The sequence below is a fragment of the Sminthopsis crassicaudata genome, chromosome 1 (assembly GCF_048593235.1).
Source record: "Sminthopsis crassicaudata isolate SCR6 chromosome 1, ASM4859323v1, whole genome shotgun sequence".
In the NCBI taxonomy this organism is placed as follows: domain Eukaryota; kingdom Metazoa; phylum Chordata; class Mammalia; order Dasyuromorphia; family Dasyuridae; genus Sminthopsis; species Sminthopsis crassicaudata.
Window position 1 is genome coordinate 70,163,858 of NC_133617.1, and position 60,948 is coordinate 70,224,805.

A 60,948-nucleotide genomic window follows, 5' to 3' on the forward strand; every position below is an offset into this window, starting at 1 on the left:
GACTTTAATTCATTCCACAATCTTTTTTAAAGTTTTAAATTATTTTAACTTTAATTAAGTAATTAATTCACTCTTTTGTTTGTTTTTATTCACATAATCTTATTCTGATGTCTCTCTGGCAGAGAAGTGACCTTAAGCTCTTATAGGCTATACCATCTATGCTGGTAAGGGTCCAATCATCCTAGATAAGCACCCAGTAACCTAGTTTCTTGATGATGAAGTTTTGGGCCATTATAATCCATGAAACAAAGAAAGTTACAAATGGCTCTCTGACCTTGATGGTTTTCTTCCTTTTCTGCAGGATTGTGGCAGAGAGGCTGAAGGTCTTAAAAATTACAGTTTTAAAATTATTTAGAAACATCAATTAATTCACCTGTAAGAATTATAAATGTGATAGTACTACCTAATAATTCAATACAAAAGGAAATGAATCATACTATCTTTACATTTTGCTACAAACAAAACTAGAAAACAAAAATTAAGTCATAAATAAATGGTAGACTGACTCACACACTCCCCTTTGCTAGTCAGTAAAGGTACTAGCCAGGTTGGTTGTATTGCCTGTTAAAGGCAACAAGAAACATAATTCTACAGGATGCTTGATTATCTCACATTCAGTGTTCATGATGAATACTTACAGGGATACTGACCAGAAGATGATTGCAGCTTATTAGCAAATAGAAGTTTGTAGAAAAAGAAGAAATAGAGAGAGCTTATGAAAAACTCACTATAAGACTCCAAATTAAGTCAATGTATACCTTTTTATTTGGTGATTTTTAACACAAAGGTGTTGGAAAATATCTTCAGGGATAAGGAATGAGAGACTCCAAAGACTTGAAGAATATACAGAAGCCTCACAGATATACATCATGAATGCTCTCTCTGAGAAAAGAATAATAAGGTATTAAACATAGTAAGAATCTAATATCATAAAAAATGAAATTGATTATATCTTAACTGATTAGAGAGGCAATGTGGTAGTATCAAAATTAAATAGAAATGGATCCCTTCCTGCTGCATTTTGACTTAGAAAACCACAAATTAACATTATCTTTGTTGTATTATATTTTTTAAAAATTTTGTTAAACATTTTCCAATTATATTTCAAATTGATTCAAACTTGGGAGTTCTGTGGCCTGCAGTCCTAAGTTTGACCTTTTTATAATAGTGAATGAAAATCTGGCCATGGAGACAATTAGACTAGAGTTCAAGTCCTACTTCTGACACATTGACTATGTAACTCTGGCTAAGTGACTTAACCTCTCTGTGATCTAAGCAATCTTTAAGATTATAAATTGCAGAAGAGGTATCAACTTGCATTAGTAGAAGAAATTTCCTCATTTGGGAATTCCCAGTGAAATCAAGGACCTTCTTCCTATCCCTTTAACAGACAGGAAATGACTCATTACTGATGTGGGAGTTATTTCTGAATCAACTCTCTGTTGTAAGGTCAGACTTCTACCTTATTAGATCAAAGATGAAGACACAAAGCTAGAGGACAGAATAAAAAATGAGAAAAAGATATGACTTTAAATTAAAATAACTCTACCATGACCTATTTGAACAAGTGTTTAAAAATAGAGGAATAGACATTGATCATGATTCTAAGAACCTATTATAAAATTTAAAAACAGATTTTTGGATCATTTCCTTTTCTTATTCTTTTCATTTTTCTGGTTATACATGTATCTTAATGTTTTCAATGCACATTTCTTTATGAATCATGTTTTGAAAGAAAAATCAGAACAAAAGGGAAAAACCACAAGAGAAAACAGAAATAGAAGAAAAAGGGGAAGAAATGAACATAGCATGTGCTGATTTACATTCTTCATAGTTCTCTCTCTGGATGCAGATAGCACTTTCTATTCAAAGTTTATTGGGATTGTCTTGGATCACTCACTGAACTACTGAGAAGAACTATATCTTTCATAGTTGATCACTGCACAATCTTGTTGTTACTGTGTACACTAGATTCCTAGTTCTACTTGTTTCACTCAGTATCAGATCAGGTAAATCTTTCCAGCCTTTCTAAAATCAGCTTGTTCATCATTTTTTATAATACAATAATATTCCATTACTTTCATATACTCTAACTTATTCAGTCATTCCCCATTTGATGGGCATCTACTCATTTTCCAATTCTTTGCCACTGCAAAAAAAGCTGCTACAAATATTGTTGCACATGTGGGTCCTTTTTCCTTCTTTTTGATTAAAAACAAATGTTTTTAAAATTGTTTTAAATGGAATTAGGGAAAAATAAAAATATTAAATAAAAAATATAATATAAAACTTACATAAATCAACTGTTTTAATAAAAACAAAGGAACCGAAAAATCACTTTAGTCAATAAATACTTTATTTCCCAAACAGGGATAAACAGCAAGAAAGAGTAACACCTTTTTGGAAAATGTTATCAAGAAATACCCAATAGGTACAATGATCAAAGGACATGAACATTCTGTTCTCAAAAGAAAAAAGGCAAGCTATCAACAGTCATGTGACAGATACTATGCTGAGCCTTGGGATGATACAAAAAAAAAAAAAAGAAGCTAAATCACAGGCTTGCCCTCAAGGACATTATAATACAATGGAGAAGACAACAAACAAAATATTACCAACAAACTATATGCAGGATAAATAGGAAATAACAAAGAAAGAGGTCACTGAAATTAAGACAGGTTGAGGAAGCTTTTTCTTGTATAAAATGGGTTTTTAGTTGGCACTTAAAGGAAGCCAGGGGAGTCAGTAGGCAGAACTCTGTGGGCAAGGAGAGCCTTCTAGGAATGGGGAACAGCCAGAGCATATATATCCAGAATCAAAAGGTAGAGTATCTGATAGAGCATTTCTATTTGATTCTGCAGGCAATATGAAATCACTGGAGTTTGTTGAATAAAGGGATGATATAGTTGACCTTACACTTTAAGAAAATCACTTAAAGAAAAGAAAATCACTTTAGTGATTTAGTGAGGGAAGATGGATTGGAATGGAGAGAAGCAGGGAGACCCACCAGCAGACTGTTGCAATACCCAGGTCTGAGGTGGTAAGGGCCTGCACCGGAGTGGTAGCTGTGCCAAAGAAAAGAAGAGATGCTAAAAAGATGACATTAACAGGACTAGACAACAACTAGGATATAGGAAGAGATGGTGAAGAGTCCTGTTTGACACCTAGATTTCAAGCCTGAAGACAGAGAAGGGGTGGTCAGATAGGTAGGAGGAGAACCAGGAGAGATATTCCCAAAAATCCCAGAGAGAAAAAAAGTATCAAGGAGGAGAGAGTGTTCATCAATGTCACAGACTGCAGAGAGATCAAGCAGAATGAGAAGTGAGAAAAGGCCATTGGATTTAGCATCTGAGATCACTGGTAACTGCAGACAGCGAGTTGGGTGGAATAATAAGGTTGGAAGCTGGATTGTAAGGGATCAAGAAGAAAGAAGAGAGAAGAGAGAGCGGCCTTTTTACCTCAAAAGAAGATAGCTGAAAAGGAAAGAATCAGGGGAGGATAATCAATGCACTGACCATCTCTGACTCTAGAACTCATATAGAATCACACTTTTCACCTCTTGGCAGAAGGTGAAGACTAAACGCAAATTGAGACATATATTTTTAGACATGGCCAAAGTGTGGATACATTTTGCTTAATTATACTTAATTAGAAAGGTATGGGGAGAAGTGAAGCTTAGTGATTTTGCTGTTGTTTAGGCTTTTCTCAGTTGAGTATAACGCTCTTATCATTCCATTTGGAGTTTTCTTGGCAAAGATACTGGAAGAGTTTGCCATTTCCTTCTCCAGCTCCTTAGAAAGGTGAGAAAATTGAGCAGGGTTAAGTGACTTGCCCAGTTTTACAGAGCTAATAAGTTGTCTGAGGCTAGATCTGAATTAGGAAAGATAAATATTTCTCACTCCATGCCTGGAACTTTAGCCACTCTGTTACCTGGGGGGGGGGGGGGGGAAGAAAAGAGCATCAAAGAAACATTTTTAAAAATACACAGAAGAAAGCAGAATGAAATTCAACAGAGGATACAGACAACAGGGCAGTGTTGGAACAATGTTAAAATTGATAGTGTCATATATAATTCACTTTTTCTGTTTTTTTTTTGCATAAGGAATTTATATATATATATATATATATATATATATATTTTTATTTATTTATTTATTTATTATAATAATAAAAATTTTACAGAGAAACATGATAGAAAAATATGAACAATATAGTTTTGTAAATTAGTCAAACAATGAAAAGAAAACTAATATAAAGAAAGCTTAAGAGACCCAACTAACTAAATAAATACTAAGGAAAACCTAAATATGTAAGTGCGAGGACAACAGAGAGGTAAAAACTGGAAAAGATTTATAAAGATTTTATTTTATTTTTTCTTTTAAAAATATATATTTATGTAATATTTTATTTTTCCAATTACATGTCAAAACATTTTTAATATTAATTTTTCATAATTTTTAGTTCCAAATTCTCTCTCTCTTCCTTTACTCACCCCTCTTGTTGAGAATGCATGCAGTTATTTTTACAATTACAATTACAATTTTGAAAGATTTTTGAGTTCCAAATTTTTTCTTCCTCTTTCCTTCCTTTTCCCCTTCCCTAAGATAGCAAGCAATCTAATTATACTTTTTTAATCATTATAAACATATTTCCATGTTAGTATGGAAATCAGAACAAAAGGAGAAAGCTACAAGAAAACAACAAACAAAAAAAGGTGCAAATAGTATGTTTTGATCTAAATTCATAGTTCTTTCTGATTTGAATATCATTTTCTATCCCAAATTTATTGGTATAGTCTTGAATCATTGTATTGCTGAGAAGACCTAAGTTTATCATAATTGATGATCGCATAATCTTGCTGTTACTTTATATAATGTTCTCCTAGTTGTGCTTATTTTACTCAGCATCAGTTTATGCATTGTTAGCTTTTTTACAGGCTTTTCTGAAATCAGTCTGTTCATCATTTCTTACAGAACAATAATATTCATTACCATTACCAATTCAGCCATTCCCCAGCTGATGGACATAGTCAATTTCCAATTCCTTACTATCACAAAAAGAGCTGTTACAAACATTTTTGCACATGTGTGTCCTTTTCCCCCTTTTATGATCTCTTTGAAATATAGATCCAGTAGAGTTATTTTGGATCAAAGAATATACACAGTTTTATAGCCCTTTGAGCATAGTTACAAGTTGCTCTCCAGAATGGCTGGATCAGTTCATAATTCCACCCATGCAGAAATGTTCCATTTTTCCCACATCCCCTTCAACATTTATCATTATCTTTTCCTTTCATCTTAGCCAATTTGATAGGTATGGGATGGTACATCAGAGTTGTTTTAATTTGCATTTCTCTAATCAATAGCGATTTAGAGCATTTTTTTCATTCATAGATGGCTTTCATTTCTTCATCTTAAAATTGTCTGCATGCAATTGAAGGCACACAATTTGATTTCGATTATACATTTGTAGTCATGAAAATATATTTTCATATTAGTCATACACAAAGATTTTTATAAGAAACTTTTCACGTCAAGGACAACAGAGTCACAATATTTGGATTTTAAAGAGTCAGATCTGCTTCTGGAAGAAGTGGAAATAGCACTATAGAACATAAAGATAGGAGAAGCTATAGTCCAAGTAGTCCATGGAGCAACGCTATGCTGGAAGCATTTAGAGACAATTTTGATGGCATTGCATGTCAAGAAAGGGAAAATACCAAAAGTGTAGGAAAAAATTTTTTGATCTTATTACTACTAAAAAATGACTAAGAGAACATCCCTAACTCTTCTTTCATATGACAACTTGTGCATCTCTATAAAAATTTCATGAGAATAATCTGAACCCATTAATGGTGATCTTGATAAAGAATGAGAAGGGAACCAGCAGGTTTTCAAAAGCAGCATTGTCCGGTTAGTAGAATACATCTTTACTGTCTCATAATTCACTGCAAGATGTAGCAAATTCTACAAGTTTTATTCAGTACCTACAATGTGCTGGATACTCTGCTAGATACCAGATATCTTCTAGATACAGAGAAAAAAGCATCTCTGCCTACGACTGAGGAGCCTACAATTTAGCTGGGAGAGAAAATAGATACAAGTATAGAGAGAGATGGAGACAACATAATTGGAGGGAAGGAGAGAGCAGGAATGGCTTCATGTAGCTAAATTTTGAAGAAAGTGAGGAATTCCAAGCTGCTATAGTGAGATGGGAGATGGAGAATCATGTATGAGAAAACCTAAGAGGGCCATTTTAGTTTAGTAATGTGTAATAAGGCTGGGACCATTATTTGTTGAATATGTTTATGTGTGTTATGCATATGGCATTTGATATGGTAGAGTAAAATGTTCCCTTATAGGCTCTCTTTCAAGATCTCTCCCACATATATATGTCAAAAGTATGCACTATTTTTGGGGGCAGTTAGTAGAGAAGAGTACTGACCTAGAGTTCCAATCTGGCGTTTGACACTTAGGCTGTGAAGGTAAATCCTTAACCTACTACCTTGGACAAATCACTTAACCTCTCTTTAAAAGTGCCTCTTTAGATCATAAAGAAGGGAAAGGGACCTGTATGTGCAAAAATGTTTGTGGCAGCCCTCTTTGTAGTGGCCAGAAACTGGAAACTGAGCGGATGCTCATTAGGAATGGCTGAATAAGCTATGGTATATGAAGGTTATGGAATATTATTGTTCTGTAAGAAATGACCAGCAGGATGATTTCAGAAAGGCCTGGAGAGACTTACAGGAACTGATTCTGAGTGAAATGAGCAGAACCAGGAGATGGCAACAGCAAGATTATACAAAGATCGATTATGATGGATGAGGCTCTTTTCAACAGCAAAGTGATTCAGGCCAATTCCAATGATCTTGTGATGAAGAGAGCTATCTGGACCTAGAGAGAGGACTGTAGGAACTGAGTGTGGATCACAACAGAGTATTTTCATTCTTTTTGTTGTTGTTTGCTTACTTTTTGTTTTCTTTCTTGTTCTTTTCCTTTTTGATCTGATTTTTCTTGTGCAGCATGATAATTGTGGAAATATGTATAGAAGAATTGCATATATTTAGCATATATTGGATTACTTGCCATCTAGGGGAGAGGGTGGGGGGAAAGAAGAGAAAATTTTGAAATGCAAAATTTTGCAAGGGTGAATGTTGAAAATTATCCATGAATATATTTTGAAAATAAAAAGCTTTAATAATAAAAAACTGCCTCTTTAAAAAATAAAATAAAAATTACAGAGTATCTCAGAGAATTTGGATCCAAAGAGCCTGGATTCAAATCTCAGCTCAACTACTTAATAGGACAATGGGACTTTCTCTCTCTGTGCCTCAGTTTCCTAAGTCCACACAGTGAGGGAGTGGGACTTCTGATGTCCTTTTAACTATATCTAGATCTATGATCCCAGGGATTGGCAGAAGTGTTTACTTCAGAATATCGCATGAGTTTAGATAGATTCTGGATTGATTACATTATCATCCCCCCAGGCAGTTTTACCTTCTGTATTTCCTTTATTTATCCATAACCTACCAGTCCATAACCTACTGATCCATCTCTTCTGATGCTGCCTTCCTCCTCTGTCTCTCCTTCATCCTCATCATAACCTTCACTCCCTTCATCCCTTGAGATTCTCTAAGGCTTTGGCCCCTGCTATGGCTTAACTTTTCCCTGTACTGACAATAGTTGACCATTTCAACACGACTTTATCCCTTTATCCCTTCACTCACCACTCACCTTGGCAAACTTTATGAAAATGAGAAAAGTCAGGCCCCTTGCTGATTGGATTCACTATAAATTTATGTTCTCTCCTACCCCTAGGACTTCACTCCAGCAGCAAACTTCTTTTACTCCTAATTGATTCTCTATCAGATTCTCCACAGAGGTCTTCCAAACCTCAACTCTCTTAGCAGAAATGTTTTCTTCATAATTTGATGAAGGAATGGGGGCCAGTTAATGTCGGTGCCCCTTCTTCTTTATATTTCCAAACTCCTTGATATCATCTCCCATTCTTTCCTTCTTTACACTATTGTCTGGGGAAAAGACAGATTTTTCTGGCCATATCCAAATGTTGACCTTATACCCCTGATTCTTCAGTCTCTTAGTAAATAACAGCCACATTCTTTTCTCTCTAATCTTCATAGAGTTGGGCAACTTCCTTGCTGCCTGCAAACACACCCTATTCTCTCCCTTCTTAAAACCCCCCAACGATCCAAACATTCATTCAGACTCTTGACCGTCCTGGACATTTTCTATATGTGTAGGCTTCTGCTTTTAGCATATAAGCTTCTTTATTTGCATCTCCTGCACTTAGCAAGGTAATTGGCACATCAAGGGCTTAATAAATGCTTTTTCATACATCAATTGATTCATTCTAACTGTTTACTCATTCATTCATAGGCTTCTTCTTTTAGCTCGACCGAACACATTTCTGCCTTACAAAATCAAATTCCTAGTAAAAAACTATCAATCTTCCTTGCTACCATTTTTTTAACTTCTCCATTCCTTGCTATCTGGCTTTCAATAATTCATCACTCAATTGAAACTGCTCTCTCCAACATTAACAATATCTTTTTAAATTGATGTAGTTTGTTTTTACATCACCTTCAGTTTTGAATATATTCCTCCTTATTCTCTTCCATAGTGAACCATCTTTTATAACCAAGAATAAAAAAAAAAAAAAAAAAAAAAGGAAAAGCTGGGCAGTAAAGTGGATAAAGTACCAGGCCTAGAATTAGGAGGACTTGAGTTCAAATCCAGCCTTAGACACTTACTATTTAGCTGAGTGACTTTGGGCAAGTCATTTAAACCCTAGCTGCCTCTTTAAAAAAGAAAGAAAGAAAGAAAGAAAGAAAGAAAGAAAGAAAGAAAGAAAGAAAGAAAGAAAGAAAGAAAGAAAGAAAGAAAGAAAGAAAGAAAGAAAGAAAGAAAGAAAGAAAGAAAGGAAGGAAGGAAGGAAGGAAGGAAGGAAGGAAGGAAGGAAGGAAGGAAGGAAGAAAGGAAGAAAGAAAGAAAGAAAGAAAGAAAGAAAGAAAGAAAGAAAGAAAGAAAGAAAGAAAGAAAGAAAGAAAGAAAGAAAAAATTAATTCAGCAAAATTAACCAGTGTGACAGCTGAATCTGACAGCTATCTAGTGCCCCATGTCCATAGTTGTTCCCAACTTCTTCAAAGAAGGGATAGAGCAGATTTTTCTCCTTCTCCTCTGCAAAGCTTGGCTATTTAGAAACACCAACTCATTTCCCATTTTATTGTTCTGTTTACATTGTCCTAGTAATTATTATATTATTTTTCTGATTATTTCATTCTGCATCATGTCTCTAAATCCTCCCATGCTTCACCGAATGAATGATCTCTGAATTGTTGAATACACCAGCCTATTCTCAGTTCCTAGATTTTTTAACCACTTTGCAGCATTTGACACTGTTGATCTCCCTCTTCTCTTGGTTTCTCTCTTCTTTGGCTTTTCATGACCTTTGCTCTTTCTTATTCCTCTTTCTTTTAGTCTATTCAATTGAGTATCTTTTGCTGAATCAGTATCTGTATCCTATTCACCTGTATACTGAAACCTCTCATTCTGGGTCCCCTTCTCTTTCTACATATACACTCTATCTTATAAGTTATATCAGTTATCTCTACAGGGATAACTCCTAGAGATTTTAGTCCAATCCTAGTATTTACTAGGGTTTTTACATCTTCTGTACCACATAGCATGACATAGTGGAAAAAATACAGTTTCTGGAAGTAGGAGGCTTAAGTTCAAATTCCCTGCTCATTCTCTCAGAGCCTCAGTTTCCTCATTAGTAAAGATAGGGATGGGACTAGATGGATTTCTTCCAGGATCCCTTTCTGTTCTTACAGTCACCAACTACCTAGTGGATATTTCCTATAGATAGCCTCTAGAGAGATAGGAAGATAAAGAATCCGCTTTTACAGCTGCACATTGGCACCTTCTCTCCAATTTATAGCCTTAGAGAGTTGCTCCAGAGTGATAGAAGGTTAAGTACTTGCCAGAGTCACATAGCCAGTATGTATCAGAAGCAACATTTAAACTCAACTCATCCTGATTCCAAGTGGAACCAAGGGATTCCAAGGGAACCAAGATGTCTGGTTCCATAGCTACCAGGCTACAGTGCTTTTTGCTAAGGGGGAGTGATTGATTTACTCATACTCACTTGAAGTTTTAAGATGTCCAATCAATCAGTTTCAATTGTGGATGTTGGGGTAAATGGAAAAGTCATTGGAAGTCATTTAATTAAACTTAATAACACCAATTAAGAGACCTGTTCCAGTTGGCTGGCGGGGATTTTGTTCTGCATTCTGGGTACAAAAACTGAAATGGGGAATTCAAGAAATTGGAGGGAGTCTGGAGTTCTAATTGAAAACCCTAAGGAAGAATCTCCTGGGAGGGAAAGAGAAGCATCACCCAGGAAGTTCATTTCATCCCTGCATTTCTCACACTAGAAGTACATACTATCCCCATTGTCTCCTCCTTCTTTTCGGTAAAGCACCCTAGCCAGCCATGTCTTCATTTCTCTTTAGGCTCCATTTCTGTTCATGGCACATGGCAAGTGCTTAATAAATGCTTGTTGAACCTGTTGAATTCTAGTCTAGAAGGATCTAAAGGACATTGGAGTTCCTGTCTTGTGTCTTCTTATTGTTGTCTTAAAAACCATGTTCAGATTTATTTGTATTGGGAGTTATGCACAAAGATAGAAGCAGAGTCGCATGGGAGAAATTTGGGGAACCAAGATCTTTGAGTTTGTCTCGTGCCTCATGTTTTCTAAGCCTGAAGCCACATTCCCCTGGATTCTCTATGTACTTGGGAGAGAGTGCTTTCCAGACATCTGGGAGTTTTTACTAATTATTCTAATGGTGTCACTTTAGTAAATACTCTGACTGGCTCATTATATTGGTCCTCAAATGACAATCTTAGGAGAAAGCATAACTATAAAACCAGTGATCACAGAATTATCCCTGATCCCTTTAAGCAGAGATAGGAAACTTTCAACCCAAACCAGATTAAAAACTTAATTGGGAAATGTTTAACAAAATAAATAGAAATACAATAGAACAAATGTGTGGTTTTCTAATTCAATATGTTTCCGGCAGAAATGCTTAAGTAGGTTTCTTTCCTATTTGGGGTTTGACTACCACTGCCTTAGAATATTCCCTAGAGATGTGAGGAAATTGGGACACTAAGGCATTTTTAAGGGAATTGTGATCTGATCTCACCGTTCTGGAAGATAATTTGGAACTATGCTCAAAGAGCTATAAAACAGTGCATACCCTTTGGTTCAACATTACTATTGCTAGGTCAGTATCTCAAAAAATATTTTTTAAAAGAGGAAATAGGACCTATTTATACAAAAAAATATTTGCAGCAGCTCCTTTTATGATGGCAAAGAATTGGAAATTGAGGGGATGCCCATTAGTGGCCTAAGCAAGTTTGTGCTAAAAGAAATGACCAGCAGGATGCTTTCAGAAAAATCTAGAAAGACTTACATGAACTGATGCAAAGTGAAGTAAGATCCAAGAGAACATTGTGCACAGTAATAGCAATATTGTACAATGATCAGCTGTGAACAACTTAGCTATTCTCAGCAATGCAACAATCCAAGACAATTTCAAAGGACTCATGATGTAAACTCTCCAGAGAAAAAAACTGATGGAGTCTGAATGCAGATTGAAGCTTATTATGTTTCACTTTGTGTGTGTGTGTGTTCCCCCCCTTTGGAATTTGTCTTCTATTATAACATGACTAATATGGAAATATATTTTGCATGATTGTACATGCATAACTTATGCAAACTACTCACCATCACACGGAGAGGAAGGAGAGGGAGAAGAGGGAGAAAGGAAGGAAGAGAATTTAGAACTCAAATTTTAAGAAAATGAATGTTAAAAATTGTCTTTACATGTAATTGGGGAAAGTATTATTTTAAAAATATATCCTAGAGTCCTGAGAGACAGATATATCTCTGTAAGTCCTGGGGACCCCACTCATCAGTGGGAGTGAGACTTGAGAAGAAGATGCCCCGGAATTTACTCTAGGGGGTACGCTTTCAGAATGAATATGAACAAAGCAACTCATCTTTCCCTACCAACTCGGCCCTCTCCCTCACGAATCATTTCCATCGCTTATGCAGAGCTGTTTGGTTTTGAGGGTTTTTGTACATAGTTTTAAATATTTTTTGAGCAGCCACTCCAGCACCTTTAGACAAGAGCTTCCTAAGGCATGCCTCCCCTGTCTGAGCTTCTCCCCGAGTGAATCCCTCCTGGTCTCTCCCTTTGTCTCCTTTCCTTCATAGCAGCAAGTCTCCCTCCTCTGTCCCAACTCCTCCCATCCTGCGGCAGGATAATAACTGGTGCACCCAGGCCTGCATATTCTTGCCTCTAGGAGTCTTGTGTGTCTGGGCATGTGTGTGTATGAATCCAGGCCTGCTGTCCCCGAGGGCATCTTGAGATTCCTTTCATCCAACCTTATTATCATTTTTAATAGAGTCAAAACTGAGAACCAGATTGGCAAAAGGGTCCAACCAAAGGAAAGATGACTGAATTTGGAGTCAGAAACCTTGGCGAGGAGCCTAATACTAGCTCCCTGCATGACCTTGAATAAGTATCTTCCCCTCTGGGGGGTTCACCGTTTTTGTTGTCCTTGGCTTTCCTTCTCACCAGCCAAAGATCATTCTGGGATTTGCAATCCTGCCCCTATCTGAAGTGGCATTTGGACTCTCTGAACCTCAGTTTCCTCGTCTGTAAAATGGTATTAATAATAGTATCAGCACTACAGACTTTATCAGTATCACATGAGAAGACATAAAGTGTATGCAGGGATAAAAGGTAAGAATATGGGGGTGAAGGGGAGCATCTCTAAGCTGTCATTGAAAGAGAGAGCTTGGGCACAGACCTGAGAAGGCCACAAGCGGGAATGGGGTCACAGTGTGTCCTGATCTCAACCAGACATATTCCTTGCCATTAAAAATTTGTTTTCTTGTTTTTGTTTTTTTCTGGTTAAATATGTAAACTTTTAAAATATACATTTCTTTATGAATCATGTTGGGAGAGAAAAATCAGAACAAAAGGGGAAAACTACGGGAGAGAATTAAAAAAAAAAAAAGCAGAAGAAAGAAGTGAACATAGCATGTGTCCCTTGCCATTTTATGACTGAAATCTGCATGCAACGTTGTACCTCTGCTTCCCTTGGAGCTCATTAGCTAATGGTGTTACAAGGATATAGGAATTGGGGACTCTGGGACTGTGGAAGGAGGGTCTGGGGATACTCCCTTCCTCTCATCCCTTCCCAGTCTTCCTTTCCAACCTCTGTTCCTTCTCACTCCCCGACAGCCCTGAGCTGCTCCATTCCCTGCTGTTGTCCTCCAGGCCACCACTGGAGGGCAGCAGAACCCCGAAAGCGGAGCTTGGGGGGGGGGGGGGTAGAGGGACAAGGAGCAGGATTCTCCTGCCTGCCCCAAGAGGCCTTTTCATGTCTCTTGAGGAGCATCCCCCAAGCCTACTCTGCCCACCCCATCTCCGGGCCCTGCGCCCTCCTGGGGCAGTGTCCAAGTGTTGAAGCAGTAAGGGACAGAGACAGACTCCAAATCCAGGCGTCTTCCCACTGTGACTGAGGGTGTGAAGCTGGGAGAGACTTTACAAATCAGCCACCCAACCTTTCTGCTTTTATTTGAGGTCCAGATGTGGGAAGTGACTTAGGGAAAACCTCAACAGAGGCAGGATCCTAACCCCAAACCACTGGGCTTTCCACTCTACCGAGATGTACGCTTTGTTCCTTTTCAGGGTAGTTTCTGCAGAAAAAAAAAAAAAAAAAAAAAAAGATAACCAGACCAAAATGGGGGTGGCTTGAGGAGGGGGAGTAGTGACACCCAGGGCAGGAGGATAACATTTCTTTCTTTAAAAAAACACTCCCTCTTGGGAAGACCATCACCCCTCCAGCATCTCTGGCCCTCTTCACTCTATTAAAGTCCTCACTTAACCCAAATTCTGCACACGGAACCATTGTCTCTTAACCTGTAGAAGAGGGAATAAGCTGCTCATGGTGTATTTGAAGCTCCCCATCTCTGCCTTCCAGAGCTCAAAGGTGGTCACACTCCCCAGTCTGAGCACTGCTGATCCTCTGGCCCCGCACTAGATCCCTCTTTCCATTCTCATGTGGAAGACCCTAGTTGCACCTTTGCCGTTAGTCCACAAGTCCCTATAAAACATCTCCGTGCTCCGTCAGAGATAGGGTTCAGGGGCTTCCTCAGCTCAGGGGAGAGGAGACAGGATGCCTGGATCCCCCCCTTAGGGCGTGGGAACGGTCTCCCTGCTCCTTCCTTTCCTGGTGCCTTTTCCCCTCAGCCCCCCTCCTTATCCAGTGACTCAGAAGGGGGAGACCAAGGGAAGCAGTGAGTCAGCAACTATTCCCCAGAGCTTACCACCACTGTCCATGTCCCCGTTTTCTCTACGTACAACTCTGTCCTGAATCCCTCTGTCCTGCGTCTCTCTCTAGTCTCTACCCTACCCCGGCCCCAAATGTGAGAGGTTATAACTGGGCTACTTGGGCCGTGATAATCTTGGATGGAAGGAGTTAGGTAGCAGAAGAGACAGAAGGGTCCTCGATTCAAATCCTGCCTTGGACAAGATGGATCCAGGATGTGTGGCTGAGCAAGTCCCTTAACTCTTTCTCTGGCTGTTTCTTCATCCGTAATTTGGGGGGTCATAGGAACAGCACCTATCTCAAAAGGTTGTGATAACGAAATGAGATAGTATTCGTATTGAAAATCTTCTGTTAGTTTTTATTATGTGAGCGTCTGGGGATCCGTGTGTGTGTGTGTGTGTGTGTGTGTGTAGGGGTATGAATCCAGATCTGTCTGAGCTGGAAGGGAACTAGGGAGCCTCTAGTCTGACCTAATCATTTTAGAGAAGCAAAACTAAAGACCAGAACAGGAAAAAGGCTTGGCCAAGGGAAAAAATGACTGGATTTGTACTCAGAAGCTTTGGGTTAAATCCTAATATTTTTTAGGTGGGTGACTTTGGACAGATAACTTCCCCTTCAGGGCCTGTTTCCCACTCTAAGAGAAGGGACTTGGAATGGTAATTCACCAACCTTCCTGACCTTCAAATCCTAAAATCCTCAAAAATCAGCATCAGAGCTGGAAATAGAATCCAGGGCCATTGTCTTCATCTCTGAAGGTTCTCTCCAATTTCATGATTTTATAGAAGAGGAAATGGAGATTGAGAAAGACTTGACTTTCTCTAATACTGGAAGGCCCTTCCATTGGAGCCAAGTGCCCAGGCACCCGGATCAGTGTTCTGGTCAGTCTTCTTCAAGAGCATTATAACAATCCCCCAACCTGTTCCAATCTCTCCTCAGTAACTAAGAAAGAGGTGATCTAGGAACTGTCTCCAAGTGGTTACTAAGGACCAGGAGGGGCAACTCCAGCCCAGCTGGGGGTGTTTGGGGATGGGATGGCTCATAGGTCTTTATTGTGTTAGGACTCCATTCTTCTCCCTTTCTCCTTCCCTGGCTCCCAGAGCTCTCTGGGAGGGGTCTCTTTTTTCTTCATCTCATGTCTCACAGGAATCCTAGGGGATGCTTTGAAAGACACAAAGGTGACCCTGACTTTTTTAATCTCACTGAAAATAGGTAGTGCCATGTATTAATAGTAGCATGAATTTTTCAGCTCTCATTTTCAGAATTATATGATCATAATTTTATTTTTATTTTTCAAAATACATGCAGAGAGTTTTCAACATTTCCCCTTGAAAAACCTTTGTGTTTCATATTTTTCTCTTTCCCTCCCCACCTCCCCTTTTTCCTAGACAGCAAGTAATCCAATATAGGTTAATCATAAGTGCAATTCTTCTAAATATATTTCCACATTTATCATGCTGCACAAGAAAAAATCAGATCAAAAAGAAAAAAATGAGAGAAAAAAAAAAAAAACAAGCAAGCAAACAGCAACAATAAAAAAGGTGAAAATACGATGTTGTGATCCACATTCAGTCCCCATAATCCTCTCTGGATGCAGATGGCTCTCTCCATCACAAATCTATTGGAATTAGCCTGAATCGTCTCACTGTTGAAAGGAACCATGTCCTTCACAGTTATAGATTATAATTTTAGAACTGTAATAGACATTAGAGATTGTCTAAGCTAACTCCCTCAGTTACAGATGGGAAAGACAAGGGGCCTGACCAAGCTCCCGGGGGCAAAAGAACCAAAGCCGGGCTTTGAATGGAGCTCCCCTGCGATTTCCATGGAAGGAGACTGGAGCTGGGAACCAGGACATCCAGGACCTGAGCGGGGGTCTTTGAGAAGACAGGGATGTTTGGTTTGGAACAGCAACGCCTCCGAAGGGGCACGGGAGCTATGTCTGCAAGTATTTGAAGGACCGTGAAAGGGAGGCTGCCTTCACCTATACAACTTACCCATCAGAACTTCTATCTGGGATGCACGGTGAGATTGAACCACGCATTACCCCAAGCTTCCCAGGAAGCCAAAGGCCCAACTTTAAATGCCAACTCCCTCTCCACGCTGCTGAATGACACCAGGAGAAGCGCACAGTGTGCAAACACGGGAAGTTTAACGGCTCCCGGAGGGGCACTGGGAAGGTGTCTGGTGGGTGTAAGCAGGCTGGGACTTGTTGTGCAGGAGGAACTTCAAAGGAGGGTGGGAGTAAAAGTTCCCAGGGAGAGAATGGGCTAGTCACCGGGTGGAGCCTCCCAGGGAAGCGGCGAGCCGAGCCTGCAGCAGCCTGAATCCAGTGACTTGGACTGGATATACATGGGATTTGGGGCTCGATGGGCTAAGAGTGGGGGTTGGAGACTTCTGAATTAATCCGCCTGGGTGTCGTTGGGAAGAGGGAACAGGTCTGGCCTCAGAAGGCTGCATTATGAGCGCCTGGGGAGGTTGCAGGGAGGTGGATTGGGGAGCCATGAATGAAATGAAGAGCAAACCGCCTTCCTCCTCCCGTAATTACCTCTAGGCGGAATGGGCCTCATCTTTGTCGGGGATGAGGGTGAGGGCTTCCTGCCCACAAAGGGTTTCTGGACAAGGGGCTGGCTGAGGCCCCCTGAGGCCCTGGCACCTGTCAGGGGACAAACAGCAGTAGAAGGGGGTGGTTCTGAGGGAGGTGAGGCTGCAGGAGGAGCTAGGAAGGCCCTCGGACCCTTCCATTATTTCCCAGGCACAGCAGTTTGGGGGTTCCTCAGGCTGGAAGTCTGACTCGAAGCCATGGCAGGAGGCACAGGCACTGGGCCAGACATCCGGAGGCTCTGTGTCCGTCTGTGGGAAGCGAGGATGGCGGAGGAGCCGTGTTTTGCCTGGGCTTCAGGGCATTGCTGCCACTCTGTGTGGGCCCCAAGCAGCCCTCTGAATCCCCCCCTCGCCTCTCCCAGCGCAGTGATGGCCTGGCTCAATTTGCCCACTGCGCGGTCCTCAGTCATGAGACCCTCTGTCCCTGGGAGTGACACAGGCCGGCAGACACCTCCCTGGGGCCGGGCAGCCCTGTCCTGTGGGCGCCCCCCACCTGGCCCCCCCAAGCTGTGACCTTCTCTCCCAGCCAAGCTGGGCCGGGGCTCCCTGGGCACATGGCGGCCGGGAGGACTTGGCACAATTTGGCCCTCAGGCCTCACTCGCAGTTACTGGTAGGGATCTGCAGTGGGTGGGGCTGCAGCTGGGGTTAGGGGGAAATGGGGGCTTGAGGCCTCCTTGCTTTTTCTCAAAGGGCCTTTGTGTGAGTGACTGGAAGGGGGGAGAGACAGGGGAACCCCGCCCTGCTGGTGACTCACTGGCACATTACTGGGTTCTGACTCATGCCACAGGCCCCCTCCCCCACCCCACCCCCTCTGGGAACCTCCTGCCAGCTCCTTCCATGGGGACACTCAGATTCATCCTGGTGCGTGTGAGCGCACGGGGGAAGGGGGTCCCGGGGTCTAGGACAATCCCCAGATGCTCCCCGGATCCCCTCTTTCTCCTAGAGCCACTTTCCAGATGTGGCCAGCCCTTCACCTCTAGCCAGCTTTTGAAAGGCCCCTAAGGATATTCTGGGGGCAGGCTAGCCCCACCTCCGCCAGCGACAAGGTCCAATCCCCCAAGCTTCCCTCTGATCTCCTCTTCCAAGGATTTTCCCGAAAACTCTAAATGCTTCGTTCCGCCCACTTAGAGTGTGGGGAATATGGCTGAATCTCTTCTCCCAACCTTCGTGGTAAAGCTAAGGAAACCGAGGCCCAAGCAAATTGGAAAGGGACGTTTTTGACGTCACGGGATAGCTAAGAGTTGGAAATCTGAACTCAGATCCTGGTTCCAAAGCCACTCTGTAGGGGCTGCCACTGTCAGACGCCGAACTAAACAGAACCAAAAACAGGCTAACTTCCCACTTGCAAGGATTCCAGCCCTTCCCAGCTCGCATCTTCTCAGAAAGCCTCCCGCCAAGGAGGACTTCATGTTTCAGAGCCTCTGATCTTAGAAAGCTCTTTAAAGACTACTTCCAGCTCTAACATACCATCCCACCGCGTGCAAAGCCCTGCACGGAGGCTCGGTTCTACAGTGTTTTACGATTTTCCTCTTTCTTTTGAAGTAGGTAGCACAAATACTATTCACTCCATTTTACAGATCAGGAAACTTCTGCTTCCAGAGGTGAAGCTGCTTGTCTCATTATCCTGTTTTGTGTCATCCTATGCCTCTTCCCCAGCTTCCTCCTCTTCTACCTCAGATCGGCCCTGCCGGCGTCTTCCGGTCCTTGCCGGCGGGCCTGCCCATTGTGAGGACTTTTGAATCTTTCTTGAACACAGGTTCCTCTGTTTGAAGGAGGAAGACCTCCATGGGGGAGAGGTGGGGAAGAAGGAACCTACACTGACCACCTCCTGCCTATAGGGGGTGTTGGAGTGAAAGCAGCGCTCATGTGGATCTCATCATCTTGCATTTCTATGATCTCCCACATTTCCCACCTCACACTTAACACCTCAGACTGCCCAAATTCAGCCCTTTAGATAGGAGTCTCCCAATTGCTCTGTCTGCTTCCAATGTCCAGAGGGAGGCGAGAGAGAGGGAGGGAAGAAAGAGAGGGAGAGACAGAGAGAGAGAAGGAATGAGAGAGAGAGAGAGAGAGAGAAACAGAGAGAGAGAGAGACAGACAGAAAGACAGAGACAGAGAGAGAGACAGAGAGACAGAGAGACAGAAACAGAGAGACAGAGACAGAGAGACAGAGAGAGAGATAGAGACAGAGAGAGAGAAAGAGAGGGAGGAGAGACAAAGAAATAGAGACAAAGACAAAGAGAGACAGAGAGGGAAAGAGGGTTGAGAGAGAGACAGAGACAGAAATAGAGACAAGAGAGGCAGACAGAGAGAGAGAGAAAAAGAAAGAAAGGATGGAAGAAAGAATGGAAGAGAGGGAGGGAGGCAGGAAGGGAGGGAAGGAGAGAGGACAGAGGGGAGAGAGAGAAGGAAGACAGACAGTGACCAAGAGAGAGGGAAAGAGAGAGGGAGGGAAGAAAGAGGAAGGGAGGGAAGAGAGAGGGAGAAAGAGACAGAGACAAATAGAGACAGAAAGGCAGAGAAAGAGAGAAGGGGGAGGGAGAGAAAAAGGAAGGGGGAAAGAGGGAGGGAGGAAAGAAAGGAGAAAGAGAGAGAGAGACCAGGGCACTTCTAGAGAAAAGCTCCCAAATGTCAAACATGCTGGGGCATTTGGAGTAGAAAGACAAGAATCACAAAGGATGAGAAATCATTGCAAGTAGTACCCCCTCAATGCCATCACAGAGCAAGGAAAGCAAGGAAGGTTTATGTGTGATCATGTCACAACTCTAACTCAAAATCCTATTGCAGTGAATATCAAATACAAACTCCTCAACCTGGCATGTAAAGCCCTCTATGACATGGTCCCAAACTACCTTTCCAAACTTACTGAATATTCTTGCCTTTGAGGCACTCTGCTCTGGCCAAACTGACCTTCTGGCTATTCCTGGAACTCTAAAGTCCAGTTCCTCCACTTCTGTGCTTTGGAACAGGATGACCCCATGTTTGAAATGTTTTCCCAGTTCTTAGAAACTTTAACTTCCTTCAAGGATCACTATAGGTACTACACCTTACAGGAAGCCTTTCATTATCTTCCAAAATCCCAAATTGGGATTGCTCCTTCCCTTCTCTAAGAACTTTCTTTACTTCTTTGTACACATGCTGTATTCCCAAGTAAATGTAAGATCCCTGAAGGCAGATGCTGTTTCCTTTTCTTTTTTATAGTCTCAGGATCTAGCAAAGTGCCTTCAACTTAGTTCAATTCAGCAGCCATTTATTAAGCACCTACTGTGTGCTAGCTACTGTGTCAGATGCTGGGGATATAAAGATGAAAAAAAAAGCCCCTATCCTCAAGCAGCTATCATAGAATTATTCCAACAGAGAAATTAAATAAATTGCCCATAGTCAGTATCAAATGTGCCAGATGCAAAACTTCCTAATTTTTAAGGATAGTTTATAAAAAGGGCCCTCCAGCCTTCGTTGCTTTTCTGATTTCTCATCTCAGATTCCTTTGACACCCATAGCCCCACTTTTTCTCCTGACTCTAAAGAAGAGGTGGTCATCCTCTTTGCTAGAACCAACCTACTTACTTGTCCCCCATATCCACCACTTTTTCTCTTGCTCTCTTAACTTCGACATTCAAGGATCATCATTCAACTGAAACTGCTCTCTGCAAAGTTACTAATGATCTTTTAGTTGCCAAATCCAGTGGCCTTTTCTCAATCCTCATTCCCTTGTTCTCTGCAGCCTCTGACACTGTCCATTACCCTTCTTCCTCCTGAATAATTTCTTCTCTCTAGGTTTCTGTGATACTATCGTTCCTGGTGGTCTTTCTACCTATAGGACTGTTCCTTGTCACTTTCCTTGGATGGATCTTCATCCAAGTCCTGCTCACTAATTATGGGTATTCCATGGCACCCTGACCAGGGTCTTCTTTTTTCCTTCTATACTATTTCACTTAATGATCTCAATAGCTCCCATGGATTCAATGATCATTGTCTATGCTGATGATTCTTACATGTCCTTATCCAATCCTAATCTCTCTTCTGCCCTCTAGGTTTTCATCTATAATTACATTAAGACTGCTGGTTGGTATCCTTTTCATGAATCCCATTTAGTTCATCCTCTACTTAGTTGTTAAAGTGATCTTCCCAAAACGTGCTATCCCTCCTCCCCAAACTTCAGAGAAATCCCATAAAATTCTCTATCATTCAAAGCCTTTCAGAACTCATTCTTCCTACCTTCCAAGTCTTCTTCCACTTGAAACTGTTTCTCACTCTGCCCCCACCACATCCTCAATAGTACCAGTGCCATTGACTTCCTTGTCTCTTGAACTATGAATTCCATTTCTTTCACTCGGGGCATTTTCCTTGGTTGTCCCCCATGCATGGAATATTCTCCTTCCTTATCTTTACCTCTTAGCTTCAAATCACAGCTAAAATCCTACCTTCCACAGAAAGACTTTCCCAATTTCCTTTTAATTCTAGTGTCTTCCAGTTTAACCTACATATATCTTATTTCTACCTAATTGTTAGTGCATTGTCTCCCTCACTAGACTGTGAGATCCTTGAGAGCAATGATTGTTTTTGTCTTTCTTAGTACATCTGGCACATTATGGTTGAGTCATTTTTCAACAGTATCCAACTCTTCATGACCCCATTTGGGTCTGAGGTATTTTTTGTTGTTGTTTGTTGTTTGTTTTTGGAAGAGATACTAGAATAGTTTGCCATTTTCTTCTCTAGCTCATTTTATAGATGAGAAAACTGAGAAAACGGGGTAAAGTGGCTTGCCCAAGGTCACACAGCTTGTAAGTATCTGATGTTGGATTTGAAGTGAAGATGAGTTCCTGACTCCAGACCTGGTACCATATGCACTGCCACCTAGCTGCCCTAAAATTCCCACTTCCCCCTGCCTGACACACATAATAGGCACTTAATGCTTATTGACTGACTAGATCCTCTCCAGTGATTCTTTTCATCCTAACCCATCTAAATCCTCCATCTCTATCAAATGATTTCTTCTCTGTTTACAAACACATAGCCTCCCATAGCTAAAAAGCAAAACCCCTTCACTTGACCATCAAGCTATCATTCTGGTAGTATTACTTTCCCCCTAACCAAACTTTTTAAAAATGACTACAGTCCTTGTTTTCATTTCCCAAATTCCTACTCATTTTTCAACCTCTTGCAGTTAGATTCTATTCTGATTGTCTTCCTTGTTGGAAATTGCTTTCTTCAAGATAATAACAGTAGCAGCTAACATTTACATAGGACCTTAACTTTGCAAAGCACTTTAAAAATGTTATTTCAGGAGCAGCTAGATGGTGCAGAGAATAGAGCACCAGCCCTGAAGTCATTAGGACCTGAGTTCAAATGTTGTTTCAGATACTTCCTAGCTACACTTCCTAGCTGTGTGACCCTGAACAAATCACTTAACCCCAATTGCCTGGAGGGGGGGAGTCACTCATCTGATCTTCACAATAACTCTGGGAATTGGGTGCTATTAGTATCCCTATTTTACCGATGAAGAAATTGAGACCCAGAGAAGTGAAGTCACTCTGCCAGAGTCACAGAGCTAGCAAGTATCTGAGGTTACATTTGAACTCAAAACTCCCTATCTCCAGCTTCAGTTGGTTGTTAAAGATATCTTAAATCATGCATTCTTGATCTGCAAGTGGGAGACAGACCGCTTTTGGCAGTCTGGTGACACCTATCTATCTCTTTTCAGAATATTTTCCCATGAGGTAATTGAGTTAAGTGACTTGCCCAGGGTCACACAGTTAGGACATATTAAGTGTTTGAGGCTGGATTTGAACTCAAGTTCTCCTGACTCCTGGGTCTGGTGCTCTATGCACTTTGCCATCTAGCTGCCCTTCACCTCCAATGTTTTAAAATGCACAAAATAAAATATATAAGATTATGAAAGAAGCCAATAATATTGAAATACAGTTGTCAACATATTTAAAAAAAAAAAAAACAAACAAACACATGAACTCTAAATTAAGATTTTCACTCTTAAATTTTAATCCAGTGAATGGCCTTTTCTCAGACTCAGACTCTCAAGAATAATCTTGTGGATTCCTTATTCTTGTTTACTTGATGACATTGGTCACCATTCTTTCCTCCTGGATAATCTCTCTTTTCTGGGTTTTCATCACATTGAGCTCTTCTGCCTTTCCTCCTATTTGTCTGAATCTAACATTCTAACACCATCATCCTTCGATTCACCTAGGAGTCAGCCTTGCCCTTCCTTTTGGATCACCACTCAATAGCCAGTAAGTTGCTGAGCCTGGTGGAGCCTGCCTCAACGTCTCTCCCAGCTGGCCCTTCACTTCACTCACCTGGACACCAGCCTCTCCCAAATCCCTCAAGCCCTCTGTCCTGGACTATTTACTGCAAAAGCCTCCTACTCCCTTTCTCCAATTTATCATCCATGCAGATGCCAACTTGATACTCCTAAAGCATCGAGTGTCTTCTGCCCATCTCACTCCTGGCATCTAGTGCCCATGTCATTCCTCACATCACAGAGTCCCAGTATCTCTCATGCTGTCTCTAGGATAAAATGTAAGTGTCTCTGAGCAGCATTTAAATCTCTTCAGAATCTGGCTCCACTTTCCAGACTGACTTCACTTCACTCCTCTGCACACACTAAGTAGATTTCAGTCCAATTAGTTTAGTGGCTCTCTTCTTCTTTTAGCAGACTTTCCAAAGCCTTCCCCCATTCTCCTTTTTGGAATCTCAAGGCTTAGGAGGCATATACCTCAAAGAGATCCAAGACAGAAAGATCCCATAAACACCAAAATACTCATAACATCACTTTTTGTAGTACCAAAGAACTGGAAACAAAGCAGTTGCCCTTAGATTGGCTCAGTGAATTATAGAATATAAAAGCAAAAGATCTTATTGCGTGGTTAGAAAGATGACTATGAAGAATTCAGAGAAGCATGGGAAGACATAAACTGATGGAAGTGAAGTGTAATTTTAAGACCAAACTTGGAAATGGGGAAAATATTCGAAAAAGCATTTCCCTCCCTTCTTCGCAGAGGTGGGTGACTATGGGTGTGGAACATTGCTGTCATTCTTTGTCGATGTGGTTAGTTTTGTCTGACTGCTTTTATAATATTTTTTTTTTTAATTCTTTGTTAACAAGGGATGGCTTGCTCCGAGACTTAGGAATAGGCTCGGAAATGAAGATGGCATTAAAACATATTGAGAAACATTTTTTAAAAATATGTTGAATTGTGTTCTCCTGGGCTGCGCTCCTTTCTGGATCTCTCAGTTTCCCCATCTGTAAAAGGAGGAAATTAATTAGGTCTTAGTTGATCCCCAAAACTCCTTTCCAGTTTTAAATCTAGGAGCAGCACAGTGAGACCAGCTTAGGGGCGGGGCTGAGGGGGGGTGAGGCTGGGGGCGGGGCCGGGGCCCGAGCGGGCCGCCTGCCAGACGGCTGGGCTCGCTGCCGGACCCTGAGTCACGCCGCTGTGACTCACTAGCCGCCCGGCCCCGCCCCCCCGCCCGCGGGCCGCCGCAGCCGCCAACAAACACCGCGTTCCCAGGCAACGCGGAGGCTGCGCCGCCTGCCAGCCGGACCCCGCCCAGCCCAGCCCAGCCAGCCCGGCCCGGCCCCGCCCCGCCCCGCCCGGGCCGACCCAACCTCGGAAGCTGGGTCTCTGGGACTAGACAGGGCGCGGAGCTGGCTCTCGCTCTTCTTCCAGCTGCGGCCCTCCAAACTGTCGCTACTCCAACTTCAGACACACAGACCCACACAAATGCAAGAGAGAAATCCAGAGACACGAAAGGGGAGAGAGAGTGGGGGAGGGAGCGTGAGGCACGCGGGGACAGAGCGTCATCACTAGGCCAAAGGAGAACCACAACTGGGTTGGGGACAGGCCTCAGGAGGAGCCTTCAGGTACAAGAGAGGCCGGAGAGGTTTTAGGATTGAGCTAGAATTCAGCGTGCAGTCAGCAGGGGCATACTGTGGAGGGCCTCCCGGGAAAGGCCACACTGGGCACAGCATTGTAGGAGGCAGGGGCGCCGCTGGAATCCCAATTCTGCCACTCTGTATGACTCTTTGGACCCGGCTTTTTCCCGGCTGACTTAAAAAAGAGTTTTGGGCAGGTGGTGCCAGATGATATATCTAATGTCCCTTTCAGGCAAGTTGCAAGTGTCCTCTAATCATCGATAGGTTTATAACAGCTTAAGGTTTCTCTTCACAACAACCACGTTTCACTTTTTTACTGATGAAACTGACCCTTAGAAGGAAGGGGTGAGCCTGCATTTACACACATCTGTCCTCCAGGCCCTCTTTCCAGTCCACCAAGATCTTTGCTGGGGTTGGAATTGGGGACCTTTGGAGGAAGATGTTCCCCATGCCAATCTTGGGATCAGAGTGCTCCACACTGGATGAAAGCGGAAGGGAGAGACCAGCCTTGGGAGGAATGTCATTTGAGGAGCAGTGGCAGTGAGGAGTGAGAACTTGGGCAAGAGGGAACTTGTTTCTAGGGACTTGTAGTGTTCCCTAGGTGAGACTTCTTGTTCTACACCCTTCTTCCTCACTCACTGTGGGTGGGAAGACAGGAGAAGGGCCAAACTAACTCTGGCAGGAAGAAGATAGGCAGAGAAGGAAGCCCTTCTTTTGGGCTAAAAAATATGTTCCCTTCACATTGGTCCCTAGCCCACCTGCTTCCCTTCCCTTCCTTCCCCCAGTGTGGCAGCTGCCACTGTGGCCTTCTGCATGGTTTGAGGAACATGGGGATCTGGGAGCAACTTAGGATCATAGGTCTGTCCTAGAGCTGAAAATACTATTTTGCATATAGTAAATGGTGCTGAATAAATGTTCCTTGAAATGTATCTAGTCCAAGAGGAAGTGAGATGTAGTGGATGGAAAAGTGGCCTCAAAGCCAGAAGACCTAGATGGAAGTCCCCTCCCCCCCAACATAAACTCTGTAACTCTGGGCAAATCATGAAATCGTGTAATCTCTCGATACTCTCAGCAACTTGGCAAAGACTTGGAACTTCTTTATGCAAGAGCTTCCTAAATCAATGAAGCCACAGGGTCCCTGTGTAGCCTAATCCTCTCACTAAACAAATGGAGAAACTAAGGCCCAGAGGTTCCACAGACATTAAGTGGTAGTATTTAAACCTAAAGCTTCTAAACAGGATTTTTTCCAAGAAAAAACAGGTAGTTTCAGGGTAAGTGCCTAGCCTTGTGCCTTTGAGGAAACAGAATTCTGCCATATTCTGGTGAGCTCCCCAACAGGCTGGAGAGATGAGACTCACACAGTTGAGTAGTAAGTAGAGGAGGAATTATTGAAAGGCCATAGCAAGAAAGGAAAAAGATCTTTGGGGAGAATAAAAAAGAGCCTAGAGTTAGACCTTACTGGAGAGGCCAAATCAAAGAGAGAAGTTCCATAGAAGAGTGACTACAGACTTGTGCAGAAGTACCAAGTTAGGGATGAGTCTGCTTTGTCATCGTACCATGACAACCCCCAATTCCATAAATGTGTGTATGGAGAAAGCTAAGACAATCTGGCTCTCTTCTGAAACAACATTTTGGCTGTGGGATCTCACTGAGCAACTCACTTCACCTCAGCATACAGCAACTCATTCTTGAAGATTTGAAGTTTCTTCCTCCTGTAGTTTCAATCTCAATAAAAACATAGGTCTGGCTCCTGTATAAATGCACATATCTAGCCCATGGCATATGTGCCAGCACCTATAGGCACCCCCGAGGTTTATAAGGAGGAAAGCTTTGAGTGTTGCTTCCCACTTTCCTCCTCACTCCATTTGTCAGGAAGGTCTTTCATGTAGTGTGGGAGTGGAGTAGAAAAGGGTCTCAGGAAATAAAGCCCACCATTGGGTCATTCTAAAAAGGGGAATCCCAGTATCCCATAATAGTCAAAATAATGAGCTAGATCCACCCTTCCCGCCTTAGTCATCAGAGAGGAATGTGTCCAGTATGGGCTGGGTGTGGACTGGCCACATAGGCCCTTCAGTCTGGCCAGTGAGTGCCAATTACCTAGAAAGGACATTGTTACTCTGGGAGTTGGTGTCAGTGGGAAGGCTGCGCAGAGCCTAGGGTCCTAATTTTCCAATGACATTTGATCTGGTTCCATTTCCAGAAGCTGAAACTCTCCCCTTGCTAGCTCCTCTGAGCAATACTGAAGCAGGAAAATTTAAGGTGCATCTGGTGTTTTGTTTTTGTTTTTGTTTTTTCCTAGTCAGGAAATCTGGGTTAAGTGACTTGTCTAGGGTCACTTCTAAGTGTCACATGTTTGAGGTCACATTCAAACTCCTGTCCTCCCTGCTCTGGGCCTAGCACTTTATCCATTGTACCACCTAGCTGTCCTCCCCCTCTTTTTTTTTTTTCCTCAAGGGACTTAAATTCTCCTGGTTATAGAGGGAGACAGAGATGCAATTATATAAACTAGGGGGTGGATCAGGAAAGGCTTTGTGAAGAAGTCGGTCCTTGATTTGGGGTAGTTCTCCCTTGCTGGGTCCTGCAGATGGAACCATTAACCCCCCCCCACCCTTCTCCGCTACTTTCAAACCCAGAGCTGTTTCTTGCCTCAAGATAAAGGCTGCTGGGACAGTGGTGACGGATGGGCTGAGGAATCAGTTGAGGAAATTGGTCTCTGAGGTTCTCAGTTAATGATCCTGTTGCTTTCTTCAAGTGCTCCCACCCTCCTAATTATATACCTTCAAAACTTTTCCCTTAGTCTAGAGGAAGGGAGGGAAAGGAAAAGGGCATGGAGGTCTGAGAGGCAGGGAGGAAGAGGGAGGGAGGGATGAGAAAGGCAGAGAAGGGAGAGAAGAGAAGGGAACTCAGAGCAAAAAGCTGGGAGGAGATCTTGGCTTTTGAGAGTCTCTCCTCATTCTGGTTTGGAGCAAGCTTTCTGGGTGTATGTGTGTATATATGTGTGTGCTCTGTGTGTGCGTGTGACTGTACATTTATAGTTAGTAACTGGCTGCCTGCCCTTCTAAGTTCTCCCAGTCTCTCTGTCTCCCCCCCAACCCCTTTGATCCCACATAGCTGGGTAGGCCTGGGAGCTGATGCTGTATGGGTTGGGGAAGGGGGGGATAAGGAAGGCTGTGGTGATTTTTACCTCTTCTCTTAGCTAAAGAGGCAACAGGAAGTGAGGGTGCTGTCAGGAGCCAGATGTTTGGGAGCCAGGAAGCTAGGAAAAGCCACAGAGGGATCTTGGGGTGGCCAAGCTGGAGCCATTGACTGGAGAAGCAACAGTGGGGGTTGGGGTTTGGGGGATAAGGACTGAAGCCCAATAAGCCCCTTTGTTCTTGTCTGAAGGTCCACCCCCAAATTTTAGACTTCCAATCTCATTCCTTGCCTGATCCTTCTCCCCCTCCTACAAGACTATCCTTTCCATTACCCATCTGGGTCCCTGGGGGCCTAAAGTTGTACCCTGGAGGGGGCAGTGTCTGTACCCACATCTGTTCCTGTCTCTTCCCAGCTCTGTTCCTATAGTCCTCTGTTATCTATCTCTGTCCTCAGCTCTCTTTCCACTTCTGTCTGTGTCAATCAATGCCTAGTGCTTTAGCAGTATAGTCTCCCTTCTGGTTGGGGGTGGGAGAAGGGGTTGAGGTTGGATCGGGCCCCCTCCTGGGCCCCCCAGCCCGGCCAGACTGGCCTCGCCTGCCATTGTTTACTGCTGCCTAGCTCCAAGGAAACTTAACCCGACACAGTAATTTTATTTGGGAACTTCCAGTGGTTGCTATGGCAATCCCTAGTGACGTCACAGGGGCTGAGATCCTGGGGGGAGATGGGGTAGAAGACCCCAGAAGGGCCCCAGTTAACTCTATATGTACCAGTCTCTGGGCTGTGCCTGGGATGGCAGCTGGACCAACAGATGTGCTACCAGATGTGATTCTGGAAGTTCTATGAATCTTTATATTTTCCCCAACCTCCTTAACCTGGGAAGTACCTTCTGGCAGCAGCTGGGACTTCCCCCTTCTGATGGCCCCAGCCTGTTGCAATGGTACCTTGGTAACTTTGGGGACAGGAACTGTCTGTCAAAGAGTATTCTGGGTGGTGGTGAGTCAGCACCCAGGGCGGGTGGTGTGATGTGCAGGCATGGCCGGGGTTGGGGGCACTGTGCCCTATTCTCTCCTGACTCACCCTATGCCCTTGGTTAACGCCCAGCCACTGCCCTTCCCAGGGGATTCTTTGGGCCTGGCCACTGGGATCTCATCAATGATCCACTAGGGGCAGAGCTGGCTGGGTAGGTACTGGGGCCCACCTTGGGGCTTACAGACACCTTATGGGTCCCCATATTATATTTGAGGCTGGGGCCTGAAATTCTGTCACAAACCATCAACAAAGTTTGGACCAGTAGCTAGAGCACTAGCTATCAGTCCAAAGAAACCTCAAGATGAGATGGGAAGAATCTGGAGCTTTCTGCCCCCATCCAGTGCCTCCAGTCCCTTAGCGAGAACAGTGCAGGAGCCAGACCTTTTTCCTTGCACTCTGAGATTCCAAGCCCAGGGGTGGGGAAGCCTAGGCCCAGGCATTTCCCGGATGTGGGGAGCGGCTGGGGATCCCAGAGTAGATCCATAACATGGCTGGTTACCGGGACAACAGGCAGGCATGGGCCCCTTGGCATGGAGAAAATCAAGACTGTCAAGGCAGTGGGGGTGGGCAGAGAGGCCAGACTAAAGTGCCTTCAGACTGGGCCACGGGCCCACTGCTGCTACTCAGAGCAGTGATAACCACAGTGACGTAGGTCCACCAAGCCGACTTCCTAAACCCCAGCCTGTTTGATGTCTCTGTATGCAACGTTGCCATGGGGCCCGGCGGTTGTGTGTGTGTGTGTGTGTGTGTGTGTGTGTGTGTGTGTGGTGTCTGAGTTCTGACCTGACAAGGGGAAATAAGGGGATCCCTGGGGTCGAGGTGCTGGAGTCCCCTTTGATTTGTCCCCTTCTTCCTGGAACCTCAGTTGACAGCCAGTACACTAAGTACTACTGAGTTTAGTAGGTTCCTAGTGCTGGGAACAGAGTAGGGTGGGATATAGGACAGAATGGTTTCCCACCGAGCAGAGGTGGTGGTGATGTTGGTGAGGCTGTGAAGTGAATCCTGCAGTAGAGATACTAATAAGGAGGAGGTCATCCAAACATGGAGAAATTCTGTAAGGTGAGCAAGCTTTAGCCAGTCTGTATCTCAGACACAAAGGTGCAACTGGTATTTCTGATCTGCAAGGTGGTTCTATATAGGGAGTGAGGAAATGGCAAGGTCATCCAGAGGGACTTCAAACACCAAGAATGAAGGGTAGGGGAGTGAATAAGGGGAGCAGGTGAGAGGTGGGGCAGATATGTCCTGGGGGCCAGACCACACCCTGAGTCGGGGAATTCTGTGCCATCCTCATTCTTCCCTTTGGCTCCAGGAGGTTGGATCTGCTCCCCATCAAGCCTCAACCTGTTGGGCACTGCCTACCAGGAACAGTCACTTGTCCTGGGCCACCATGGCAGAGGGCACATAAAGGTTTTCATCTGGACCCCAAACTGTCTAGCTTCAGGGCTTTCCTTTATGAAAGGGCTGCAGGGTTTGGTTTGTTAGGAGGCTATCAGGAAAGGGAAATTCTAGTAAACATGATGTCAGGAAAGCTTTAGAAGAAAACCTACATCCAAAGGTTAGGGAGGGGTGATCCTTGATCACCCACCAAGAGTTATGGCAACCTCACCCAAGAGTCATGGTCTAAGTCCTTCATTTTTAATGGCAACATAGTATCTCCAAGCACCTCCCCCCCACCTATGGCTTCTCCTGTGGAGAAGGGGAAGGAGAAAGGAAGTTGAATTTATATTGATCTTAGCTACTTTTCATTTAAACTTCATTTAAGTTGCCTCTCAATTCTCATGGCCCTCTAACCCCCCTGAACTACTCCTTCTGCCAGAACCACCTTGAGCATTATTCCTAGGTTCCCTGAGATGAATGAGGTAAACTGACCGTATGTCCTAATGGTACTGGAGAGAACCTCTTCTCTACTGAGACATCTGAATGCCGGTCCTCTGGCTGCAGGGCTCCCACCCTCACCTACCAATTGCCAACTTGAATAACTTGGCTTCCCTGAAACAATGATGCAGCTTTTCTTCCCCATTATCCACAGGTTAGGACATGAGGCTCTCAGAGGGCCTTCCCATTACCAAGCTTGTGGCTTCTGAGTATCCTACAGGCTCTGGAAATGAAAGATCAGTGGGCTACTACAGAGATGGCTCTTGCTCTCCAAGGAGCCAGCGTATATAGTAGGGGAAAAGAGAGACTATTGCAATAGACTGAGAGGGAAAAGGGAACACCACCAAGGCTTAGGGTGATGTCATCCAAAAAGCACTGTGATTGGAGCTAGAGCACATGGATCTGTTAAGGACAACCTATACTGGACACTAAAGTTCCCTTTGGTAGCACAGGAGACAAGGAGGTGACTCTAGATTTCTAGAGGGCTGAGCTGGCTGAATGGAAGCTCACAAAGGCAAGGTTTTCCATTTGTATTCTTTTGAGTATAGGCCTGGTGTTGGATCATTGCTTGAGGACTCAATTATCAAAATTTGGACTATTTCATCAAAATGTTGGTTGCAGGGTGATTAATTTTTGGTTCAGAGCAGTTTCTATCAGCATTGGTGGAGGATGAACGAAGTCACTGAATTCTTTAAGGAGACTTTGGCCACCTCAGTTTCCTCATCTGCAAAATGAGAAGGCTGGGACTTAATGGTTGCTAAGATCTCTTTCACTTTTAGATTTATGGTCCTCAGCTCATGAAATATCAGGTTGAATAAGAGGCTGAAGGCCCATTGAGACAAGTCAAAGAGAATAGGCTTGGAGCCCTTCATAATACAAATTCCCATTATCTGTACATTTCCCAGACTACAGAAGGCTCTGTACTGTGCTCTGGTGACCATCTTTGGAGTCCTTGGGCTAGGATGGAGCGTGCCTTTTTGAAGAGCAAGGAAACATGGGTTTCATAATTTGCCGGGAAAGAGTATATTAGGGTTAAGAAAGGAGGAGCAACACTTACCCCTACAATCAACCATGCCCATCCCCCAGTGGCAGGTTCAAGGCAATGGGAAAAGGGAGAGGGACATGGCAGGATTTGGGAGGAGAAAGCTGGTGGCAGGGAAAGAATGGGGAAGAGACAAAAAAAAAAAGAGTGAGCATTGGGACAGAGCTAGGACTAGAGAAAGAGTTTGGAACATGGATAATAGAGACAAGAAAAAGCTGTAGGCAACGACGGTCGCACAGATGTGGGGAAAACTGAAATGATCAGAATTATCCACAAGCCTCGGGAGAGGGGGACGAGGGCAGCCGCGGTGGTGACAGAGCTTCCTCTGTGGTAGTTGGGACTACGGAAGGAGCTAGCAGTTAGGGACGGGGAGAAAGATCTGTAGAAGTAAAAACGGTGATAGTAAGGGTTGACAGACGCGAGGGCAGAGACAGGCAGAGAAAAAGTTGGTGACGGAGTCGGAGTCAAATTTAGGCTCAGGTGAAGACACTGACCAAGGGGACCCACTGAGGAACAGGGGTAGGGACAGAAGTGGAGAGCAGGGCAGAGCTAGCCACAAGGGTCGAGGACTGGGTCCCGGGCTGGGCCGTGGGCCCAAGGGGCGCGGTACAGCGGAGGCAGGGGGCGGGCTCTGCTCTGGGTCCCCAGGACAGTGGCGGCGGCCCCGCCCCTCCTGTCCCGCCCCCACCCCTCCCTCCCGGCTCCCTCCTTCTCCCCTCTCCCCGGCGGTAATGAGGAGGGAGGAGACGGCGAAGGTTTTAAAAAGGATTTCTCCTTCGAGCCGGACAGGCAGTAACTAGGGTGGGGACCAGTCGTTAGGCCTGCCCCCCCCGCCCCGTTTGCCCCCCGCCCGTCCGTCTCCTACTTTGTTCGCCGGCTCTGGGAGCTCGGAGTCTCGGCCCGGTAAGTGGAAGAGGGAGCGGCCGTCACTACTTTTCCCGGGACTGACTTCTTGGCGGGAGGAACGGGCTCCAGGCCGGGTCGGGCCAGGCCAAGAAGGCCCGGTGGGGCAAAGGTGGGTATGGGGACGGGCGGGGGGGGGGAGGGTGGCTGTCCCGGGAAGGGTGTGGGCTCCCTGGAGGGCGGCGGGCAGGGAAAGAAAGGGCGAAATGTCCGGGGCGCCTTCGCCTGCTTTGGGCGCTTTCCCTAGCCCTCCCGCCTCCGCCCCTGGCACGGTCCTCAGTCCCGGGCTGGCACCGAGACTGCGGGGGAGGAGGGCATGGGCGCGGGCGCCCGAAGCCAGATCTCCCCCCGTTTGGTTGGCGGGACGGACGGTGTGGTCCGCCAGTCTTGGAACCCTGGCCGGGAGCCTGGAGACAGAAGAGACCCCAGTGTGGTGCGCGCCCCTCAAAGAACTTGGGGTTCTCCTGGGGGCCACCCAGGCGCCGGAAGCACTGGCCCCCTCCCCCATCCACGGCCCCAACTCCTTTCAAGTTCTTAAGGGCCGCCCCACCCAGCCGGGACTGGTTGTGAGAAGGGGCAGACGTTGCGCAAAAGCCTTGGGGCAGGAATCTGGGGGTGGGGGGATGTGCTGCTGAGGGTGTAGGGAGATTCCATCCCGGGTATTCCTCAGGGTTCCTTTGAGGACCCGGTGCGGGTGTGGGGGTGGGGAAGGGGGGGTGTCAGGGCTGCCCTGAGCATTCCTTTTTCTCGAATTTCGAGCCGGAGCCTTCTCCCAACAGGACCCTCCTCTCCTACACTCCCCCCCCCCCCCCCCCAGCCGAGTCTGTCTGTGCTGTAATTGTGTCTTTCTGCGTGACTAGGCCACCAGGGGTCAGGTGGGGGCTTTTGCAATGCTGGCTCAGGTATGAGCTTGAGAGGGGCTTTAGAGGGAGGTGGCAAGTGCATCATGGGCCAAATTTGTCCAAATTCACGGTGGACTTAAGACTGGATCAGTTACTGCTGGAGTGGGTGTCTTGTGTTTTCTTGGGATGGGAAAGACAAAAATCCTCTCAGGCCAAATCCAGCTAGGCCACGGCTTGGGTGTGGTCTACTAAAGCCCACTGATGGACACCCCTTCAGTCAACTTGACCCAAGTTTTCAACTCCTGGGGGTCAGGATTGAGAGCAGTGCTCAAAGCTCCTGCCAAGAGGGTTGGGCTTGAACCCAGATGGGCTGTTAAATAATTCCCTTTAACCCCAGATGCCTGTGGAGGAAAAATTTCTTTTCAGGGTGTTGTGGAGTGATAAAAGCACTGGATTTGGAATCCAGGGACCTAGATTCAAATCCCTGTTCTGACAGTAGTTATCTGACCTTAAACTTAGAATCACTTCATTTTTCTGAGTTTGTTTCTCCATCTGAAAAGGGAGGATGAGTGTCCTTGTGCCACCTCACTGTGTCCAATGCCACACAGAAGTATAGGAGTGTTGTCACCTCTAAAGGCCCCAAGCTGGAGGTTCTCAGGATGCTTGCTCCCCTCAGGTTGGGGCGTCTTCTCTTGCGGGCATTCCAGGGAGAGGCCAGGGATGTTCAGTGTTTAAGATGATCCACCCATGCTTTCAGTCTCCCCACTCTTCTCTTTGGAGGGAAGGGGTTGGTTCAAGGACATGAAAGAAGGCCATGTCTGTGGTGTCCAGGAAGATGATTCCACAGGTGTTGGAGCCCTAACTCCAGCTTAGTCCTGGAGTACATACAGATAATGGAGAAGGTGGAGGAGGGAATTGGGTCGAGGTCAAGATTTCAATCCCCACGTGGCCCACTTTTCATTACACGAGAGAAAAACTGATCAGTGATCTCAACCTGATCATTTAACCCTGGCCTCAGACTGACTGCTAACCTTAACCCATGCCATCCTTGTTTAAAATAGGACCCTGGTATGAGAGTCTGGATGGATCCATTCAGTACATCACTGTAGGAGCCTCAGCTCTGGCTGCTGGTGGAAAGGGGGGGGGTGTTGGAGGACATTTGGGGGCAAGGGATATGACTGTGGGGATAAAGAACTCAGCTTTGGATCTTGAGGCAGGGGTGGGGGCCTCGGGTTGTCTTAACTCCTCTCCCCACCCCTAGTTCCCAAGTTTCCAGACTCCCTCCCTCTGCCTATTCTCCCAGAAGGAAAAGCAACTTTTCCTGTCTGGGCTCTGAGGCAGGGGGAGGGTGCTGGGGCACCTCTCCTTGATTTAAAGACACAGCTTTCTGGATCCCACATTGGGGATTCACATACTTAGGAGTACATGGGCCTGGGATTCAAGCTTAGGCTTTCCTGCTTCTCCCCTCTGCTGGCCCCCTTGAGGTTTGCTTTGCTCCCCAGCTGCCCTGCTCTCACCACACCCCCAACTCCCTGTTCAGAAGCTCTGATTTACGGGGTCAGCCTTAGGGAAACTATGCCAGGCTCCTGACACACAGAGCACATACATGACAGGGCAAGTCTTTGGGGGTGGGGTCTGCATGGACCTAATTTCCTTTGGTGCACATTTTTTTGAACATTGACACTAAAATCATCAACCTTAGGGGGCAGCTCTGGACACCTTGGGGCCCACCCGATGCCTGTCACAACTGGAGACCAGATGTTCTAAGATGGATACAGCTGCAATGCCCGCCTCTCCCGTTCCCCCCAAGCCTGTGGGTTAATTGGTTGCTTTGGTACAGGGAGTGGAGGAGGGGAGGCAGTCTACTCTTCCATCTACCCTGGGGGTAATAGACTTTTGTAGATCTCAAAGCTAGCTTTGAACAAAACCACACCCTACTTTTTCTAAATGTCTTCTATAAAGCTATTGGGTTGGCGAACCCTCTCCCTTTATCGCATCCTTGTTATAGCATGCACAAAAGGATGCTGGGTGGCAGAAGAGGGAGGCATTCCTGGGAGCAATCCCAGACCCAGTGTACCATGAACTTTATTCTTTACTAATGACTGAACTCCAAACCATCTCTTTCCTCTGCAGGTGAGATTCTTTTGCCTCACTGAGAACCACTTACCCCCAACCCCATCCTTCTGATAGATGGACTTCTTTTTCTCAGTTTGAATTTATCCTGATGTCCAGGTGTGGCTTGTTCCTGAATTCACTGTGTAATCTTGGGTGTATCCCTGAAATTTTCTGGTCTTGGGGTTCTCCACCTGTAAAATAGAAAGTATGTAATAAGCTGATGGAAAGGAGAGTGCATTGAGTGTCAAGGCATGAGTCCTCTTAATCTTTCCCAGCCTAGGGTTTCCCCATGTTCCCTCTCTAGAGAAGCTAACTGAATTCATCTTCTCACAGTCAAAGAAGGTACTTCTGAAATCTGGAAATCCTAGGTAGTGGTCAATGGAGGAAAGGCTTGGTGTCCTTAGAAGTAAAAGCTGAGGCCCTATTGGTTCTAGGATCTTTGGTTAGGGGTCATCATTCGAATAAGATGCTGGGAGCTGATGCCATCTTGAATGTGGTCATTTCAAGCACTGGTCTTGGGCAAAGATGGCACCAGATTTCTTAGGATGTTCACTGGAACTTGGAGGGTTCCTCCAGCATGCAAATGTTGGTGGCACTTAGTCCTTAGAAAAACCTGCCCTTCCAGACAGAATTGGTCTTATATTTCTGGGAGCTGCAGAGGAGATTTCCTGGTGGGAGGAGGTGCAAGGGATGGGTCTGAGGGAATCGGGGTTTTGAGGATACTTTACTGACCTGGTCTTTACTAGTGGCACAAGCCTAAGGAATTGCCCCACTCCAGTTTTGGATCTTAAAAGCCAGGTTCTAAAAGTTGTAATTTGTGACTTAAGGGAAAGGGAGATGGGGCATAGTTCTTGTTATTTCTCTGGCTTAGGAAAAATCTTCCTAGAGATTCTGCCCTGAAATTTGACCTGAAAGACAAGGGAATGGGACTTTTATATGATAGTGAAGCAAATAATATACTGATGTGACAGTGAAGAGGATAGGTCAGAGGGAGGAGTCCTCTCACTGGGGACTCCTCAAATTGAGACCTGTCCTGGGTTTATCTTAGCATGCACTTCTCCAAAGGTAAATCTACTTCTGATGACTCGCCAAGAGACCATGAGGGTGGAGATGGATTGGGAACTGTGGCTTTGCCTGGTTTTCCTATTTAGTCAGTGATTCAGACCTCATGGTGACTCCCGCCACCCCCCTTCAGAAAAAAAAAAATCACCCTATGGTAACTGTAGCCTGAGGCCCCCTGCCTTTCACCCAGGCAGGTTTCCCTTTTGGGAGATCACCCATTCTGGCTCTTTCTCTCTTCAGCATGACAGTCTTCTCCAGTATAGCTGGCCAGACTCCACCTTGGGGGAGGGGGGCACTGCTTCAACAGCTGTCCAGTGGGAGGGAGGCTGAGGAGAATGATTTCCAGTCAGAGGCCCCATTCTAAAGGGAAGGGTAATGGTTGGGGAAATAGCCCCAGGAGGGTTCCCCTTGTTAGATCTGCTGTGTGGGCCCCAGCTCCTGCTTTGTGGTGTCTCTGCTAAGGATCTAAGCCCATTAGTCTGAAGTGTTAGTGACAGGCCTGGCCCTGTGGCCCGAGCCCAGGCAGCCAGGCTGAGGCAGGGTGGAGCCTGGTTTGGTATTTTCCAATCCAGCCCAGGGAGTGGGTGGAAAGTATGTGGGGACAGGGTTTGGAGGCAGCACTGCAAGTTGCCCCTGATTCATCCTTGGGAGCTCAGTAGGGGGAACTTTCAATGTGCCTGTGTACAGATCTGTCTTGTGGTCATGCCTGTGTCCTGCCTTTTCTCTTCAGACTTTCCTGGGAGCTTCATTTAAATCGTCCTTCATTCCCCACTGGGCCTGCCACCTTTGAGCCATTCCTATGTGTTTGTTCTGGGTCCTCACCTGCTTTTTCCCTGGGCCTAAGTAAAGACAAGTGTCCTATCTCACTGGACCAGGGTCAAGGTCACTGAGGTCTGGTGGATTGGGGCTGTGAGGGGTAGGGAGCTTAGGAGGAGAAGGCTGTCTTGTCTGCTGGGACAGGGTGGGCCTTGGCCAGGTTCATGGCTGTGTGCAGGGGAAACCCCACAGGAAACGGGCCGGGCCAGATGGCCGCCCTTCCCGTTCTGTTCTGTTCCCCAGGACACCAATGTGCTGCCTCACTTCCGGAGGCAGCTTGGGGCAGGGCGGGTGCTGGGAGGCAGGAGGGAGGAAGCTGGGGGGTCTCTGTTTCCAGCCCATTCCTGGCTGCACTAAATTTTGCCCAGCTCCTTCAATACCTGATTTGAGAAAAGAAGTGTCCTGGATTGCTGGTGTCTTATGGTGAAGGGTAGGGGCTACAGGGTATTTTTTTCCCAAATCCTGCTGCTACTTGGGAGTGCCCCAAGCCCAGGCTTTCCCCTCATCCTTTGGCTCTCTTGCTCCTTGCTCTCTGGGCAAAGATGTCCTACTGGCTTGAAGCATGGCTAGATAAACATTGTAGGCAAGGAGAGGACCCATTTGGAGATGTTAAAGAAGGAATACTTTTAAATACAAATCTCCAGACTCCACCAGGGAGAGGGTTAAGGCCTGGCTGTGGGACCATGACAGAAGCTGGGGGGAGGCCCTGGCGGTTTCCTCCCCCTCTTTGGGTTTCTAGGAAGCGGCGCCAGCTGGTGTGAGATCACTTCCTCACCCTGCCTGCCTGCCGCCCGATTTCTCTTCCTCTCTCCCTAGCCCTGTTTGTCCTGCCCAGCTGGAGAAGGAGGACATGCCTTCCTTCTGCTGGTGTTCTCTGCTTGTTGGGTCTGGGGGCCTGGAACACAGGAGAGAGTGGAAGAGAAAGCTGGTGTCCAGGAATTTTGGGAACCCTAGGTCCTTCCAGTCTTCCAAGGCGTGCCCTCTCCCTTGCCCAACCTTCACTAGAGGTCAGTGATTTTCTCCTCTTTCCACTAGCTGCTTCTGCACATCTGATTTTCTTTTCCTGCAGAGAGCGAGCTTTATCCAGATGTGCACCTCTGGAAGAATTCTTTGGCTGTGCTTTGGATCTTGGATTACTAGAGCTTGGATTACTAGGACTCCCTACTCCTCACTACCCAACTCCTGTCTGGGGAAAGGGCTTCATCCCAAATAAGAGGCTGGGATATTTAGGCTAGCAAAAAGCATTCCCTCTGGGCCAGAGAAAGTTCACAGGATCATAGAGATAGAGCTGGAAGGGACCTTAGAAGGCCCCTAGCCTAATCCTCTGATTTTACAGATGAGGAAACCGTTGCCCAGAGAGGCTGGAGAGAGTGGGAAGAAGGCCGACATTACCCTGTGTGATGGGATCAGAGTGAACAGCTGATATATTTTTCCTTTTTTTTCATCATCTTTGTTCTCTCCTTTCTAGGTACGAGTTTCCTCTATGGTCCTCGACCCAGCACCCCTGAGCCTTGGCCGGCTGGGGTTCCTGGGGATGGGATTTGATTACTGCCACAAATCACATTGCCAGGGATTTCCAACTGACCACTGGCCCTGCTGCTGAAGCTGCCAGGTCCACTACTAGTATGCATGTGTTGGTGCCTATCTGTGGGGGACTGGAGCCCAAAAGAGTGGGCCCCCCAGCCCAGCCTGGCCTGAGGAGCAGGACTTAGCTGCCTTGTGAACAGAGTCAGCATCATATTGTGTTCACAGTGGCTAAGTTCCGCCCCCCTTGCCCCCTACCCTTGGCCACCTTGTTTTTCATCCGGTCTGTCTGCTTCTAGGTCTCACTGGGCTCTGCCTCCTGTGCCTACTGAGCTGAAACACAGTTGCTTTGGATAAACTGGCTCAGTTCAGCAGGAACAGGAGTCTGGCCTTCTCTTGGAGACACCTGCCCTATGACCCTGAGAGTGTGGGAGGCTGGAAAGGCCCCCAAGTCCAATAGGAGGATGAAGGCGCTGCCTCCAACTACTACAGCCGTGCTGATTGTCTAGCTTTGTGTCTCTAGCGTCCAAAGAGATCTGAGAATTACCTCGGCAGCTCCACGGCTTTGCAGTAGAAGACGAGAGATCAGAAGATGACCTGGCTGAAGCTGAGATGCAGAGACCCACTGAGCCTAATGTACATTCTGTGCATAATTTCAGCAAGTTCAAGTTATATCTTCTTACTTATTTTCTCCGGCTGTCCCAATTTAGCGGAGAGACACTTATCCTAACCTGTCCCCTAAGCCACAAGGAGCAGCAAAGGACCACCTCTTGTCTTAGCTTCTTCCAAATTTCAGGCCTGATACCCACCTTTTTCTCTCTACTAATGGCTGAAACTCAGGAGACGATAACTACAGAGCTCTGCCCCGAGATCTTCAAGTGCCAACTTTGGGCTTCTAGGGTGTCATAACCCAAAGGGCCTCCAGTTTCATGGACTGCATGGAGCCCCCAGAGCAGGCCTTTATGAGCTGAGCTCAGGGGCCCGTTACTTTCTCTCCCACTGTAGATGAGGCCCTGGCCTCTCTCCTGGACTCTCCCTCCTAAGGCACCCACATCTTTGCCCTCTAGAGACAGAGGGGAGGGGAAAGAACTTTTTCTTGACGTAGGCCGTGTTTCTGGGGGTAAGGGACACTGGTTACAAAATCTCTCTTCATTCAGGTCACTCTCAACCCCCAAGAGCTGCCGCCCCGTGGAGGGGAGGATTTATTGCTATAAACTCGCTGCTGCATTGTTCTTGCCCCCTCCAACTGAGGGCACATTTCTGATTCTCCCCTGCGTCCATCCCTGAAGTGCGTCTTAGTATCTGAAGTAAGTCCCACTATTGTGAGTGTGTGTATGAGGCCGAGGGAGGAGCCGTTCTTCTTCGGCCCGCCACTCCTGTACAAGTTAGGGTTTGGGCCGGCGTTCTGGCGTGCCAGCTGGGCTTCTTGGTCGGCCCATTATTCCCATGCAAGGAGGGAGGAGGGAGGAAAATGAGGAACACAGGCACGAGAGGAATGACGTGTGTCTGAACCCAAGGTCCCATTAAAGTCTGCTCAAGCTCGGGCCTGACATCTCAGGAAGCTGTGGTTCTCTTCTTTGCTCCCTGGGTCCGTGCTCCTGAGGGAAATCCGGACCCGCCCTTAATTTGGGACTGGGGGGGATGATGGCTGGGAGATTGAGGGAGCTGGGAAAGGTGACGGATTAAAGAACTGAGGGACAGAGAAATGGATAAAGGCTGAAGCTGAGGAGGGAGGAGTAGTGGGCAGAGGAATCTGGTGTCGAGGGGTGGGGGTGCTTGGGGGGTGTGAGGGAGGGCCGACTATTGAGGAGACACGGGAGGGATGAGGGGGATGAGGAACAGGTGAGAGAAGGGAGGAGGGGGAGGGGGAGGGGGTGACAGATGAGGGGGATGGGGATAGGTGAGAGGGGGTGGGGACAGGTAAGAGGGGATGAGGTGGCCGGTGATAGGGGAGATGTGGCTCCCCGGCCCGGTCGTCGCATTAGGGGAAGGCGCCAGGGCGAGTCCGACCTGCAGCACGACGCTCCGCGAGCCGCTCCCGGAGCAGTCTCCACTATCGATCCTGACGGACGGCTTGGCGGACCAATGGCAGCGCGGCTTGTGTCGCGCCCCGCCTCGGCCGCAGATGCGGCGGCGTCGATTTTCTGCAGTCGCGGAGTCAGGGCGCCCCCTGGCGGCTTCGAACGAAAGGCACGTCAACAAGGCGCCCCCTAGCGGCTGCGCGCACATACGTTCTCATGTTACCCCATAACAGCGCCTCACTGAATTGCACTCATGTTTACACAGCGCCCCCTGGCGGCCATGTGTCCGCCGACTCTCAGCGTGGCCGCCAGCGCCCCTTTGTTCTCGCCCCCTGCCCGCCGCAGTCAGCTACGTGCCGCGGGACGCAGCCTTTAGGAGACCATTAGATTGCTCACTGAGGGTCGGGTCATCAACTTTCTGGAAGTGCGGCCCGTCGGCGGCCCAGCAGCCTCCCTGCGGAGCTTCCTCCGCGCACGGGGGCGCCGCCCTGCGGAGAAGCCGCTCGGGCGGGAGGGAGGACGCAGGGCCCGGCTCCTGCCGCTGCTCCCGCCGGCGCGCCGCGGTTGGGATAGCCCAGGACCCTCTGCCTGCCGGGGTGCTCGGGTCCAACGTCAGGACCCGCTACACCTCCTGGGAGAGGCCGCCTCGGGTCCCGGAGAGAAGGCCGGAGTGTCTCCGGTCCGAGGGTTCGGGGCCTCTGAGGTGGGTACCGGGACCCAGACGGCGGCCCACCTCACCCAGCCTCCGGGCGCCATCTTCCGTCCGGCGGAGCCCCGGCACGCGCCAGGCTCAGCAGGAGCCTTAACCTGTCCCCCCCAACTTGACGCCCCCTGGCTGCTCTGCAGAGCGCTGGCTGAGTCGGGCGCCAAACGTAGGCCCCCGCCTCACTCCGTGACGGGCTGGGACTCGTGTGTGCCCCGCCTCGCCCGCTCCGAAGCCCGGCCAGCGCCGACCCTTTTTCCTCGCGGCTCTTCCAGTATTTGCTGTCGTCCCGTCTCCCCTTCCAGCCTTCCCCAGGCCTTCCGGCGGCCCCTCTACAGCCTCTCTCCGTCTGGGAGCCTGAGGACTCATAGTTGGAAGAAACTTTAAGAATGGCCCACTCCAGACCTTATTTCCACTAGAATCCAGGCCGCAGCCCGAGTCCTCCGTCAGCCCCGATTTTCTCTGCCAGCTCCAATGCCCAGGCCCGCGGCCTGGTCCCTGCCCCCAGCTTCCCCCACCGAACTGCTGCAGCTTGTCCACGTCCCTCCCAAAAGGAAGGGCCCCAATTGAGTCGGACGCTCCCAGCGAGGACTGACTGGGTTAGCTGGATCGTCGCTTGTCCTTTTACAGTCCAGGATGGCAGGAGCAACCTCGTAATAGGAGCTATGGTTCCTGCAATCCTGTGATTACATTAAGCTCTCCTAAAAGGGTGAATTATCTGCTACACAGCTGGCACTCACCTGCCAGAGGCACAGCTATTCCTCTCCCCATTATTTGCCCCACCACCAAAAAACAAACCAAAAAAAATCACAAACTCCCAAATCATTGTTTATGTTTGATCTTTTAAAAAAAAGGAAAAATACAATAAACGGTTCAATAAATAGAAAAAAATTACAAAATTACATGATCTTTCCTCTTAATATATAAGAAAAGGTGAGGTGAATTAGGGACATGCGGAGGTAGGGGGTCTGGCTGTGCAGCTGCCTTGTCCCCTTCTCCTGCCACATGGACAGACAACAGATGGAGGGACTCACAAGGGGGCAAACACAACAAAACACGCCCCAGTTAAGGAAAACACTTGGGGGGAGGGGGAGAATGCCACATGACTGGAGCTTTTCCTTCCCGTATATATTAAGAATATGGGGTGAGGGAGGGAGTTTCCTGTCTCTCTGACATCTATCTTCCCAAAAATCGATTTAAGCAAGAGCACTTAAGCTCTGCTTGTGTTCCTGAGTTGAGGTTGTCCAGTGATGGGCAGATTGGGATGGGGGTTAATTGGGACTAAGTTGTCTCAGTCCTCTCCAGGGATGGGAGCTGCAGCAAGGAGCCCCCTGGAAAGCCTCCCTTTCCCAAAGGCAAGATAGGGGACGATGCTCCATGGAAGTAAGTCCCCACGGCTGAGCTATGAGTGGGAGTGTGCTCCCCTTTCCTACCTGGGGATCCCAAGGCCCCAAGCAGAACCAGGGGAGGTGAGGTATAATGCCCAGGCCATGGGGCTTGGTGGAGGGGGATACTCCCCTCCTCACAAAATCAACAAGAATCCTTCACTGGGCAAGGGTCGGGGTGGGTGTTTCTGGAGGAAAGGGCGAGTCAAAGGATCCTGGCTCTTCCTCCTTTTCCCCAGGGGCAGGGCACAGACAGTGGAACAAGCCCATAATTCCACTGCAAGTGTTGGAGGTGGAAGGGTTCAAAGTTTGGGCCAAGGAAGATGTGTGGGGTACACATTAGGGATGGGGATGGAGGTGGGGTTTACATGCCATTCATGGGTAATTAAAAGACCTCAAGCCCACAGTGGCTGGGTCTGCTACATTTCCTTCAAGGTCTGGTTCAAAGGGGAAGCTGGCATGCGGGGATATCCCCACCCTAGCTAATCCTAGAGGGTCCAAGAAGCCCAGCCTCCAGTGGGAGAGCTGCTCCAGACAAGCCAGGGTTTTTCACAATAGCTCTTCCCCTTGCCCCCACCCCAGCTGTCCTGGTCTTAGCTGGTCAGGCCTCAGGAGGTTAGGGTATGGCTTCTCATCCTAGGGTCTTTGCCCACACGCATGTATACACATGCACGCTGGCGCCCCTGGAGACCGAGTGGCTGCTTGGGGGAGGGGGGAAGGAGAGGGCGGGCCTCCTTCCCCATCACCGACTTCATGCCCAGTGACTCCGTCCTCCCTTCTAATCCTTCAAAACCGCTCCAGACGGTTTCTAACCTAATACTGAAATGCTGATTGCATGGGGAGGTGTGCAAGCCCCTGCTGTATAAATTAAAACACTCAAATCTTCATCTTGTGCCTGGGGCCCAGCCCGGCTAGGGGAGGGGGGAAAGTGGGAAGTGGCTCTCAGGGGAAGGGGGCTTCCCTCCCCGTGCACCACCAGCCCCTCAGCCAAAGCGCTCCCGGACCAGAAGCATAAGCTTTTTCTTCCCTTTGTAGGTCTGTTTGAGGTTATCAAGAAATTGAGCAAACTGCAAGTGACCGTCAGGAGCCAGCAGGAAGGTCTCCCTGGCTTTGCCCAGGAACTCGATGAATTCACCATAGTGTCGGGGACTGATGTGCGTCAGTCGGGAATGGGTGGTGGTGACGTAGGCTGCCACGGCCGCGTCGAGCAGCTGGCAGAGGGGCGCCCGATCTGTGGCCAGGGGCTTGGTGGTGCCCGCACCCCGGCGGCCGCCCAGGGGCCCAAGGCCAGGAGAGCTCAGAGTCCAGCGGTGCAGGATGTCCGCGAGCATCGGCGCACACTGCACGCTCTGGATGATCAGCGGGACGATGGCCGAGAGCTCGTTCCGGCCCAGCGAGTGGCTCAGCGAGCAGGCCCATAGCACGTCGTTGACAGCCGGGTGGCTGTCCTGGTTGAAGGCGATGCTCAGGTGGGTCAGGGCCAGCGTGGCCAGCTTGTAGGCCCTCAGCGGAAGGCCTCGGTGCTCCATGTAGCGGGCCACAGTGAAGAGGTGGGAGTGGCCCATGCCGCCCGCCGCCGCGTCCAGGACAATCTGGTAGGCGGCCTCAAAAGCGGCGTGGTTCTTCTCACATAGCGTCAGGGCGGGCAGCGCGCAGTTCTGGGGGTCCTTCATGGCACACTGAAGGGCCAGGGTCCTGGCGCAGCCGCAGAGCTCCTCTCTGCGGGCAAAGTCCAGGTGGAGGCGCAGCAGGGTGGCGTGGGTGGTGCCCGTCACAGCCACGATAGTAGTGGCCTCGACGGGGGTGAAGAGGGAGTACCAGTTCTGCATGATGTTCATCAGGGCCTGCGCACCTACGGGAAGACAGCACCGTGTGAGGGGCCGGGCCCAGCATTCTCAGACGGGGTGGAGGCTGGGGCCGGCAGGCACTAGGGAAAGGGGCCCGAATCTGGGTGCTAACAGCACAGGCCCAGGCAGCGCGCCCATCTCCTCTAAGCTTCTTTATCCAAAAAACGGAGAAGATGCTATTTATGCTTTCTACCTCACGGGACCGTGGTGGGGCAATGGGCTTTGTATACACGAAACTGCTGAAGAACTGGGAATGGTCGGTCTGGTTGGCTCAGAGAGTCAAGAACGGGCCCGAGCCAGTTGGGGAGCCCGGGCAGCTTCCTGTCCTGTCTGGGGCTGAGGGGAGTCACCTAAGAGGGGCCTGAGGGCCCCACCCACCTTGCAGGGGCCGGGAGTGCTTCCCACTGGCGAGGGCGGCCCGGTTAGGCCAGGAAGAGAAACCAACCCCGAAACCCATGTTTCAACAGAAAGTAAGTGAGCAAGTGAGGGCAGGACTAGGAAGCGGCTGGGCTGCCCTGGCCTCAGCTGCCCAGGGGCTGGGGTGGGGGGAGGCAGGTCTGGGCGGGCTGGGGCCCAGGGGACAGGCCTGGGCCTGACAGTCTCTCTGGGGAACGGTGGCAGAAGCCAGAGGGAGAGGCAGCGGCCTTCCTCGTATCCTGTCCCCCTGCCTCCCGGGACACAGAGCAGCTCGTGGGAGAGAAAACCGGAGGGCTACGAGCCCTCTCCCTTTGAGGTCAAGAAGACGCCTTGACACAGAACAATAGGACAGAGAGGCAGACAGCAAGCCCTCCAGTCCTCCACAGGTCTACTGCCCCTGCTGGGGACAGGGGAGCCGGAGTCCTATCTTGCCTGAAACCCTCGCCAGCTACATGGGATGAGTCACTTTGCTCTGCCTCAGTTTCCTCCTCTATAAATGAGCTGGAACAGGAAACAGCAAAGCCCTAAATGGGGTCACCAAGAGTCGGCCACGACTGAAATGACTACACAGAACCTCCACCTGCCATTACTGTCCAAAGCAGGACCTCAAGGCATCCCACCCAATGGCCTCACTCCCCGACCCACCTGCCAGGTTCCCCCTCACCTCCAGGCCTTTCCTCATGCCATTCCCCTGACTGCTCTCATCCTTCCTCATTCCCACCCCTCAGAACCCTTCTGCCGGGCCAAGGCCTGGGCAGGTCCCAGGTCCTTCGGGAAGTCTCCTGTTACCCTAGGGTCCCAGGCACAGGCCTTAGAGCTGGAGGGGGAAGCACCCTTCTTTTCTAGGTGAGCACAAAGAAGGAACAGAGATGGAGCTTCCAGCCCAGTTCTCTGGTTCCAAACTCTGCATCTTTCTCTGGGCACCCATGGCCTGCCTGGGTCACTTTCCTATCTTCCCCGAGGAATCTGAAGCAGGGACGAGGTCTCCTCTTGCCCCAGCTCCCCCCAGTGCCAGTCTCTCGGGCTGGGTACGAGGGAAGGTCAGAAGTCACTAGCTGACTCATCCCCCAGTCTCCTCTTCAGGGTTGGGTACAGGGGGCGGGGGAGGCAGCAGGCCCTTACCGATCTCTGTGGCGCAGCTGACAAGCCAGCGTACCATCTCTCTGCGGCGCCACGTCACAGTGTTCAGAGTCATGCGCATTACCTGAGTGCCGGGCACAAAAGGAGAGGGCCAAAGGAAGAAAAGCAGGGTGAGCTCATGATAAAGAACACTTTCCCCTGGTCCCCCCCCCCCCCCGTCCTGTCTGCCGGCCCCTTACCTGCAGCCCCAGCTCCAGGGAGATGTTGAGCAAGGTGGTGTCTGGGGGCGCGTTGGCTGGCGTGGCGGTCTTGCAGGCATCTTGGGCCAGCTTGAAGAGCAGGGCCGGAGAGTGGATGTTTTGCTGGATGGATCCCAGAACTGTGTGCAGCCACTTGGGGTCCCCTGCAAGCAGGCATGAGGCAACAGGAGCTAAGTCTACCTCTCTGCCTCCAGTGGGCACACAAGGCTTTGTGGTGATGGAGGTGGCCTCCCCCCAGGAGGCCTGGGGATAACTGCTCAGTCCCAATGGTCTCTCCCTAGCTCCCTGAAGCCCAGGACCCTGGGTTCTACCTTTTGCAGCTGTCAGCATGGTAGAGGCCAGCTCACACTGGCGGGTCTCCAGGTGGCCGAGGATGAACCAGCGAGGAAAGCGGTTGGTCATCATAGAGTCCAGTGGATTGTGGTGGAGCAGGTCGCCAGCAGGCAGCACTGTCTCGAGCACAGGAAGCCTGAAGGGGAGGATAAGGGGAGGAATGAGAGAGAAGCTCTGTGCTGAGATGGAGAGGGGGCTCCCAGGGCCTATCGCAATTGGGCAAAAGGCTTCGTTGTGGCTTCTGGTCTCTCAGAGCTGCCTTGAACAAGCAGTGGGACCTTGGCTAAGTTTGGCTAAGTGAAGGTGTTTACTAGAGCTGGGAACGAAACACACAGATGAGTTATGTCCAAAATGACCTGAGGAGGGAGAGTCTCTGCCACTAAGGGCATTAGGAAAGCCTTCCTAAAGGAGGTAGCGTCTGAGCTGAACCTGAAGAAAGCCACAGCTTCTATTAGACAGAGCAGGGAGAGGAGGGCATCCCAGGCAATCCCATTCTGTGGGGGCACAGCGGGTACTAAGACATGGAGAAAGGAGGTGTCGTGCTGAGTCTGGGGGACAACAAATGGGCTCATCTGGCCTGCAAGGCTTGGATTCTTCACTTTACAGGTGAGGAAACTGAGGCAGAAATTAAGTGACCATCTAGTGTGACAGGTAGTGGCTAAGACAGGATTTGAAGCTCAGGAGTTCAAATGGGCCAGATCAAGAGAGCCAAGCTGAGAGAGTGAGAGCAGATTCACACCCAGGAAAGAAGGAACAAAGGGGAGAATCTCTTGTCAGACTGGGTCGCTGGAGGAAAGCTCTGATCAGGTCAGCATGAATAAGGACTGGTACCCAATAGGCTGACAGGAGCAACTCCCAATCTCCATTAGACGGATCCAGTCCTTTCCTTATTCTAGGCCCAGGCTGGCTCCCATTTCTCTTTGGTGACTTCTTTCCCATTGTGAACTCGATCAATACTGCAGCCAAACTGGCCTCCCAGCTCTTTTAGGAACTCAGGAAGGCGTCGCCTCTTGTTGCCTCCATCTGCCCTGCCTGGCACTCCCTCACCCTCTGACCCCCAACCTGCACCTGGGGAATCACAGCTTCATTCAAGACTCAGCTCCTGTGCCAGGTCCTTCTCCTGCCCCCGCTTGGCAGGGCTGTGTCCTCTTTCAGTTACTTTGGACCTCTTTGTCCAGCTGTGACTGGTATTCCCTCCAGGAACACATCCTCCTCAAGGGCAGGGACTCATTTTGATCATTATAACTGAAGAGTTCTTAATGGCAGCTTGGAGAGTTGAGGTTCAGGCCCACACAGACACAGTGGCTGAACTGAATCATCAGCATCAGTGACACATCCCCTGCCCCACCTTTTTCCCAGATGAGACCCTCACTTGCCTGTGACCCTGGTGAGAATGGAAGGAAGCTTGGGTCATGTAGACACCTACCTCATAGCCCGAAGAGCAAGACGGTAGGCCAGGTCAGGGTCATGAGGCAGCAGGGCCGTGAAGAGGAAGCGGGCAAAGGTGTGCATGGGCACACTCTCCCGGAACAACACCTCCCCAAAGCCACTGAAGGGTCCTCCTAAGAGAAGCACACTATTCAGCATGGGATGGATATAGGAGGGGATGGAGAGAAAGAGAGAGGGGCCCCCTCTGGCAGTCAGACTTTTCCTTCCAATCTCTAGAGCTAATTTGGGCCTAATTTTCCACTCCTCCATTTGGAGCTTTGAGATCTATGGCCTGAGATGTTTAGAGGAACAAGAGACTTCCCGGAGGATCCCTCCCCACACAAGTAGTTCTGATGAGGGGGGAGGTTGTGTTTTCTGTGACTTTGGCTGTGGTACATGCTGCCCCCCCCCAAAAAAGGGAAGGGCAAGGCAGGTTCATTCTGGTTTGAGGGTTAGGGCATCTTCCAGAAGGCAGTGGGCCAGGACAGCAAGGCCTCCAGTGCTCTCACCCTCAAGTAGCAGGGCTGCCTGCTTGCGAAGCCCCTGCACCAGCCTCTCGTCCAGCTGCACCTCATCCAGGAGGGCCAGGAGCTGCTCCTCACTGCGCACGACCTTGTCCTGAGCGTAGAGCCCCTCGGGCATGGCTCGCTGCTGCCCAAGACCCAGCAGTGCCACCTCCAGGGCCAGGACTAAGTAGGATTCACCAAGGTTGCCAGGGACTGTCACATGCTGGTAGGTGGACTTCCGCTTCTCAGAGGCCGGGTCTGCTGAGAAACCAACTACTTATGCTCCCTGGCCCTGCTCCTGCCCCAGCAAGGTCTCCTCTGCCTTCTCCCCAAGTCCTCCCAGGAGACAAATCTCTCCCAGCAGTCTCCGCCTGTCTTCCTTTGGGGACAAAAGTTGCTGATAGGCAGTTTGGGTTTCCATCCTCCCCCAACCCAGACTGAAGGCCTCGGCCCTGGTGGGAAACTAGATCTAAGTGCCCCTTCCTCTCCCCAGGAGCGGCCCGATGCTGTCAAGCCTGCTTGCTCTTCTTACCTGGATAGAGACCAAGACCCTGGTCATCCACACGGCAGGCCTCCAGGAAGGCCCTGCAAAGGCAGCTGATGGGCTCGAGTGGGTGGCCCACCCATCCTTCCACATTGGTGATGCTGGTGGAGCCTTTCTGGAGCAGCTCTGGGGAGGAGGAAGGAGAGTGAGACTAGAAGGTGTAGCTCGCTCTCCCAGACCTCCAGATGCCCACATCCCTGGCCTCTGGTCACAAGTAACCTTGGGAGCCTCCTCACTCAATAGCTTTCTTCTCTGTCCCCTTCCTCTGACAGATTTTACTGCAACACAGATGAACCACTCTCAACCTTCTTGTCTTTTTTTTTTTGGGGGGGGGGGTGATGCTGTACTACAATCTTGGATCTCTTTTACCCTTCTAAACCATTCTTTTTCCTGTCAAAATGAGGCTCCCCAAGGGGAAGACCACAGCACAAGGCCACATAAGTAGCACAAAGCAGAGCTCATTCTCAAAGCCATAACTCTGGGCTCCCCCAATCGCACCCAGGCTTGTTTTTTGTCTCTAGTTCAGGTCCGGAATCTCTGGGGAACCTTTCAGCTTTCTCTCTGGGAGGCTGTGAGCTGCTTGAGGACAGTTTGAGGGCTGTCCTGTCCTGCCCTGCCCTTCTCCCTCATCCGGGCCTGGGGTAGGGGAAAAGAAAATCAGCCTGGGTTTGAGGCCTGGACTCTGAGATGAACATTTGGTAGTTTGGGAAGTATGGGTTAGTAATCTTTCCCTCTAACTTCCTCATCTGTAACATAAGGACAACAAAAGTAACTAATCATTGCTACTGTTTATAAAGTACTTTGGGTTCAACAACAATACTGTATGAGGATGTATTCTGATGGAAGTGGAAATCTTCAACATAAAGAAGATCCAACTCACTTCCAGTTGATCAATGATGGACAGAAACAGCTACACCCAGAGAAGGAACACTGGGAAGTGAATGTAAATTGTTAGCACTAATATCTGTCTGCCCAGGTTACATGTACCTTCGGAATCTAATGCTTATTGTGCAACAAGAAAATGATATTCACACACATGTATTGTACCTAGACTATATTGTAACACATGTAAAATGTATGGGATTGCCTGTCGCCGGGGGGAGGGAATAGAGGGAGGGGGGGTAATTTGGAAAAATGAATACAAGGGATAATATTATAAAAAATATATATATAATAAAAAATTAAAAAAAAAAATAAAGTACTTTGGGGTTTGTAAAGTCCTTTTATATCCATCCTTTCCTTGTTTCCTAGCCCTGTGACAGCCTCCTTGCTCCCCGGCCCTCAGTTTCCTCATCTGTAAAAGACGGGGCTGGGACCAGACGGCACCAGGTCCCTCCCGCGCTGGCAGTACTGAGTACCAAGGCCACGGGTGCGAGGGAGAGCAGATGACCACAGCTCGGGGCATCTGGCAGTGAGAATGTGCCTTCTGAGCAATGAGCACAGATCAAAGTCTACTCTGCCCCCCGACCTAGGCCAAGCCCTGCCCACCTTTCTTCTGCTGCTTGTAGCTCTCCAGCTGATGACGGCGCTGCAGCCTCAAGGTGTGGACCACGGCACATGCCAGGCGCAGGGCCTCCCGGGGGTAGCCGTGGGAACGCAGGGCGTCCACCCGGGCACAGGCGGTAGGAAAGGGCTCTCCCAGCCAGAGCGGGCGGCCCTGGGGGTCAAAGCTCAGCTTGTCACCCCCGCTGCCACCACCGGGCTTGAGGCCTGGCCCATAGTAATCACTGGCCAGGATCTTCTGTAGATGAGGATCCCCCCAGCGCAGCTCCCCAGCTTGCAGGGCGCGTCCGAACACCGTGTGGCGAGCAGTTGCTGTGTCAAGAGACGTGGCAGGGGTCAGCCTGTGGCCAAGCCCAGCCACCCAGGAAGCCCCGCTAGGAGAAGGTCATGATGAACTCAAGTCATTTCTTCCTTCAGAGATGGGTCATGCATCGCCCTCATCTGAAGTACAGACACAGAGGGCTTGGATTCTGGCCACCCACCCCCACCCTCTGCCCTGTACAGGACCAACTGGGCTCTGGGAAATGTGCCAGGACCAGCCCACTGCTAGCATCGGCCCAGCTGGCACTGTGGAAGTCATGCCCGGGGGTGTGGCCCTACCTGGCCTGGGGGGAGAGCTTGACTGCAGGGACGGCCCAGCAACCCCCTCAAAGGAATAGTTGCCTTCTTCTAGTGGGCACACGCTCAGCTCATCCCACTGTTTCAGCTGTTGGAGCCAGCCAGCCCGCTCCTCGGGTCGGCAGTGGGGGCTCAGCACCACACATACCCAGAGGGCTCCTGTAGGGAGAGCACAGAGAGGAAGGATGGGCAAAGCCATGAGGCTGCTGCGAGGTAGGCTGGAGGTGGGCTCGAGGTCCCCCAGGACTCACCTAACTCATCCCACAGCTGCCGGCACTTGTCCGTCATGCCTGCGCCCTGCTGCCTCCAAAGAGCCAGTCGGGGGTCCTCTAGAAACTGCTGGGTCATGAGGATGAGCATTCTGGCCCCATTGGAATCCCGCATCCGAAGCATCTCCCTAACCTGTACCAGGATAGGGTGAGTCAGACGGGCCCAGGGCTCTCCTGCTCCCACTCCCCCCATGCCCCAAGCCGACCCCCCCTGCTTCTCAGCCCCAGCTCAGCCAGTCACCTTGTTGAACATGGACTGCAGCTGCTTGCTAGCACCGTAGTAGCCACCATTGGAGAGCAGCTGCTTGACCTGCTCCTGGATCTGCTCTTCATCCAGGTGCCAGCAGTTGGCATCTTCAATGCCGGCGCCAGCCGTGGGGTCAGGGGCACCTGCAGGGGGGGGGGGAGGTGCTGACTCAGGCCTTCAAGGGATGCCTGCCTGAGTCATGGGCAGCCCGACTCCTCCCCAGCTCTCATATACACCCAGAGAAGCCGCCTCCTCTGCCCAGGAACCAGCCCCTCCCCTGCTCCCGAAGCCGTGCTTGCGCACCCAGAGCAAGCACCCAGCCCTCCCTCAGAACCTCCACCCCCAGAGAGCCGCATCTCACAGACACCCTCGCCTTTCCCCATCCAGATCAAGCACTTCCTCACCTGCCCCCGGGTTAATGACCTAGAATTTTGGAGGTGGAGGAATTTGTAGATGTTCCCAGTTACCTCCCTCTGCCTAGATCACCCTGTAAGTGTTCTGCATGTATTTATCTACATATCTCAGTATCTCACCCTATAGAATTAAGCTCCTTGAGACTTTTGATTTGCTGGTTTTCTTCATGTCCCCAGTGCCTCACACACTGCAGGCCATTAAATATTTGTTTCCTGACTAGCCTGCTAATCCTAGTCCTCAGTGCAGCACCCCTGTCAAGTGACCCTCCAGACTTTGCTTAAGGACCCTCAAAGAAGGGTTCCACACTTCCTCCCAACGTCCTACATTCCACTTTCTGACACTTCTTATTCTTAGCATGTTTTTTTCTGAAATCAAGTCTGAATGAAGACTTTTTATCTTCTAGCAAGGCTCCCATAGGGCAGTCTGTCAGATACTTGTATATGCATATGGCTCCCAGGGGGCAAACAAGGTCCTATGTCCTCTCTTCCGAGGCTCCTCTTCTGCAGGCCGGGCCTCCACACTCTTCCCCACACTGGCTGGCCTCTTCTCCACTTTGTCCACGTCCTTGCTAAGATGTGACAAAGCTGGACAAAGGCCCCTTCTTGTCCTAGTACTGATGTCTTTCTTTACACAGACCACATCTAAATTGGCTTTGCTGTTGTGTGTTGACTCGTGTTTAGTATACAGTCCCACTGAGATCATAAACTCTTTTTCACACCCCAGCTCTGGGAGGGATTAGTTGTCAACCCCCCCCAATACTCCTGGCCTTTACTCATTTAGTTCCCTAAACACCTGGCAGATGTGCTTTAGTTACATGTCAAAGAAAAGAGAAGCATCTTTTTCAGACATGGGCTATCTATCCAGATCATCCCCAATTTATATTTATGAAGCTGACATTTTGAACCCAAGTGTAATATTTTATATTTGTCCCCATTGGATTTCACCACATTGTCTATAGTTCAATGCTGATCTGGCCTATTGTCCAGCACACCAGCCCTTCTTCTAAGCTTTATCACCCACAAAACTTATATAGAACAGCCAAACATACAAAATACCTCCGCCTCCCCGATTTAAATCTCTCCCCTGCCACCGCAACCTATAGCTCGAGACTCCTTAGCCCTTCAGAGTTTGGCCTTGGGGAGGATTGACTGTCTCTGCCCCAACCTTTCTGGGATGGGAATGGGAAAGTCCCAGACTATCCTTGGGGGATTTCTCTCCAGCCTCCCTGGCCCTGGTGGGCCCCTCACCATGGACACGGTTGATCTCAGAGCCCAGAAAGAGGATCTCATCTGCCAAGCGCTGGGCAGTGGGCAACACCTCAGTGTGGTGGGCGCTGATCAAATACTGAACAAATTTCTGCAGCTGGTCCCTGTTCATCTGGGACAACGTCTCTGAGATGGGCAGCCGAAGCTCCACCTGGCGGGCATGGCGGATACGGTGCAAGGACAACGCCACCACGTGGGCACAGTAGAAGAGGTCACGGTTGTCGCAGCCACAGCTCACTGAGGTGATCTTGCATCGGTCGAAGCTAATGGACACATGGTAGAGACGCTCTGGCTCACTGGGGCCCGGGGGCTCCGTCACATTTCCACTCAGGTGGAAACCTTGGGAGAGCAAGAGTGAATAAACAGAGACACTGAGAAGGAGTGACGGGTACCCAGACAGAGACAGATGGCAAGCTGTGATGAAAGGAGCCCTTGGAAGAGCCAGACAGACCTTGAGAAATTGAGTCTGACCTCCTCACTTGTTAAAGGTCAAAAAGAGGCCTGGGGGAGGGGGGAAGGGATTGACTCAGGGTCACACAGCTAGGATTCCTCCCCCTCATTCCCCCCTCCCCTTCCAGGCCCCAGTCCAATGACCTCAAAGAATCACAGAATATTAACTCCAAGTAGGTCAAGAAATAATGCAGGGCAGGTCCCTCCCTTTGCATTGAGGGAATGGAGGCTCATAGAGAAGAGAAGTGAAAGGCCAGATTCTCCACATCAAAATCCAGTGATCTTTTCATGGTACCATAGCCTGTATCAGGTGAGTGCTGATGTCTAGGGTAGAGCCCTTTCTCTATCATGCATTAGCTCTCTTGTTTCTCAGTCAGTGTCCCCCCAGAGATGAAGGAGTGGTGGGGGAAGCCCAGAATCCTGCTTTCCTGACGTTCCAGCTAGTCCCTGGGGTCCCTAAAGCCCGCTTCCCCTGCCTAGGCCAGGATTGCTAGAACACTAGGACTCGTACATCTTCCAAGATGCTGTGGATGGCTAGGGTGGAGGAGCTCATCTAGCAGGTTTATTCTGCCCTGAGAACTCTGTCGGCTCATTAGGTTAAGACAGGTCAGACTAATTAACCTCTTAAGGAGGGGGACAGAGGAGAGGAGGAAACGAAGGTCTTGCTGTGGCCCTGATACCTTGGCAGAGTCCCAGTTTCCTGAGGTCACTAGAGCCAGGTGAGGAACATCACTAATAAATGCTAATAAGCCTTAGGCCCAGGCCCATGTTCTCTTTTCATTCCCAGATCCCCAAACACCCAGATAATACTCATTAACTCCAAGGGCCCCACAACCAGCTTGGATGGCAGGAAGAGAGGAAACGCCTGGTGTGGTGAGTCAAGGGCACCGAGCAGCCAGGAAGGTGGCGAGATAGCTGGGGGGCGGGGTCCACACTGCCCCCTTTCCTTGGGGCTAGGCTCTGAGGCTGCTACTGGGGACTCCCTCTGACACAGAGGGTAGTGAGCTGGAACCACAGAACGTGAGCTTGGGTGCCAGCTGTGTGGCTAAATCTCTTTGTGCTTGACAAAATCAGAGCAGATGATCTCTTAAGGTTCCTCCCAATTCTAAAAACAGCATGGCCCTTTATCTGGGGGATCAGGCTCCAGTATTCCCACCCTGTCCAGCGGAGGTTTCTCACCAGGCTTGGCCTCCATGAGGCTCCAGGGGCTCATAGTGGGCTGTTTGGGCCAGAGACACTGTGGCCTGCTCCATGTACAGAGAGGGGCTGCCCCAATCCAGGCTCCCTCAATACTGAGGACCCAAGGGGAGCCCTGAAGCTGTCACACTGACTAGCTCATTTCCCTTCTCTAGCCCTGTTTTTTCATCAGTAAAATGAGAGGATTGTCCTAGATAATTTTTTTTAAAAACATGTAAATTTTCTTTTTTATTATGAACTTAACAAGTAGAAACACTTCAGTGCACAGAGAACAGAGGACCATATTAAAAAAACCTGTACTATTATGTAGAGTTTGCTTTTCTTTTTTAGTGAGGAAATTTCATAGAATAGTAACAAAATTGCCCTGCCCTGTTAGTGTCCCTTCTGGATTTATTTCTATTATCTTCTGGCCATTTTAGAAAAGGATTCATGGAAGATCTTTTCTTTCTTTTCACTTTTATCATTAATTACCAACTCCCCCTTTCCCCATAAATGGAAGCTCTCTCTCAAATCAAATGGGTAGGAACAAATGGAACAAACCAACCCACTGGTTAGATGGGTCTCTCACTTCACTGCTTCAGCTAGATAATATTCAAGGTCCTTTTCAGCTCTTAATTCTCTCATCCTAGGGAAGTGGCTCCCATGACTCAGGCACACCATAGCCAGGTCCTATCCCACTCCCAAAGACTTATTTCCTTCTTGGACGCAGGGGGAGGCTGATACTAGCTTTAGCTTTCAGTTCCTTCATAAACATGCCTAAATCTACCCCTTTACGAAATTGAGAAATGAGGCCCAAGCACAGAATCTAGAATGGCAAGAGCCCAGCTGGAACAGCTCCTCTGAGACAGAATGTGGAGGGAAGGATCTGCTCCCCTACCAGCCCCCAGATGGGCTGGAGTATGCTAGAAGCCAGCTCTCAATCCAGGGACCAGGACACTGAAGCAGTTTCAGATGGGCTTATGCCCTGACCACAGAGCATGTCACTTCAACCTCAAGGTTGAAAGGTTGAAAAAGAACAGGGCAGTGGGATAGCCAGGCCCTGTCCTGAGGCTACAGGATATCAACCTCTCTTTTCCATGTACACTTCTAGGAGCTCATTATTCAAACCAAATTCCTGGGAGATGGATGGGAGGGCAGGAGTGCTGGAGGAGGCTTTTTAAGTTCTTACAGTCACTCGGTTCTTCTTCAGGCTCTGGGTGACACTAATCTTTACCCTCCCCCTTTTCCCTTGGCCTTTATCCATAGCTCCCTAAGCACATAGCAGGCATGAATTAGCTACAGGACTTTTAGTAGGGAGTGGAGAGAGATTCTTATATTCTTATTCACTAGGGGCATGGCTATACCCATGGGGGCAAAATATTTCCCTTTAGGCTAAGAGGTTTATAGGGCTATTCAGCATCTGATGAAGATGAACTGAAAAGGATGTCGGAAAACTGAGGCCAAGTTGTTCAAGACTGTATGTGCAGCAAACAGCCATGATGGGATTGGAGCCAGATCCAAATCCAAATCTTTTTATTTCTTTCTTTTTCTTTTAATTTTCTTTTTTTTTTTCCCCTTGAAGCTGGGGTTCAGTGACTTGCCCAGGGTCACACAGCTAGGAAGTGTTAAGTTTCTGAGACCAGATTTGAACTCCGGTCCTCCTGAATTCAGGGCTGGTGCTCTATCCACTGCGCCCCCTAGCTGCCCTCCAAATGCTTTGTACATGCATTTTTATCAAGCTCTGCTCCCCTAACTCTTCACCAGGCTCCTCCACGGGTGGCCAAGGATTAGGAGCCCCTGCCCGGGGCCAAGCTGGCCACTCACCCACTTGCAGCACTCTGTCCACAGCTCCAGTCTGCAGGAGATGTAGCCCTCGATTGAAGGGCACTCGAGAGTCATGCTCGCCTTCTGGGGGCTGGTAGCCGAGGGAAGAGTACATGCATATTTCCCTCTCGCTCCGTGGGAAAGACCAGAAAACGATGCGCTTCTGGACGGGCTCAGGCACCCTGGAGAACCGCTCTTCCACCTGTAGTACGGAGTGGGGGGAAGGGGAACAGAGAGCCCCGATGAGGACCTGAGCATAGGAGGGGGGAGGCAGGCAGAGGATAGGGGCCCCAGGCCCCTGGAGCCTGGCTCTGCTGCTTAAATGACTTTTCTTATGTGTAGAATGAAAAGGTTGATCTAGATAAGTCTCCAAGGGCTCAATCGTCTTCTGTGTCCTTTCAGCCCAGCCCAGGAACTCACAGGTCTACAACTGGCTCCTCCCCACCAAGGCTTAAGCTAGCCCTGCCTCAGCCCCTTCTGCTCTAACATAACCAGGAAGAAACAGCTCTCTGGGTGATGGGGTCTGGAGCATGCAGAGAAAAACAGGATATCGGCCTTCCTCCCATTATTTGTCTCTTTCCCGGAGCCTTCTTTTCACATCCATTACTGATCGGTCCCACTAAAATGTTTTGAGAGCCCATTTCTCCCATGCATAAAAGCAGGGAGAGTTCCCAGTAGACACACACACACATCACAGATGCACAGGCATGTGGGGCATCCACGTACACGGCGGGGTCAGGGGTGCTGAGCCCAGACCCTCCCAAACGAGGAGGGGCAGAGACACATGCCTACATCTGTGCGGGTCACACGCACAAGGGACACGGGGTCATCACACAGATGTACAGGGGAAGACAGGGGAGGGGCTTTACACAGACGTGCGCACCCACAATCGCGCACCCGGGACAAGGGGAACACATGCAGGCGAGATACAGGATGCCATTGTATGGATGCAGGGACAGAAGAGGGTCACATGCACCAGGCCCCATATGGGCCGAAGGGGAGGGGCTGGGGTTGGAGGAGGGTCATGGCTCAGGCATTCCCAGCACTTTTGTCTCTTCTCTCCTCAAGATAAGGCAAGAGACATATGACCCTGGCTGGCTGGGGGCGGGCTCCGGCCCGAGCGATAGGCAAAGGGAGCTTCGGGCAGCCTCCAAAGGCCAGCTGGGGCCCGAGCCGGGCTGCCTTCTCTGGCTGAAGGGATGGACTATGTGACTAAGTAGGTATTTTCCAGCGCTATGATTCAGAACCTGTGCTCAGACACATAAAGCTGCCAGGAAGGCTAGGCTCTTTAACTGTTGAGTGGCCCAGAAAGCAGAACAAACAGCTGCTGAAGTTGGACAAAGGTGGGAAAATCAATTGAGGGGCTCTTTTCTTGGGAGGGGGCTGCCCAGCTCCTCCTATTTCCCCTCCCCCAAGGCCCTGTCCTGAACTCAAGAGCAAGAAAGGCCCCTCTCCAGGGGGTGGGCGGAGCACAAGCAGGAAAGGCAGGCCAGAGATGGGGCAGGAAAGCAACGAGGCTGGGTCAGGGCCTGTGATGGCAAGAGTGTCCTGCCTCAGCCGGCCCGAGGAGAGCTCCCCCCTCCCAGCCGAAGAGAGTTAGGAGGGAAGGGAAAGTGCAAGGAGCCATTCGGAGGTCCGGTTCAAAGGCTGGCTCAGCACAGCCCCCTGGGGAAGCCCTTTTTTCTGTGGGTCTCAGTTTCCTCAAATAGAAAAGGAAGGGCTCAGAGCAGAGGAGGTTTTCCAGCTTGGTGAATGGTAACCTTTGACCAAGGGTCCCCATCCCTGACCTAACAGACGCGGAGGGGGGCCCTTAAGGGGCCCTGACTCGTGTTCTCGAGCTCGGTGCTCCCAGTGCACCTGCCACAGGTAAACAGCCCGGGAACGGCAGCAACTACCCACGAGCCCTTCCCCCACCCCCCCTCCCGGTCCGCTTCAGTCGGTCGGCCGGGCAGTTCTGGCTGCATCTCTGCCGGGCGAAGGGGGGAGGTTCCCAAGGGTCCGGAAAGTCCCTGCAGGAGCGGAGCCCCCGAGGGGTGGGATGGGGGGAGGGCGAGGGGGAGAAGAGAGAGAAAAGAGGGAGGTCAGAGCTAGGTCAGATTTCCGGCGCTTATTCAAATGCCCTCCGGATTTTAAGGAGAACACACAGCTCGGAGTTGGAGCTAGAACAGAACTTGGAGAGCTGCTCCCGGCCCCCCGTTTTACAAGCAGGGAAACTAAGGCCTGGAGAGAAGGGACTCGCTCAAGGTCACACCAGAGCCAGGATGGGAGCCAGGAGTTGAACTCCGCAGCCCCCCCCCCCCCCGGGGCGCTCTGGTCAAGAGCTTCACGCCTAGGTTTTAGATTTTTTGGGGGGAGTAGAAGGGTCCCCGATCCCGGCTTGGAGGACGTTGGACCCCCTGGGAGGGGGAAGCTGGGTTCAGGATGCTCAGGGAGGGGCGGGGCGGGGGAGGGGCTCGGCTCAGGATGCTAAAGGGGCAGCGGGGAGTGCTTGGAGGTGCCAGCCCTTTCCGGGGACAGAGAAGGGGTGGGGGAGTCTCCTCCGGCCCCGGGCCCCTGGGGCCTCACCTGCTCGAAGGCCCAGGTTTCGGCCACTCGCTTGGCGCTGAGGTCCAGTAACGTCTCGACCCGGTTCCGGCCGCCGCGTCCGGCCCCGGCCTCTCGCTCCTCCGACCCCCCCGGGCAGCCCCGGCTCCGCTTGGCAGCCGGAGGGTCCATCGGGCTGGGCCGGGGCCGGGGCCGGGGCCTGCGCGGGGCCCCAATCCCCGGCCTTTCCTGGCTGCGCTGCCCGGAGCCCCCCACCCCAGGCTACTCCTGCTGCGCTGCGCCGGGGGAGCACGCTCTGCCACCGGCCCGGCACCCCGCGGGCTGAGGCCCCGCGTCGTTCCTCGTTTGGTCTTGGCCCCGAGCCCCGGCGCGGGCCCGGCCGATACGGCCCCTTTAAGACTCGCCACAACAATGAAGCTTCCTCGGCGGCCGCTTTATCCTGCGCCGTCGCCCCGCCCCCGCCGCCGGTCCCCATTGGGGCCCCCCCACTTCACTCTCTCGCCTCTGCCATTAGTTCCCGCCCCCCCGGTTCCGGGCCTCCGCACCTCATTCGCCAACTTTCCTGCCACTCGACTTTGGGTCACCCAGCCCTGGCCCGAGGCGAGCGGCAATGTCAATCACGGACCGCTGTCGGCCAATCAGATACGGAGAGTCCAGGAGGCCCTGACCATATGCGGAGTTGCGGGGCGGGCCCCGGGTTCATTCACAACATTCCGCCCCCCCCTCCCCCACTACCTCTTCTTTCACCCCCCCCCATCTCCCCACCCCCGCCCTAGCAGACACTGGGGCTAAGGCTGGGCTGACCCGCAGCGGAGTTCACACCTGGAACTGGGTTGTGTGGGTG

The 60,948-nt window shown here is 49.1% G+C and overlaps 1 protein-coding gene and 1 long non-coding RNA gene across 4 annotated transcripts; one reads left to right on the forward strand and one right to left on the reverse strand.

Moving 5' to 3' along the window:
* Positions 1-33,517: 33,517 nt before the first annotated feature.
* Positions 33,518-40,827, forward strand: LOC141566384 (uncharacterized). Its single transcript, XR_012489293.1, has 2 exons — positions 33,518-38,753; positions 39,215-40,827. It is a non-coding gene; the product is annotated as an uncharacterized LOC141566384 (long non-coding RNA).
* Positions 40,828-42,816: 1,989 nt separating this feature from the next.
* On the reverse strand, positions 42,817-60,535 carry ZSWIM4 (zinc finger SWIM-type containing 4). 3 transcript variants are annotated; one of them, XM_074310853.1, is made up of 14 exons: positions 60,126-60,535; positions 57,561-57,762; positions 54,093-54,449; positions 52,426-52,574; positions 52,167-52,317; positions 51,898-52,074; positions 51,283-51,609; positions 49,783-49,920; positions 49,254-49,523; positions 48,743-48,878; positions 47,295-47,452; positions 46,963-47,126; positions 46,766-46,847; positions 42,817-45,231 (listed from the first exon to the last, which is right to left on the reverse strand). In XM_074310853.1, exons 1-14 carry the CDS (start codon positions 60,273-60,275, stop codon positions 44,363-44,365), a joined length of 3,330 nt encoding a protein of 1,109 aa, XP_074166954.1. In that variant the 5' UTR covers positions 60,276-60,535; the 3' UTR covers positions 42,817-44,362. The 3 variants fall into 3 exon arrangements, with proteins under 3 accessions (XP_074166954.1, XP_074166973.1, XP_074166964.1); XM_074310872.1 differs by having other exon boundaries at positions 49,254-49,508; positions 60,126-60,534; XM_074310863.1 differs by having other exon boundaries at positions 49,254-49,511; positions 60,126-60,534.
* Between the last annotated feature and the right edge of the window lie 413 nt (positions 60,536-60,948).

Excerpts from the sequence above, each read along its gene's own strand:
- ZSWIM4 (XM_074310853.1), bottom strand. The coding sequence starts at position 60,275 with ATGGACCCTCCGGCTGCCAAGCGGAGCCGGGGCTGCCCGGGGGGGTCG. Across the intron at positions 52,318-52,425 it reads TGCAGTCCATGTTCAACAAG|GTTAGGGAGATGCTTCGGAT; the intron begins GTGACTGGCTGA and ends ATCCTGGTACAG. Across the intron at positions 51,610-51,897 it reads AAGCTCTCCCCCCAGGCCAG|CAACTGCTCGCCACACGGTG; the intron begins GTAGGGCCACAC and ends CTCTTGACACAG.